Consider the following 72,089-nt stretch of genomic DNA (forward strand, 5'->3'; position numbering starts at 1 on the left):
TGAGAAGTTTGGAAACGATTGTTGTGAGGCTTGTTGAAAGGACGGTTGTATCTCATGGAAATGAGGGCAAACTCTTGTTGGAAACGTAGTTCGGAGTCTATTTCTTCAGGGTTAAGATCACCCATAGATTGATAGTTTGTGGGAGCAGGAACGGTTGGAGGTGAGGGTTGAACAGGAGGGATGTAAGGAACAACAATAGTGAGGGGGTCCAGAACAGTCAGGTTTGAGGTTTGTGGATCATAGGAACTGACTAGAGCTAGAGGACCTCCAGTGAGTTTGCCTAGAGTTTGTGCAACATTTGACTCATGACCTTGAAGCTCATCGAAAATTTGATAGAGCTTGAGCTTTTTTAGAGACCCATTGCTCTGAAGACATGATTTCACGATTCTCCATCCCTTTCCGAGGCTATTAATGAACTTGAGATTGTACTCAAGTGGGGTTCGGACTATCCCATGAGCTGTCATGTTGTTGACGACGATTCGGTATCTGTTTGAGGCTGAGGCAATAGATTCACCAGGTGTTGTAGTGAAAGTGTCGAACTCATTGACAACCGAGGTTAGACGCTTATCCTTCATGTTCTCTGACCCTTCGAACAAATCTTGAAGTGTGTCCCAAATCTCTTTTGCGGACTTGCACAGTTTGATGTGCTCAACGAGAGAAGGTGGAACACCAAACACCATTTCTGAAAAGGCAACTAGATCGGCAAGCAACTTTTCAAGATCATCAGCAGTGAGAGGTGCTTATCGTTGTCGATCCTGTCCCAAGAGAGTTGCATCAGCATCTCTAACAATGGTTCGAACTAGAACATAAGGACCTTCTTTAACGGATCAACAGATAGATTCACCTTTTTCTTTTCCAACAATCATGTTATATTTTTACCGGTAGAAGAAAAAAATCTTTTAACGGAACATGAGGACAACAATCATGTTAGATTTTAAAATATATATGGTAGAAGAAAAAAATTGAAAAATAAAGACTTGAAAAATGGTCTAACATAAAAAAATCTAGTATTTTTTTAAAGAAGTTTGTTTTGATATTATTGCGTTGGAACTAAGTTTGCTAGTGTTATGTGGGATAATTTGAAGAGAATTCTAAAATTTAGTTGAACCAATTTGTTATATTATATTTGTGGCTTCTCAGTTCTAGTGAAATCATGAGACAAAAACGTGAACTTGTGTAGTTTAAGGGACATAATATGTTTTGCATCGTGTACTGAAACGTATCCACGAAAATTTATGTAGTCATTGCACTTTAGATTAATACATTTAACCAATAAAGGTTGTGGTTAAGTTCCCTTTCTTAAGCATATATTTTTCTTTTAGTTTTTAGTTGAGTGAAAAAAGTGAGTTATAAAAAAAGTGAAAAAATTGTGAAAAAAAGAGAAAAAAAAGAAAAAAGTTGTTGTTGAGTGAATAAAAGCTTACAAAGTCTGAAGATCTTGAAGAAAGTGAAGAAATAACGCAAATTGCCAAAAGCCAAGGGCTTACTAGTCAATGTTGTAATTTTTCTTTCTAGGTTATTTTTTGTATGTATGCTTGGAAACTTAACAAATATACCTTGATGTTTAGAAATTTTTCTGAGGATGTATTCGGAAGGATGCATAAATGAATGTTTTTTTAAAATAAGTGGGGAACATTTATGAGGATTGTGAGTATTTTGGACTTGAGAAGTTGTTAGGATTTAGACACAAATATATGCATTGAGGTGAGACATAATTAGTGAATTCAAAATGGGTTATTTTGTGTGATTTTGGTGAAAAAGGTTTTGATGTATGGTATAGAATGAAATCATAATGAATCTAGTTTTGCTTGGGGACAAGCAAAAGAATAGTGTGGGGTAATTTGATATGACCATATTAATCTATGTAGTTTAGGCCATTATATTAATATATTTCATTAAAATGTTATATTTTAAGATATATAATACTTCATATGCTATGAAGTGTCAATTATAGATAAAATGGAAGCATGGAATGCAAAAGGAAGAGAATGGAGCTAAAAAGACACAAAAAGGATGTTGTTGGACAACTTGACCCCTCGTCAGTGTTTTGACCATATCTCATGACTCGTAACTTCGATTGAAGAGATTCAAAATTTAATGGAAACTAGAAAAATTTTCGAACAACTTTCGTGTTTTGAGAAAATTATGATTCACTGTTCCCACACCGTGTAAAAGTGTTTCCACATTGTAGCAAATCGGAAAATTTCGTGGACGTGAAGAAAACAACTCCCACGACGTGGCAACTATTTCCCCATGTCGTGGTGACGCTGAAACCCATAAATAGAGCCGAAAATTATCCCTAATGACATATATTGAACCCTAATTTGTTCCCTATAAAAATAAACCCCTAAACTGTGATTTTGAGAGTCTAGAAGGCGGCCAGAGGGCAATTAAGCTGATTTGGAGGGAAGATCTGAACGATTAGAGAGCCGATTCATGCCGGAAATCATTCGGTTTGTTGTTCCGACCACGATTATCATTCTATTATGACTTTTATATGTTTTACTTTCTGATTTAGGGCTTCAAAACGTTATTACTTTGTGTTAGACTTGATGAATTTTCGAGATTATGGGTTTATTTGCTTATTGGATTATTTATTCTTATTTATTTTATTATGATTGCTTGATAAAAGATCATTATGTGTTAAATTTTCGATCTTTTCTGTTTATTACTGAGTATTATTGATATTAGATGATCATTCTAACTTGATGTGCTTTAGTCATATGATTTTATGATCATATAGATTTGTATGACTAGGATTTTGACCATAAACGTAGGGTTAAAAAGAAAAGTTAGTAACTTTAATGTGTGGGCTTATATGTGATGACCATTCATGTATATAATTGGTATTATGGCCATTAATAGCCGTTTATAATTCAAGTCTTGCATAATTCAAACTTAAAACTAGTATGAATGTTTGTTTTTCCACTTGATCAATGAATGAATGAACTTGGTTTACTAAAGGATTAGTATTTTGATAATAAATTCTAATCATATTAAGAATCGGTGAATAATGTATAAATATCCATTGCACTTAGCAGTTAACTAGTATTTTGAGATGAAATCTAGTCTGAACTAAAGTAGCTGAAGTGATTTGTTTCCAATCAGTTTATCTAGTTCGTTAGTTATTAATTTTTTGGAATTTAATAATAAAACCCCCTCTTTGTATTTTTTTCATTTATTTAATATAACCTATAATAAAAAATTATAATGCACTACCGTTCCCCTTGAGTTCGACACCCTTTCCTATCAAAATTATACTATACTCGATCAGGTTCACTGCATGTAAGGTGCGGTATAGATGCGATAGACTAGGACTTATAAATAAAAAAAACTAGTGCATTAAAAAAACACATCAAAGTTTTTGGCGCTGTTGTCGGGGAATGTTTTTCAATTAATTTCGTTTATTTGATTATTTGGTATTTGTTTTTGCATTTTTTTAGTTTTATTTTTGTTTTCTTTGATAACATGTGACTTGTCGAGAAGGTTTTTGTTGTTTTGTGCATGAATTCGTGATCATACGTATTGCTTGGTTTTACTTTTTGCATGGGTTTCGAGATTGCAAGCTATTAGGGAATTCTACAACTTTGGGGATTTGTCCAACCTAATCTACGAGGCGTAGTATAGCAAGACGTATCGTGGTGGTTATGTGGAAGACCAAACTCTTGCTACTCTTGACTAGTTGGGTCAACTCTTGTTCTACTTATTAGTTACTGGTGCAAATAAAGCAAAGGAAATAGCTTAACCGATCCCGAAAGTTTTTGTTTTCACAAACCACTTCTTGCATGCTAGGGATTTAAACAGAAATTGTAACATGATTGCGACGAAGACGAGTGACCGTAATTTCCTTTTTAGTTACGAGCTAATAAATATTGATTATTTGTTTAAATTTTGTTTTCCATGTTGATTCTCTTGATGTTTTAGATCTATGCAAAATTAAATCGACCTGCAGATCCGTTCTGTAATTTAACGACTAGGATCAAGTGCGGTTTTATCGCGAGAGACATTTCATGAGAGACATTGCATCACATAAGTGTCGGGTTACTTATCCACACGAGAGAGGGATCGAGGCTTTTATTAAAGTCCACTACTAGAGAGAAGAGCATATATGAGAGACGAGACAATTGTTTGGCCGAAACAACTCGAGTTCATTTTTTTAGTCATGAAAAATTCACTGTTCAGCTTCCACGTCGTGGCATGTGCACACCCACGACGTGGAGACATCTTTTTACGCGATGAAAATTCCCGAGAAGCAAGTTTCCAAATTTTACACATTGATCTATTATACGATGTTTCAGCTGATCGTTCACACACCAAATCCCGACATGAGCAGAAAAGTAAAGCAGTTCAAGTTTTTAGTTTCCGGCAAAATTAGAAGCATCATCCTTCCGGCTGAAATTTCGAAGCAACCCACTACAGTCGATTTCATTCTCGAGACTACATACCCAAGGAGAGTTTTTTCTCCCTCTTTTATTTTAGATTCTTTAATTGTTATTATATATAATGAGGGCATTGTATAACTTAAGTGTAGGGTATGAGAATTGGAAAAACGACAACAAACATGCTAGATTCTAAAATATATATGCTAGAAAAAAAATTGAAAAATAAAGACTTGAAAAAATGGTCTAACAGAAAAATATATAGTAATTTAAAAAAAAACGTTTGTTTAGATCTTATTACGCTGGAACTAAGTTGCTAGTTTATGTAGGATAATTTGAAGAGAATTCTAAAATTTAGTTGAGCCAATTTGATATAATATATTTGTGGCTTCCCATTTCTAGTGAAATCATGAGACAAAAACGTGAACTTGTATAGTTTGAGGGACATAATATGTTTTGCATCATGTACTGAAATGTACCCAGGAAAATTTATGTAGTCATTGCACTTTAGACTAATACCTTTAACCGATAAATATTGAGGTTTCGTTCCCTGTGAGAACAAAGATCTGATTGCGTAGGGACAAGGCTTGAAAACCCAAACCTTGAGTTAATGCTTAAGATCAATGTCTGCTTCTAATTAATAGTTCCAGTCAAGTCTGACAAGACCAGACAAGACTGAATATAAGAATCAACAAAGTACTTCAAGTATTAAATATAAGACTATGAATATGATCAAGTAAAGACAATAAATGAACACAAGGAATGTTTGAAAGAATGATTTGAGAGAAAGGTGCAAGTGAAGTAAATGTGAAAATATCTATCTATAGTGGAACAACCCGTCATTTGGTTTTGTTATTGAATGCTCCTTAAATAGGAGATCAAGTTACATCGTACTAACCAAAAACATACATAGGACCGGATAATAGAGTTACTCCTGACACTCTGATTATCTAAGTTGACAAAAGAGATTAAGTCTTATGATATATTACATCACACTAAATGACAAAAGTAATTAATACAGACAGACAAACTGATTCGGACACATACAAACTGATTTGGACATACATCAACACTTGAACATAATCTTGATTCCTGACACCAATTTAAATACGGACCACAAGCTGACTCCGGACCATGAACTGACTTTGGAACAAGGCTGACTTCGGAACATACAAAAGATAGAGATTGCTAGAGGTTCACTTTCAGGTTCCAACATTCCCTGGCTTAAGCATATGTTTTTCTTTAGGTTTTAGTTGAGTGAAAAAAGTGAGTTATAAAAAAAAGTGAAAATGGTTGTGAAAAAAAAGAAAAAAAAAGAGAAAAAGTTGAAAAGAAAAAAAGTTGTTGTTGAGTGAATAAAAGCTTACAAAGTATGAAGATCTTGAAGAAAGTGAAGAAATATGGCAAATTGCCAAAAGCCAAGGGCTTAATAGTTAAAGTTGTAATTTTTATTTCTAGGTTATTTTATTGTATGTATGCTTGGGAACTTAACAAAAATACCTTGAGGTTAAGAAAATTTTCTGAGGATGTATTCGGAGGGATGCATAAATGAATGTTTTTGAAAATTAGTGGGGAACGTTTACGGGGATTGTGAGTATTTAGGACTTGGGAAGTTGTTAGGATTAAGACACAAATATATGCATTGAGGTGAAACATAATTGGTCAACTTAAATTAGGTTATTCTATATGATGTTGGTGATAAAAGTTTTGATGTATGGTATTAGAATGAAATCATAATGAATCTAGGTTTTGCGTGGGGACAAGCAAAAGAATAGTGTAGGGTAATTTGATATGACCTTATTTAACTATGTAGTTTAGGCCATTATCTTAATATATTTGATTAAAATGTTATATTTTAATATATATGATACTTAATACGCTTTGAAATGTTAAATTACAGATAAAATGGAAGCTGGAATGCAAAAGGAAGAGAAAGGAGCTAAAAAGACACAAAAAGGATGTTGCTGGACAGCTAGACCCATCGTCAGTGTTTTGACCATATCTCATGACCCGTAACTTCGATTGACAAGATTCAAAATGTTATGGAAACCAGACGAAATTTTGGGTAACTTACGTGTTTTGATAAAATTATGATTCACAGTTCCCACAGCGTGGAAAAGCGTTTTCACAGAATGGTAAATTGGAAATTTTCGTGGACGTGAAGAAAACAGCTCCCACGGCATCATAACTATTTATCCACGCCGTGGCTATGCTGAAACCCATAAATAGAGCCAAAATTTAGCCTTAATGACATATCTTGATCCCCAATTCGCTCCCTACAAAAATAATACCCTAAACTGCGATTTTGAGAGTCTAGAAGGCGGTCAGAGAGTCGTTAAATTGATTTGGATCTAAGATATGAAGGATTAGAGAGCCGATTCATGATGGAAATCATTCGGTTTGTTGTTCCGACCATGATTAGAATTCCATTATGATTTTCATATGTTTTACTTTTTGATTTAGGGTTTCAAAACCCTTTGCTTTGTGTTATACTTTTTGAATTTTCGAGATTATGGGTTTATTTGCTAATTGGATAATTTGTTCTTATTTATTTTATTATGATTGCTTGATAAAAGATCATCATGTGTTAAAGTTTTGATATTTTCTGTTTATTGTTGAGTATTATTTGGATTAGATGATCATTCTATCTTGATGTGCTTGAATCATATGAATTTGTGATCATTAGATTTGTATGACTAGGATTTTGACCAAAAACCTAGGGTTAAATCGAAAAGTTAGTAAGTTTAATGTGTGAGCTTATATGTGATGACCATTCATGTATAAAATTGGTATTATGATAATTAATATCAGTTTATAATTCAAGTCTTGCATAATTCGAACATAAAACTAGTATGCTTGGTTGTTTGTCCACTTGATCAATGAATGAATGAACTTGTTTTACTAAAGGATTAGTCTTTTGATCAAAAATTCTAATAATATTAGGAATCGGTGAATAATGAATAAATATCCATTACACTTAGTAGTTAACCAGTATATTGAGATGAAATCTAGTCTGAACCAAAGTACCTGAAGTGATTTGTTTCCAATTAGTTTATGTAGTTCGTTAGTTATTGATTGTTTGCAATTTAATAATAAAACCGCCCTTTTTATTGTTTTCATTTATTTAATATAACCTAAAATCAAAAATTCTAATATTAATTCACTACTGTTTCCATTGAGTTTGACACCCTTGCTTATCAAAACTATGCTATACTTGATCAGGTTCACTGCCTGTAAGGTGTGGTTTAGATGCGATAGACTAGGACTTATAAATAAAAAGACAGTGCATTAAAAAAACACATCAAGCACTATTCCATCCATCTCCGCTGGTCATAGCCTACCCCCACCTCCCATTGTCAACTCACAAAGAAGGAATGTTGAGATCCCTAGAAGGACCGTTCGAACATCCTCACGGTTCAATATTTAGGAAGTGTAGCCCAAGAAATATCAGTTATGATTTGAAACAATGAGATAATATCCATGCTGACCAGAATGGATCGACATATCACTAAGCAAAGTGAAACCAACAAGATGTTGTTTAAAAGAATGGAGAGGTTGAGTTCAGATTCGAAAAGGCCTATGGAAGCTATACTAAATCCATATTCAATCTTCCATCACAAAATCCTGAATTTCGAGACCGATGAACGCCAACCCGAAGATTTCATGTCAAGAGAGGCTCCTATCTTCACATATGGTGTATCTCCTAGTACAGGAAGCCCTGTCTCCCAATATATTTGAAGGATATTCAACATCCCTTCTAATATCCAAGATTCTGGGATAAGTCTGATCATGACGAAGGAACTCAAATAGTAAAGAGACATGAACTCGAGTGTATCGGGTGTCATTCATCCAATACCAGAGGTTTCACCTGCCAGCTATATGGTTTCAAGATTTTCACCCTCGATATGTAACATTGAAATTCCAAAGAGTTTTCCGATGCCAAACATGAAGATGTATGATGGGACCACTGATCCTGAGGAGCTTGTCGCCTAATATAGAGAAAGAATGGAGATAGTCCCAATACTGCCACATCTCAAGGAGGCTTGTCTATGAAAGGGTTTTGGTTCAACCCTTAGAAGACCTACACTAAAATCGCTCATAAATGTCCCTCCTTACTCTATTACTTCTTTTGCACATTTGGTTAACTTGTTTAATAATTAAATTTCTTGCAGTAGAGCTTTTGAGAAACTAACATGTAACCTCTACAACGTAACTCAAGGCAATGATGAGTCCTTAAGAGATTATGTTAGCAGATTTGGAAAAGAAGTTGTAAACATCCCACATCAAGATGTTACAACAACCGTGGATTCTTTCAAGATGGGACTAAATAAATATTGTCGATTCTACGAGGATCTTGTCATGACCATAACACCCTCAAATTCAGGCTAGACATTTTAAGAGTTATAAGTAATAAATATTACTGTTTTATCGAATAATTAAATCCTCAAACAGGATAGTCATAAATAAATAAGAATCCTTCATACATGATACGTGCTTATATAAAAGATATTTATATACTCCGTACATGTTTTATAGACAAATGGGCTTATAATATTTGTATAAAACCTTATTATAAATTTAACGAATTATATTAAATAAACATTTAAAAATAGTATTGATGGAAGTTGTAGTAGTCGTGATCATGAGCCCACATATATAAAGAATGCCTAAATCTATCGATAAAAAGTGAAATGGAGATTGGTTGCTTGTTAGCCAAAACAATCTAAACGTAAGTTGAAGTTCTCGTAAATACGAATCCGTCGATATAGAGAACATCGAGAATGAAGATCGTATGAAGGAGTTACGAATTTCTCAAGGTTTTTATAATGTAAATTTTATAAACTATAAAATAAAAATAAAATGCGAATTAGCCGATAGAGTCTAAATGAAATTTGTGTTCGATCCATATGCTTAAGAATTATTATTGAATAATGTTGCTAGTTGTAAGGTCAAGCCTTAGAATCTGATGATGTAAAACAATCATGCTGACTCAATTAGGGCCATCGTCTCTCAAGCGCCATCGTGAAGTTAAGTTTGTAAAGTCGTGTCAGCGTCATATGTAAATCTGATTTAATCTATTGTAATTAAAGAATATATGTAGTTAGTTAGCAGATCTGATACCTTAGTGATATCAGATATACTTTATTATTATTGTAGATTAGGTGATATCCTTGGTTTGTAGGGATTCACATCGTATGTTCTTTTCTATATATACTAGGGTCCACATCATTAGCTGATCATCGAATCCTAGAGCTTTGTGCTCATTCTCTTGGTGAGAACGTTTTCTTGGTGAAAACCATTGTGTTATTCTTCGGTGTTCTTTTTTTTATTCTTATTGTTAATTGATATCGATTAAGGAACCTACAACTGGTATCAGAGTAGGTTACTTATATCAATTAACTATGTCTTCCTCTTCTTCCTCAAATCTCACTTAAACCACTTCCGGTAACAAAATTCCACACTTGGATGAAAAGACCTTTACCATGTGGAAGTCAATGACAATGAAAAAATTACAACCATGGATTTGGCTTTTTTATTTGGTAATCTTTGTATTCATGAAGAAACCAAGATTTTAAGAAAGGAAATCATGCGGGACTCTCAAAAGATCAGATCTATGCAACTCTATTCGAATAAGTCTTTTCAAAATAATGATAATGACTTCTCTAATGAATCGGAAGGTGAAGCCTTGATTGTTAAGCGCTACATTAGCAGGAGTAATAAGAAACCATCTTGACCCAAAAGTTTTCAATCAAATCTTGATATATCAGCATCAAAGAGCTCTGACATTTGAAGAAACTCTATCAGTTAAAGGAAAGAGGGCCCTAAGTGCTTCAACTATGGAGGAGCTGACCATTTTTCCAGGGAATCTAAATCCAGGAAAGTTGACGCTAATGAATATTATGAAGTGAAATATAAGAAGTTGTTGGCATCATTAAAGAAAAAAAATATTGACTACAGAGGTGGAAATTCAGGAAGATGTTGAGGATTTATCTGATGAAAGTAAAGAAAAGGAAAGGTGTCTGATGGCATGCACTGATTCATTTTTCACAAATGAAAAAAAAGCAGCGGCTCAAGTACATTTCAAGCTGATCTAGCTAAAGCTGCCAAGGACTCTAAGTTACAGAACTGGGACTCTTCATACTTGTATCAGGTAAACAAGTTTATCACCTACTCTAATAACGAAAAGTGTATCATATTTAATTACTTGTGTCTTCATCTCTCCAAAGTTAACCAAGAAAACCATTCACTTAGGTTAGAGATTGACACACTGATAGAAAATTTGTCCAACATTGAAAATACTCTTGCTTTAAATAACACTAAAGTGTCCAAGTTATCTCTTACTAATTATGATCTTCATTCTAAGAAGGATAGAGTTGAAATGTGTGCTGACAAAATTTATGGTATCATGAATAATTGGGCTCACTCTCATCATAAGTTAAATAAAATAATATACGCCTAGATACTTGATCAGTGTGAGAAAATTCTTCGTGGAAATATTGATGATGTTTTAACATTTATAAATAAATTGAAACTAAACAAAACTTCTCTTCCTTTCATGATCTCAAGGAAGATTTTAAGTCTAGGTTTGTTAGTTACTCATTTATAAATCAATTTCTCATTGATAAACACTGCACGACCAATCCTAATGGTATCACTATTTGCACTACCCATCTAATTGCTTTAGATCCTACTATTAGAAACCCTGCAACTGGCATTCCTACCCCAAAACCACTGAAATGTATCTTAAGTTTCCCATTTCTAATGGCGAATTTTACACCATACATTAGATACTCAGTGAGTCCCCAAAATATACTCTTAACTGTCATGTCACTGATAATTCTCATTACTTTGAATTTGATGAATCTTTGTGTACATCAGCGTATCAGGCCCCCGCCACATCCTATCTCACAGACAATTCCTTCATTTCCAGGGCTTGCTAAAAAATTCACAAAATTCATGAAAAAGTCACAACACATTGGAAACCCAAGTTTTTGAAAAGTGTCAACAAAAAAAAACATGGGGGTAAGGATATGTTATCATTGTGGAGATCGTTCTTATAAAATCAATGAGTGCAATATTGGTGAAGACACTAAGAGATTTGGCAATCTTCGTTTAAGAAATAAGAAATGGACCAAAAAGGATAACTTACTAAACTGTCGTCCTACTGCTTGTTATGATGTTTTTTCTTTAGTGAAAAGACCCATTGAAAAATGGGTCAGTGTGTCCTAACTTATTTTTCTTAGTACTAAAGGGTCAGGAGCACATGTGGTAATTTGATAGTGGATGCTCCAGGCATATGAAAGGATTCAAGTCTATCCTGGATGATTTTGTTAGAAAAGATGGCCCTATAGTAACTTATAGAGATGATAACAAAGGAAAAACAAAGGATTTTGGAACGATTAAGTGCAAGTCTGTTGAATTCTAGATTGTTTCATATGTCAAAGGTCTCAAACATAAACTCATTTCAATTAGTCAGGTTTGTGATGTTGATTAAGAGGTTCATTTCAATAAGAAGGAAGGCAACATCATTGACTCAAAGAAATCAGTTGCTCTCACTGCTAACAGAAAAAATGATATCTATGTGTTGGATATGTTCTTTTCTGATTCAGCTCTCAAACACTGTATTTTTCTAGAGATCCCAAGCTCACTTAAACTGGTTGTGGCACAAAAAATTGTCTCATCTAAATTTTAAAACTCTTTCAAATTTTTGGAAATGAACTCATTAGATAAATGCCTAAGATCAAGTTTCACAAAGACAAGCTTTGTTCAGCAAGTGTCAAAGGAAAACAAAGCAAGTCTTCGTACCCCTTAACAAAATGGAGACGCAACGAAAAAAGGGATCACTAAAAAATTTTCATATGTCCGTACCCATTAACAAAATGGAGTTGCTGAAAGACGTAATAGGATACCGATTGAAGCTGGACGCACTATGGTAGTAGAAGCTGGTCTACTACATTCCTTTTGGGTTGAAGCCGTCAGCATTGCATGCTATACCCAAAATTGACCTATAATTGTAAATCGCCATGGGAATCCCTCCTATGAAATGCTGAAAGGAAGAAAGCTAGATATCTCCTACTTTCACGTTTTTGGGTGTGTATTTTTTTTATCTTAAATCAAAAGGATCATCGCACAAATTTTGAAGCTAAAGCTGATGAGGGTTTCTTTTTGGGATATTCAAATGATTCTAAAGCTTTTCGAGTATATATATATATATATATATATATATATATATATATATATATATATATATATATATATAACCCTTACAAGTTGAACGTTTTGGCCCAACACATCATGAGTTTGACATGTGGTTTGTATTTTTTTTATTGCATTGTGTATTTAATTTGTAGTGGAGGTGATGAAAACTGTTATGTGGAGGTGGCCTTGAGTTTGCATTGTCATCACCCTTTTTCACAGTTTCCTCACACGTGTTAATTCAAATTTCTTTTTTCTTTTTTCGTTTTGTATCTTATCGCTACATGTCCTTCTGCTGATTGCCACTTTTCTTTTTCACTTTTCTCCTTGCACAACCGCCACCTCCATAGATATCATACAACGAAAACAGTTTTCTTCGGCAAAACCTAAATGCTATCACTGGGAAACCACTTCACCGCTTAGTCTTCGACATCATCACCATCACCCTAATCGGGGTCAGAGCCTTCAAACGTGAAACCTAGGGCAAAGGTTGAGGATTCAAAAGGGGGTTTTAGCTCTACAACAAACAATTAAAGCATCGCCGAATCTAAACTCATTGGGTTGTCCGAAGCTCCTAATATTTCTTATATCGTTATCGGGTTGTTTGAAGCTCAAATCCCTCAATTTGTCGAAAATTTCTAGGGCTCACCGGTAGTTCGAAGCCTATTGGGCTTTCTCTGCAGGTTATTGATCTATTGTCCAACCAAATTTCTGGGTCGGAAGTTTTTCCGTAGACACTATCAGACGGATGTGGTGAGCTCCTAGAGTTTAATGTTTCCGGTAACAACATTTTCAGCACCATTCATGAGACCTTGAAATCACGTTCTTCTCTTCAATTGGTTGATATTTCCCAGAATAATTTCTTCGGTGTCTTACTTATGGATACCCTTTTGACTTTGAGCAGCCGGAAGACTTTGACGCTGTCGTTCAATAATTTCGTTGGTGAGTTGCCTGACTAACGACGTTGTTGGAGCTGACCAATCTCGACAAGTTTGATGTGAGTTCCAACAAGTTTTCCGGTGAAATCCCGTTGAGACTTTGTCAAAGTTAGCAAATGTTCTCTCCCCCCCTCTCTCTGTCTCTCTCTCTGTCTCTCTTTCTCTCTCTCCTCTCTCTCTGTCTCTCTTTCTCTCTCTCCTCTCTCTCTCTCTCTCATCGAGTTTTAGATACCGAAACGCCCACAAGTGGGGTCAATTTTAGGTATGATCTCCCTCCATCTCTCTCTCTCTCTCTCAAAGTCTATAGTTTTTGTTAATTTTTGATACCACCACTATCATTTTCCTATTCATAAATGTGAACGCCTACAATTTCCATATTTCTCGCTTTCTAATTTATTGGTGTGACATTTAGGGCTTACTGAAGTTGTGGTTTCTTATTCTGGAGGCGGTAGTGGTGTCGTTTGATGAAGAGGAACATTGCTTACAAATGTAGGATTAAGCTGAAGAAGCACCCGCAACCTTCGTCGGACACTTACAACCATATCCATGATCTTAATAGATTACGAATATCGCTGTAAATTTCTTTTCTTTCAAGTTTAGTTTCTATATAATCATGAGTTAAGAACAATTTTAGTTAAGCATCGTGTATAAGATTTATCATCATGAGAAAGAATAACTCAGGTAATTATAACATGTTAAGTCTTCTGTTTTTCAATTGGATTTTTGAGTAAGTATCATATGATATTGTTTTTTTTTCAGATACGTTGGTAGGTTTATTGTGAAGAGTTGTGGTAAACCGAGTGAAATAATATCAAAATTAAATGAGAGGGCTGGATGTGGTCCAAATAAAGAGATTGAACTATATGTGGTATGTTTACTTAATATCATATTGTAATTAAAGTTGTAGTTTACAATAATAGTTGTGAATTTATAGTCATGTGGTCTCTAGGAAATGAGATTTGAGCCATGTGTCATGTGTGAGCGTTTTCACAAAAGAACATCATGTAACATCGTCATTTGGAGTTGTAATTTGGTAGAGACACGTTCCATGAACTTTATAGTGTATGAATCACATTTGAGCAAGGTCTCTTTAATTTGGCACTTAGTGTTACTTCCCCTATATCTACTCCATGTACATTTTTTGATTCTCTTAAGAGAATTTGAAGGGTAATAATGTCATATGCAATATAACTTCAGGTTTCTGCTATTTCAAGCCTTGAAAAAAGGAAAAACAAAATTAAGTTTGTTAGATCTGTTGGTGAGGCTGTGGACGCCCATCTTCATTATTCAAGCAGGTAAATGATTATTTATCATTTTCCCTTTCAATCCGTTTTCTATATTTAACCACAGGACGAATGCCGAGGATGTACACTTCACATTTGTACCCGATGATGATACTTCTGAAAACGAATGTTGAGATCAGGTTGGTGACATAAATTTTTGTTTTTTTCCTCATTTCAAAGGTCAGATGTTGACTCTAAATGTGTTATTTTGTTCATTGCAATGTTGGAACATAATTTGTATTTCTACATTCTTTTAATTTCGGGGGAAGCTACTTTTAATCTATTATTGACTGGGAGATTAGAAGGAATTTATAGGTCTTTTTGTGGTCAATATTAAAAAGACAGTAAGATCTGGTTACTTCTTTGTTTCTATATCTGTATTTTTTTTTTCTTTCTAAGACTTTTTTAGATTTGGATTTGTCATGCTTTTTACTAATTTCAACTATTTTTATATAATGTAATTGAAGGAGCTCATACACTATAGCATCCTATAGCTTGGATTGATTTTGAAAAGGGGCTCATTGATGTGGTATCAGATTCACATTGATTTCAGTTGTATGTGGAGAGGAAATACATATGACTCCTAGGTACATCATATCTATCTGTTTGAATCAAAAGAGAATATGGTTCCATGTTAAACAATCACTAACCAGTTAGTTTTTTATATGCTTACAGTGACAGGCATTAATTCAAACATGGCTAGACTTATATGGGGATAATTCACCAGCACCTACTTTCTAAGGATCTACAAGATAGTTTGGAAAAAGATATCACTAATAGCATTGTAATTTTAGACATATTTAACACATATGGCTCTTGAAACACACATCCAAAATAAAGTGAAGGGAAAGTGCAATGCTTTATAATAGAAAAAAAAACTTTGAATGAAATAATACTTTTAATAACAATGAACTTAAGAATATTAAACAATTTTGTATCTTTTTCTTCCAGTAGTAAACAAATTTCATTTCGTTCAGATGAAGGTAGTTGATACACAAATGCAAAAGATTGGGTCAATGTGGAACACACGTTCTTAACAATGGCTGCTGTGATTAAGAAAAAGTAAGCCTACTAACTATGAGCAAGATTATTAGAGGGTATTTTAGTATTTTTAGTCGTAATCTGAGGTTTACTTTTATAATCTATTCGGTACAATTAAAATTTGTTCAATCTGGTGTTCTTGGGTGTATGTATGATTACTCCACAACATCCCGGAATCTCTAATTTATTCTTGATTTCTGATTGCCACAACCCTATCAGTCAGGTGAAGGAATTTGAATACAATACTTAGCCACCTATCACTAAGCTGATAACACCTATCAATGAGAAGCCAGACGGGTAAGAACTCCAAATCAATAGGACACTAGCTCATTTGTAAGTTCATTTATTTATGGTGGAAATCTATATGTTTCTTTATGCTAGAAAAGCAGAATCACCAAATGCTCGATCAAGACTAAATGTGAAAGAAAAGTTGGTACTCCAAATAAGCTAAAACAGTGTAATTGTAAGCACTCACGATGCTTGAAAATGTAAGTACCACCTAGGGATGAGCATTAGAACCGCAAGAACCAGAAGCGGACCGGTACCAAACCGGAACTGGACCGGGTTTAGTAATAAGGTTCGGTTACCAGTTCTCCACTTTTATAAAAATCGGTTCCATTTCTAACACTGTTTTCTAAAAAACTGAAACCGGACCAAAATTTGTCTCGCTTATTGAAATTCATATAACTCACTCATATGAAGTCAGAATTACTTGATTTTTTTTTCAATATGTAACTTGGTGTTTGTACTTCATTTTAGACTGTAGAAATACATATTTTGGTTAGAAATTGAATCAAATAGAGGCCCCAGAAGACGGCATATCAATGTTGTGGTTTTCTAGTTTCACCATTTTGGTTTTTTTGGAATCTGTCCGACTTTTCAAAATACGCATAACTCACTCATATGAAGTCGAAATTACTTGATTTTTTTCTAGCATGTAATTTGGTGGTTGTAATTATTTTTAGTCTGTAATATTTCATATTTTGGTTAAATATTGAATCAACTATAAGCCCCGGAAACAACATATCAATGTTGTGATTTTTCCGTTTCAGGAATTTGTTTTTTTTTTTTTTTTGGAATTTGTCCCGCTTTTTAAAATACGCATAACTCACTCATATAAAGTCGGAATTACTTGATTTTTTTCTAGCATGTAATTTGGTGTTTGTACTTCATTTTAGACTGTAAGAATACATATTTTGGTTAGATATTGGATCAACTATAGGCCCTAGAATACAACATAGCAATGTTGTGATTTTTCACTTCAGCATTTCGATTTTTTTAATACGTCCCGCTTTTTTAAAATACACACAACTCACTCATATGAAGTCGGAATCACTTGATTTTTCTCTAACATGTAATTTAGTGTTTGTACATCATTTTAGAGTGTACAAAGTCATATTTTCGTTAAATATTGGATCGTATACATGCCTCGGAAGACAACAATATCATCTACAACATATCAATCGGTTCTAGTTTGAAAAATTACCAAAAAACCGGGACCGGAACTGGAACCGGTTTAACATCCGGATTTCCAGGTATCATAATTGAGTTTTTAATTCTGAGTCAAGGAGATGGACTCGACGAGTTGATGTCTAGACTCGTCGAGTAGGATCGCGACTGCTGACTAGGATTAATGAACGGACTCGACGAGTCGGCGAGTGGACTCGACGAGTCTGCGCTGTGGACAGAAACCCTAAATCTTTGGGCCTGTGCCCAATTTAAGGGTCCTTATGGCCTTCATTGCGGCCACCCATACCCTTGAGAAACCCTAGTGAGCCTGAGAGCTTAGAAGGAGAGAGAAAGGGCTAATTTCACCACCATAGTGCATTCTTGCAAGGAAGGAAGGAAGATTCAAGCTAGGCTGCTTAGAGGGGGCCCAAAACTTCTTCTATTTCTTCAAGGGCTTCTGTTTGAGGTATGAATCCATGGCTATTTTCGTGTATTTAAGGGATTTATGGAATCTAAGGTTTCTTTACCCTTTCTTTTGTTGAAATATGGAGCTTGTGAAGTCCCTTTGAGGAATAGACTTTAGATCTGGACCTTGAGAGGTCCAGAGTGTCCCAACAATCAAGCTTTATGATGTTACATGAGGATGATGAGCTTAGGATTCCATTTTTAGAGCTATTTCTTCAAATAAAGCTATATGTGCGATGCATGGACGTAAAGTTCAGACCTTTACGTGACTTTTGGGTGTTAGAAGGTCAGATCTATAGGTTAGAGAAACAGATCTGACCTCAGAAGGTCGTTTGAGCATTCTCATGGAATAAACTCGCCGAGTCCATGAGAGGACTCGACGAGTCGGATCGTGTTGCACCACGGTTCGTGTTCAGTGGTAACCCGTTGAGAGAAGGGCTAACTCGATGAGTCGAGTGAGGCCTTAGGAGGATTCAAAGGACACGCATGGACTCGCCGAGTCACCCGAGTGCACTCGACGAGTCTGGTCAAAGTTGGACCGTTGACTAGAGTTGACTTTTAGGGTTTGGTCAACATTTGGACATTGGACCATTGGAGGGGTAAAATGATCTTTTCCCCTTCTGAGAGAATATAGGGAGGGACTAGTCTAGCCTTTGAGAGCCGTATTAATTAGAGATAATTACTTTGTGTGATTAGGCGGAGGCTAGATCAGCGATTCGAGTTCGGGACTTTCCGAGATTTACCCGAGGTGAGTATTCTCACTATACATTACCTAGAGTGGTATCTACGTGCAGACCGGAGGGTCTTATGTGTTATGTGTATGTTTGAGTTTATGTATATTGTGATATATGTATGCTATATGTTATATAGACCGGACCGGAGGGTCCAACGATTTAGACCGGACCGGAGGGTCCAACGAGCTAGACCGGACTGGAGGGTCCAACGAGCTACGGGACTGGAGGGTCCCGCTGAGACATATTGACCGGAGGGTCATACCGAGTTATAGCCTCGAGTGGCTTATGTGTTGTATGTGGTATTTTGGGGAAGTCACTAAGCGTTTATGCTTACCGTGTTATGTGATATGTGTTTCAGGTAACAGCGAGGATCGCGGGAAGTCGCCGGCATGATTTGTACACACTGGCAGATGATTATGTTTTGAGATCCTGGGATATGTTTTATTATGATGACATTTGACACATGAGATTTTGAGAATACTATATGAGTTTTATCATGTTTTAAAAATGAAAAATTGTTTTAAATTTTACGTTGTTACAAGTTGGTATCAGAGCCTTGGTTTGAGGGATTCGGATGCACCTTTGGGCGTATCTGAACTCAAACTGAGGATTTGAGAAATTTTGCATAAAAGAAACATTTTTTCTAAAAAGAGAAAAATATTTTTGAGAAACGCAGAACGGAGCAGTGTGTACAAGCAGCCAGCGCCCGAACGGTGATTTCCCAAAATACCCTTACATTATGTGTTATGAGATATTATGTGATATGTTATGCATGCTAGAGTAGGCTAGGTATTCATAGTTAGGACTAGAATGGGCCTGATTTGTGATGCCTTAGCCTAGGAGTCACTGCTGCTAGGAGATACTTCGAGAGTGAGTAGGTAGCAGCGAGGAGCTTATGAGTGGTCTACTGGAGGGTAGCCTGAGATATAGAGTACTTGTGATATGGGATCCTAGGAGGAGGACTTGGGGTGAATACCGATGCGTTGTGGAAGGTAGTATAGGGCCCGTACTACTGGAAACACCGGATCGGTGAGCAGTCCAAGTAGAAATCCGTAGGGTACTAAAGAACAAGTAGGGTTGAGTATCGAGTGCGAGTATACTCGAGCGAGTCTCTGACTTCTTTTGTGTTGTATTTCAGAGACATCATGGTTGGGACGCGCCACCACCCAAGAGGCAGTGGTACCAGTGGTACCAGTGATGAGGAGATCCGTAGGTTGATTCACGAGGAGGTGGCTGCAGCCATTCGAGCTGAGATTCCTAAGATGTTTGGGTCTATCAAGACTACCTTCATTGAGACGTTTGACGAGCGGTATGCTTCTCTTACCGAGGCTGTTGTTGCTGCAGCCACCGCAGCCGTCGCTGTAATGACCGTGTTTCTAGGCTAGGCATTAATATTGACGTGACAGTCTAGGTTAACATTTGTAACTCATTTAGAAGAAATGAAAAGGAATTGTGTGAATACTATGTGAAAATTATGTGTTTTATGCTTAATTATTAGGGTTTAATTAATAAGAATAAAAATGAGCGTCGAAAATAAATATTAGATAAAGACGATATTTATTAAGAAATTCGTAGTGGTCGTGACAAGGATTACGGATATATAAAGAATGTCGAAATCCGAGTTATAACGAAGAAGTTATGACCTGTCGAAGTTTCGCGACAAAACCGGCACGGTGCCGAATGTCGTAAAAAGTGAGTTTTTGATAAACTACTTTCTAGCCTTAGTGATCTAAACGAAAGTCGTATTATTCGTTAAACCGAGAGTATGTATAAAAAGAACGCCCAAATCTGACTTCGTATGAGGAAGTTATGATTTTTCGAAGTTTCAGCTTAGCAGTAGACAGCTAAAAACTCGAATTTTAGATTGAGTGATTTTTAGCCAACACGACCTAAACGAGAATCGAAAGTCTCGTCAATAGTAGTACAACGGTAAAAAGACAGACGAAAACGGACGTCGGATGAAGAAGTTATGAATTTTTAACGAATTTCCTGTCCCGGTCTGTTAAAAATAATAATATAAAAATTAAAATCAAAACTAGCCGACGAAGTCTAAACGAAAGTTGTAGAGCGTAATTTTTCCTACGTGTGCATATAAATAACGTAAAAAACAGAGCCCGTATGAGAAAGTAATGGATTTTACAAGATTGGGCACAATTTTCGAGAATTTTCGCATGAATAGTGACAGCCACGTCACCCTCGCTCTGAGCTGGCCACGTATCCGAAGCAGCTGCGTGGCGCGTCCGAGAAGCGACGCGTGTCGCACAGGTGTTCGAAATCGATGATGCGTCCGATGCGCTGGAATCTTGCATGCACGCCCCGTGTTGCTGTGACCCATCCGAGCTTCGCAGAGTGCCCCCAACCCCCCCCCCCCCCCCCCTTCCTCGGACCCAGACTTCGGTCCAATCAAGAGCCTCCAGCGAGACCCTCACATGCGCAACCCACGTGCTGCCTCCTCGCATCTGCTGCCGCGTGACTTCTTTCCAACCGTCCGATCAGGAGGCTCGCACCTATAAATAGGAGGGTGCGAGACCTCCCGGGTAATTTTGAGAAATTGGCATTTTTCACCCCTTTTTCAATATTTTTACTATCTCGACATCCCCCGAAGCCCCGATATCGATTATAGCACCCGAAACACGTCCCGAAGTGCCCGAAGACCCGGAAACTTTATCTTTTCGGTTTTGAAGCCCGACCCTCGCAGAGTCCGGTTTCTCAATAAAACTCCCGGTTTTATTAGAAACGATCGTTTTAGGAAACGAAGTGCTGCCCGATTATTATTAAATCAAGTGAGTGTGTAGTTACTTTCACCTTACACATAGATATGAAGTATTTTATACGTGATGTGTGAATATATATTGTTTGTTTATTTGAGATGGATGTTGAAGGAATGATTTATACAGGTTTTTAAATAATTTAAACTGTATATGTATTTTTATCTACAAAAATGTTGGGTAAAACATGGGTAGATGAAATAGTGAGTGTGTGATGAAAGGTGAGTTGGATAAATGAGATGATAAGTGATATAGATCATGAGTTAAGGGTGAGTGGTGAAATGAGATCATGAGTTGAGGGTGAGTGGTGAAATATGAGAAAAGCCCTTACCCAAACGTTGGCCCCTGTCATTCAGCAGAGTATGGATGACAACCATGGACTATTCTAGACGGTCTGTGGAACACTAGCAGGCTTGCAACCTGTAAGTGTGTGAACTATATGTTCATCAGTCGTACTCTAAAAACCATTGACATGTATGACAGGGAGATTACTGTCAATAATACTGTCGAATAAATAAGAGCTATGGACATAGCACATGTTGTATAAACCCTGGCAGTTATGGACTTAGTGCCTGTTGTAAAAAACCCTGGCAGCTATGAATTTAGTGCCTGTTGTATAAACCCTGGCAATGATGTGACCTTGTGCCTATTCCTTAGGATGAATCCTTAGGAGCGAGTGATAGTTGAATCTTAGGGTAAATCCTTAAGAAATAAATAAGATAATGGGGTTGGGGTAATTTGGTTGATTGATTGGTGTTTAAGTATAATAAATTTATTTATTGTGGGTTGAAAACCCTATATGCTCACCAGGCTTCCAAGCCTGACCCACTCAGGTTTTTATATTACAGGTAGTGGACCCCGAGCATAGTCGGATGATGATGATGAGTGATTTTTGGATTATAGGCAAGTAGTTGTAAATAACTGTTGTATGTCTTATAATGTCTTGTTTATGCTTTTGATCTGTATCGGAACATGACATCCTGAGGTTTTGATATGAAATAAAAATATATATTTCTTAAAGAAAGGTTTTGATAAATTTTTATCATGTTTGGTTTTGGGAACAAATTTCGCAACATCTTTAAAAAGGATTACTCTGATTTTATTTTAAAAAGCATAAAATAAATCGGTCTTTTCTGGACGAGAAATTAGGGGATGTCACAGTTGGTATCAGAGCATTAGTTTAAGCGAACTAAGAAATTGTAGGATTTCTAGATTTAAACTTAGAATGCTAAGTGATGATTGTGAGATGAGTGTCTACCATATTTTAGACACGAGCACTAGTTTATTTTAGGAAAGATGCCTAAAATGATTTATGTGCTAAATGTTATATGTTTGCCATATATGCCATTATTTGTTCGGATCTATGGTCTGTTGCCGACTGGATCTGGAAACCTTATGTGTGTAGGATTCTAAACGTATGACTACGATATTAGAACTAACATATAAACGTTTCGGAGTAATAACGCAGATTTAACGTCTATCGAAAATAAAGATCTAAAATCACCTACGATTGGTGTATAGATCGAAATGGCGAGTACTCAAAGTGGATTCGGAAACAATAATCCACAGCCTGAGCCAATCACGATGGCTGGGGTGCAGACAATGGTGCGTACGATATTGGATCAACAGATGGAAGAAACAAAACGTTTACTTCAACAAAGTAGGGATGAACTTACTGTGTCAGTACGTCAGGCATCTGTTCTTGAGGCAACTATCTGGGTTGCTAAGTCTATTGAAGAAATGATCAATGACAGGACCGCCAACAAGGTTGAAGTTGGCAAGAGGAGGAAATTTGAGGGGTCTTCAAGACCCTACAAGAGTAACATATTCTCAAAGTCTGGCAAAAGAGGAGGTAAAGGAAAATGGTGCGGGAAGTGCAAAAATAAATACTCTGGGAATTGTGTCAAGAAGGTGAATTGCTTTAGGTGTGGAGAAATTGGGCATTACGCCAATGAGTGTACGATTCCCAAGGGGGTGTGTTACGTATGTAAGGAAGAAGGCCATATTTCTAAGGACTGTCCGAAGAAAAACGAAGTAACAAGGTCAAGCGCACCGCCAACGCCAAGGGAATTTCAGAATATCCTTGACGAAGCAAATAACAACGCTAGGAATTAGAAGTAAAGACTTGATACCCGAAGATCAAGTTATGAAGTAGTAATGTGAATAGCAACAAGTGGTTTAGCCTATTAGAGGCATATTATAGGGTAAACTTGAACCTCTGTGTAATCGTTTCAAGGAAATAATATAAACCCTGGTTTTGTCATCTGATGAATTGAATGACTATGTGAAATTCTTGTATGGTGATTTGGAGAACTACGAGACAATACTTGGGATGCGTATGAGTAGGTGTGAATGGTAGTAGAGGCCTATACTACCGGAAGCACAGGACTCGTACTTGGATCAAGGAAAGTCACAAGGTTACCAAGGAACTAGTAATTGATTCTGTCTTATTCTAGTCTGTCGTTACCATCGTTTCGGTAATGACTAAGAAGATGATTGTTATTCCGACCCTAGTGGTCATATCAAATTGAGTCCGACTACGATGAGTTTGTTACATGGTTCAGAGAACCAAGTTCGATGTAGCAATTGACTTAAGCCGAATTGAAGATTGAAGTATGATCAAAGCGATCAATAGAAGTATCGCACTATTGTTAAAGAAGTTGGTAGTTAGAAATAATACATGTTGAACTGTGATTGTATCACATTAGAACATGAAGGAAGGTATAGTTTGTTCCGAAATTTGTCCCTAGGAGATCTGAGTCTAAGTAGTGCAGTATACAATGAGAGATCATTAGAACATGACCCATCGGTCTGTTACAATGAATGATGGAAAGTACTTATTCTAAGAAGAAGAAGGAGTCCTCAATAAGGATTTATTTTGTAACTTGAAGGTTACGATTGAAAGTCCTACGAAGATCTAAAGCTTTTTAGGATTAGCTGGATATTAACGAAGGTTTATCCAAGGCTTTTCTTCGATCGCGACTCCATTGACAGCTTTGACCCACAAAGGAGCTGTTCATACTTGGAATGAGAAGCATAAGGAAGTTTTTGAGAAATTAAAGAAGAAGTTGTGTGAAGCACCGATTCTTTCGTTACCTGAAGGAGTTGATGACTTCACAGTTTATAGTGATGCCTCTGGAGTTGGGTTGGGTTGTGTTCTGACCCAAAGGGATAATGTGATAACATATGCATCGAGGCAATTCAAGGAGCATGAAAAGAACTACCCCACTCATGGTCTGGAGTTGGCAGTGGTAGTATTCGCCTTAAAGATATGGATGCACTATCTTTATGGTACTAAATGCAAACTTTTCACTGATCATAAGAGTCTTTAATATCTCTTTAATCAGAAGGAATTGAACATGAGGCAACGGCGCTGGCTAGAGTTACTCAAGGACTACGATTGTGAGATACTTTACCACCCTGGTAAAGCAAATGTTGTTGCTGATGCTCTCAGTCGGAAGGTAAATCTTGAAAAGAAAAGGCCAAGAGCGTTGAGAATTGAAGTTGTCTCGACAGTTGTGGAAAGTATAAAGAAAGCTCATGAGGAAGCTTTAGAGAAAAATGACCGAAAGGAAGAACGTTTGGGCAAAACGTTGATGTTTGATTCAAACGGTCAAGGACTGAAGGTATTCAAAGATAGGATTTGGGTACCTAAGACGGGAGGAGTAAGAGATCTTCTGATGGAAGAAGCTCACAAGACCATGTACTTAATTCATCCCGGAAGTACAAAAATGTATAGGGATCTAAAACCCTATTACTGGTGGCCGACGATGAAGCTCGATGTTGCTAAGTATGTGGCCGAGTGTGTAACTTGTGCTAGGGTTAAGGCACAACATCAGAAACCGTATGGGAGTTTAGAACCTTTATATGTACCCATGGGTAAATGGGAAGACATTACCATGGATTTTGTGACTAAACTTCCCAGAATAAGGAACGGTCACGACATGATTTGGGTGGTCGTTGATCGCTTCACTAATAGTGCACATTTCATAGCAGCCAACAAGAAATGGTCTATGGATAAACTTGCGAATTCTTACGTGAAGGAAATTGTGAGGCTTCACGGTGTTCCATTAACGATTGTATCTGATCGTGATAGCCATTTTACCTCAAGGTTTTGGAGGAGTCTATAAGAAGAATTGGGTACCAAGTTGTGTTTGAATACAACATACCATCCGCAAACCGATGGTCAGAGCGAACGAACAATTCAAACATTGGAGGATATGCTGAGAGCATGTACCCTGGAATTTCAAGGTAACTGGGATGAACATTTACCTTTAGTAGAATTTTCCTATAATAATAGTTTCCACTCAAGCATTAAGATGACACCTTATCACGCTTTGTATGGGGAAAAGTGTCGAACGCCGTCATGTTGGCTGGAGCTGGGGAAAAGCAGTTTATGGGACTTGAAATAGTCCATCAGACTGCTGAAAAGTTGAAAGTGATTAGGGAAAGGAGGTTAGCTGCTCAAAAGAGCTATGCTAACAAGAAAAGACAACCGACATCATTCGAAGTTGGAGATTCGGTTTTACTTAAAGTCTCGCCGTGGAAGGGACTTATAAGGTTTGGTAGAAGGGGAAAGTTGAGTCCAAGGTTTATTGGACGATTTAAAGTTCTTCAGAGGATCGGGAATCAAGCTTACAAGCTAGAATTACCGGAAGAACTGGAGGGTATTCATAATACCTTTCATGTGTGTTAATTGAGAAAGTTCACGGGAGATGTGCCCGACATAATTCCCATTTTTGAATTAAGGTTGGATGAAAACAAGAGGTTAATTAAAGAACCTGAGGCAATCGTTGACCGTAAGACTAAGAAGTTGTAACGCAAGATGGTCAATTTAGTGCTTGTACGTTGGAAACATACGATTGGGCCAAATCTCACCTGGGAAACGGAGAGTGACATGATGAGTCGCTACCCGTAGTTGTTTGTCGATGTGTGATTCCGGGGACGGAATCATCCTAAGGGGGAGAGAATTGTAATGACCGTGTTTCTAGGCTAGGCATTAATATTGACGTGACAGTCTAGGTTAACCTTTGTAACTCATTTAGAAGAAATGAAAATGAATTGTGTGAATACTATGTGAAAATTATGTGTTTTATGCTTAATTATTAGGGTTTAATTAATTAAGAATAAAAATGAGCGTCGAAAATAAATATTAGATAAAGCCGATATTTATTAAGAAATTCGTAGTGGTCGTGACAAGGATTACAAATATATAAAGAATGCCGAAATCCGAGTTATAACGAAGAAGTTATGACCTGTCGAAGTTTCGCGACAAAACCAGCACGGTGCCGAATGTCGTAAAAAGTGAGTTTTTGATAAACTACTTTCTAGCCTTAGTGATCTAAACGAAAGTCGTATTATTCGTTAAACCGAGAGTATGTATAAAAAGAACGCCCAAATCTGACTTCGTATGAGGAAGTTATGATTTTTCGAAGTTTCAGCTTAGCAGTAGACAGCTAAAAACTCGAATTTTAGATTGAGTGATTTTTAGCCAACAAGACCTAAACGAGAATCGAAAGTCTCGTCAATAGTAGTACAACGGTAAAAAGACAGACGAAAACGGACGTCGGATGAAGAAGTTATGAATTTTTAACGGATTTCCAGGCCCGGTCTGTTAAAAATAATAATATAAAAATTAATGTCAAAATTAGCCCGCGAAGTCTAAACGAAAGTTGTAGAGCGTAATTTTACCTACGCATGCATATAAATAACGTAAAAAACAGAGCCCGTATGAGAAAGTAATGGATTTTACAAGATTGGGCACAATTTTCGCATGAATAGTGCCAGCCACGTCACCCTCGCTCTGAGCTGGCCGCGTATCCGAAGCAGCTGCGTGGCGCGTCCGAGAAGCAACGCGTGTCGCACAGGTGTCCGAAATCGATGATGCGTCCGATGCGGTGGAACCTTGCATGCGCGCCCCGTGTCGCTGGGACCCATCCGAGCTTCGCAGAGTGCCACGAACCCCCCCCCCCCTCCCCCCTTCCTCGGACCCAGACTTCGGTCCAATCAGGAGCCTCCAGCGAGACCCTCGCATGCGCAACCCACGTGCTGCCTCCTCGCATCTGCTGCCGCGTGGCTTCTTTCCAACCGTCCGATCAGGAGGCTCGCACCTATAAATAGGAGGGTGCGAGACCTCCCGGGTAATTTTGAGAAATTGGCATTTTTCACCCCTTTTTCAATATTTTAACTATCTCGACATCCCCCGAAGCCCCGATATCGATTATAGCACCCGAAACACGTCCCGAAGTGCCCGAAGACCCGGAAAATTTATATTTTCGGTTTTGAAGCCCGACCCTCGCAGAGCCCGGTTTCTCAATAAAACTCCCGGTTTTATTAGAAACGATCGTTTCAGGAAACGAAGTGCTGCCCGATTATTATTAAATCAAGTGAGTGTGTAGTTACTTTCACCTTACACATAAATATGAAGTATTTTATACGTGCTGTGTGAATATATATTGTTTGTTTATTTGAGATGGATGTTGAAGGAATGATTTATACAGGTTTTTAAATAATTTAAACTGTATATGTATTTTTATCTACAAAAATGTTGGGTAAAACATGGGTAGATGAATATAGTGGGTGTGTGATGAAAGGTGAGTTGGATAAATGAGATGATCAGTGATATAGATCATGAGTTAAGGGTGAGTGGTGAAATGAGATCATGAGTTGAGGGTGAGTGGTGACATATGAGAAAATCCCTTACCCAAACGTTGGCCCCCGTCATTCAGCAGAGTATGGATGACAACCATGGACTATTCTAGACGGTCTGTGGAACACTAGCAGGCTTGCAACCTGTAGGTGTGTGAACTATATGTTCATCAGTCGTACTCTAAAAACCCATTGACATGTATGACAGGGAGATTACTGTCAATAATACTGTCGATAAATAAGAGCTATGGACATAGCACATGTTGTATAAACCCTGGCAGCTATGGACTTAGTGCCTGTTGTAAAAAACCCTGACAGCTATGAATTGAGTGCCTGTTGTATAAACCCTGGCAATGATGTGACCTTGTGCCTATTCCTTAGGATGAATCCTTAGGAGTGAGTGATAGTTGAATCTTAGGGTAAATCCTTAAGAAATAAATAAGATAATGGTGTTGGGGTAATTTGGTTGATTGATTGGTGTTTAAGTATAATAAATTTATTTATTGTGGGTTGAAAACCCTATATGCTCACCAGGCTTCCAAGCCTGACCCACTCAGGTTTTTATATTACAGGTAGTGGACCCGGAGCATAGTCGGATGATGATGATGAGTGATTTTTGGATTATAGGCCAGTAGTTGTAAATAACTGTTGTAAGGCTTATAATGTCTTGTTTATGCTTTTGATCTGTATCGGAACATGACATCCCGAGGTTTTGATATGAAATAAAAATATATATTTCTTAAAGCCCGCTGATTCGAGATCTGGAGGTCTGAAGGGCCACACTTGCGGGAAGTGCGGCAAGAGCCATGATGGGGTGTGCAGAGCGAGTGTGTGCTACAAGTGTAGGAAAGAGGGGCATATCGCGAGGGATTGCCCCAAGGGATTTTCAGTTTGCTTTCATTGCAACCAGACAGTCCATCGGAAGCCCGAGTGCCCATAGCTACTTCAGGGATCAGCACCTGTTGCTAGAGCTACCGAGGTCCGGCCAGCGAAGGCTGAGGCACCGAAGGCTCGCGGGAGAGCCTTTCAGTTGACAGCGGAGGAGGTCCGCGCAACGCCCGATGTCGTGGCTGGTATGTATTCTTTCATTTATTTATGCTGAGTTGAGATATTATGCTTATATTATGATATGCGTAGGTATTTTTCTTGTGAGTTCTGTACCTGCTTTGGTATTATTTGACTCGGGTGCGAATCGATCATTTGTGTCGTTAGCGTTTAGTCAGCACATCAGTATTCGACGAGAGGCGTTGAGTCGACCACTACGAGTTTCCATAGCTGACGAGCGAGCGGTGTATGCTACTGACGTGATTCGAGGATGTGTACTCGAGATCTTCGGTGTTGAGTTCCCGATAGATCTGGTCCCGATTGCGATGGGGGACGTTTGCGTTATAGTAGGCATGGATTGGTTGAGCCGTTTTGGGGCGGTTATAGACTGCGAACGGAAGATGGTGACGATACGAGACCCTAGTGGGCGAGTGCTGACTGTATATGGCGAGGGTACCCTATGTGGGTCAGCATTTTGTTCGGCTGCCAGAGCGAGACAGAGTTTACAGCAGGACTGCAGCGGGTTTGTAGCTTATGTGATGGATACACAAGTGGCCGCAGAGAGGCCAAGTTCGGTTGATGATGTTCTGATAGTGCGTGAGTTCCCGGATGTTTTTCCCGAGGAGTTTACGGGTGTGCCTCCCGAGAGGCAGGTGGAGTTCCGCATCGATTTGGTTCGGGGGGCAGCGCCTATCGCCAAGGCGCCTTATCGCCTTGCGCCGCCAGAGATGCAGGAGTTATCCTCTCAGCTTCAGGAGCTGTTGGGGAAGGGTTTTATTCGACCGAGTAGCTCGCCGTGGGGAGAGCCTATCCTTTTTGTGAAGAAAAAGGATGGTTCACACCGGATGTGCATTGATTACCGGGAGTTGAACAAGTTGACAGTCAAGAACTGTTACCACTTACCAAGGATCGATGATCTGTTCGATCAGTTACAGGGAGCGTCTTGGTTCTCCAAGATAGATTTGAGGTCTGGATATCATCATATGAGAGTGCGGGATGAGGATATCCAGAAGACGGCGTTCAGGACCCGTTATGGACATTACGAGTTCGTGGTGATGCCTTTTGGGCTCACCAATGCACCGGCAGCGTTCAAGGATCTCATGAACAGGGTGTGCAGGCCGATGTTGGATCGATCGGTGATCGTGTTCATCGACGATATTCTGGTGTATTCGAGATCCCGAGAGCAGCATGAGGAGCATTTGAGGGACATCCTCGGGGTTTGGAGATCGGAGAGGCTTTACGCCAAATTCTCCAAGTGTGATTTCTGGTTACGAGAGGTCCAGTTCTTGGGGCATCTCGTTAGTCAAAATGGGATATTGGTTGATCCGGCCAAGATTGAGGCGGTGATGAGTTGCGAGGTGCCGAGATCCCCCACCGAGATCAGGAGTTTTCTGGGGTTGGCCGGCTACTATCGGAGATTTATCAAGGATTTCTCCAAGATTGACGTGCCACTCACCAGGTTGACCCGGAAGGGCGTTGCTTTTACGTGGGGTCGAGAGCAGCAGACCTCGTTTGAGACTCTTCGCCAGAGACTGTGCGAAGCCCCGGTGTTAGCCCTTCCAGAGGGAATGGAGGATTTCGCGGTGTATTGTGACGCATCGATATCGGGGTTGGGTGCGGTGCTTATGCAGAGAGGGCACGTGATAGCGTACGCATCGAGGCAGCTGAAGCCTCACGATGTGAGGTATCCCACCCACGATTTGGAGTTGGGGGCCGTGGTGTTCGCCCTACAAATATGGCGTCATTATTTGTACGGGGTTCGGTGTATCATATACACGGATCACAAGAGTTTGAAGTACTTGATGGATCAGCCCAACCTGAACATGCACCAGAGGAGATGGTTGGATGTGGTAAAGGATTATGACTGCGAGATCCTGTACCACCCGGGCAAGGCTAACATTGTAGCCAATGCCCTGAGCCGTAGGGCGGAGAGTGCCCCGATTCGAGACATATGTATAAGGATGACGGTGATGACTCCGATGTTGGATACTATTAGAGAGGCCCAAGCCGAGGCTGTAAGACCAGAGAACCGCAAAAGCGAGTGGGTGATTGGACAGGTGTCCGAGTTTGTGACGGATAGCCGGGGGCTCATGACCTTTCGTGGTCGGATTTGGGTGCCGTATACGGGCGGGGCACGTAGCACTCTGATGGAGAAGGCGCATAGATCGAGATTCTTGATCCATCCCGGGGCCACTAAGATGTATTTGGACCTGAAGACAGACTATTGGTGGCCCTGTATGAAGAGGGATGTTGCATGCGTAGTAGAGAGGCGATTGACCTGTCGCCGGGTTAAGGCCGAGCACCAGCGTCCACATGGCAAGTTGTAGCCATTAGAGGTTCCACAGTGGAAGTGGGAACAAATTTCTAAGGATTTTATCACCAAATTGTCGAGAACCGCGAAGGGTGTTGACGCAATTTGGGTGATTGTGGATCGGCTGACGAAGAGCGCTCATTTCCTTGCTATCAGTGAGAGCTCTTCCGCAGAGAGGCTGGCAGAGATGTATGTGAGAGAGGTAGTGTCGCGGCATGGAGTGCCGATCTCGATTGTGTCAGACCGAGATGTACGTTTCACTTCCAGGTTTTGGAAGAAGTTCCATGAGGAGTTGGGTACGAGATTGCACTTCAGTACTGCTTACCACCCACAGACGGACGGGCAGAGTGAGCGGACGATATAGACGCTCGAGGACATGCTTCGAGCATGTGTTATGCACTTCGTAGGAAGTTGGGATACATATCTACCCTTGGCTGAGTTTTCCTACAACAACAGCCACCATTCGAGTATTGGTATGCCTCCCTTCGAGCTTTTATACGGGAGGAGGTGTCAGACTCCCATCTGTTGGGGAGAGGTAGGGCAGCGAGTGATGGGTAGCACTGAGATAGTGCTTAAGACGACTGGGCCTATTTAGCAGGTCAGGCAGAGGTTACTGACAGCCCAGAGCCGTCAGAAGAGTTATGCGGATATGCGGCGATCCGAGCTCGAGTTCCAGGTTGGAGATTTCGTACTCCTGAAGGTATCTCCTTGGAAAGGAGTGATCCGGTTCAGGAAGAGGGGCAAGCTGGGGCCCCGGTACATTGGTCCATTCAGGGTGATCGCGAGGGTGGGTAAGGTAGCATACCGTCTGGAGCTACCCGAGGAGTTGAGTCAAATCCATGATACCTTCCATGTATCCCAATTGAGGAAGTGTATAGCCGATGAGACGACATTAGTGCCGTTAGAGGATATTCAGGTGGATGCGAGCCTGAATTATGTTGAGAGGCCGATTGCGATCTTGGATCGGAAGATCAAGGTTCTGAGGAACAAGGAAGTGCCCCTGGTTCAGGTCCAGTGGCAACACCGAAGGGGATCCGATTTGACTTGGGAGCCGGAGTCAGAGATGCGGGAGCAGCATCCAGAGTTATTTTCGGAGCGAGACTTCGAGGGCGAAGTCTGATTCTAGTGGGGGAGAATTGTAACATCCAGATTTCCAGGTATCATAATTGAGTTTTTATTTCTGAGTCAAGGAGATGGACTCGACGAGTTGATGCCTAGACTCGTCGAGTAGGATCGCGACTACTGACTAGGATTAATGAACGGACTCGACGAGTCGGCGAGTGGACTCGACGAGTCCGCGCTGTGGACAGAAACCCTAAATCTTTGGGCCTATGCCCTATTTAAGGGTCCTTATGGCCCTCATTGCGGCCACCCATACCCTTGAGAAACCCTAGTGAGCGTGAGAGCTTAGAAGGAGAGAGAAAGGGCTAATTTCACCACCATAGTGCATTCTTGCAAGGAAGGAAGGATGATTCAAGCTAGGCTGCTTAGAGGGGGCCCATAACTTCTTCTATTTCTTCAAGGGCTTCTGTTTGAGGTATGAATCCATGGCTATTTTCGTGTATTTAAGGGATTTATGGAATCTAGGGTTTCTTTACCCTTTCTTTTGTTGAAATATGGAGCTTGTGAAGTCCCTTTGAGGAATAGAATTTAGATCTGGACCTTGAGAGGTCCAGAGTGTCCCAACAATCAAGCTTTATGATGTTACATGTGGATGATGAGCTTATGATTCCATTTTTAGAGCTATTTCTTCAAATAAAGCTATATGTGCGATGCATGGACGTAAAGTTCAGACCTTTACGTGACTTGTGGGTGTTAAAAGGTCAGATCTATAGGTTAGAGAAACAGATCTGACCTCAGAAGGTCGTTTGAGCATTCTCATGGAATAAACTCGCCGAGTCCATGAGAGGACTCGACGAGTCGGATCGTGTTGCACCACGGTTCGTGTTCAGTGGTAACCCGTTGAGAGAAGGGCTAACTCGACGAGTCGAGTGAGGCCTTAGGAGGATTCAAAGGACACGCATGGACTCGCCGAGTCACCCGAGTGCACGCGACGAGTCTGGTCAAAGTTGGACCGTTGACTGGAGTTGACTTTTAGGGTTTGGTCAACATTTGGACATTGGACCATTGGAGGGGTAAAATGGACCATTTGGACTTTTATTGATATAGTTATATAAGTAGGATTGAAAGGACTTAGGACTGATAACTCACGTTAACCTCCTGTTCCTCGTTTCGTTGTGGACTTAGGGTATCGGTTATTTGTCCGAAGGTCGTTTGAATCCTAGTTATATATCATGTATATGTATATAGATATAAAAGTTCCTTCTTTCTATTCAATACCTTTGGGTAGCAAAGGTATACAGATATGTTCATACATACAAATCACATTACTAGTAAGCTACAATAAGCGTAGTTTAGGAAGTTACTAATACTATTACTAGAACAATGGAACATACAATGAGTCAGTTCATACATGAGTCTATACATTACAATACAACTAGTACATACTATACATTTTACAAGAAAACATACATGCTAGACAGAGAGAGAACATACAATACCATATAGAGAGAACATACATACATACTAGACAGAGAGAGAACACACAATACAGCTAGTACATTCAATACATATACAAGAATACTATTTCAGTTAAGTGAGCCACGTAACGGGGCATGGCACTACCTGTCATGACCGTTTTGTATCCATAATCTCCTTAAGTGGGGAGCGTATGAGTTTGTGTATAGATCTATACTGGATTGACTATCCTACACCTTGCTGCTCGCTACAGTGGGACTTGCAAGTCTACGGGTGCCAAACGTCATTTCTTCCGACATCTTACATTGTCGCGTTCTATAGTCGGTAGCAGGGTACATGCCGATCACATGGTACTTTAAATTACAATTGGTTTAAGGTAGTTAGTACAGCAGTAGTTACTTAATACAACACTACAGTACTATTTCATTTTCCCATTGCATTCACTTTGTGATTTTCACACAATATACAGTAATGTAAAAACTATATTTTTGGATAATAATAGTCAGATTTGGGAAAATACATACTCTTACAAGAGACACACACACGACCACTAGATGCCTTAGTAGAAGGCTACTTTTAGTAGGAAACATAGGGTTTTCTAGGAGAGTTCAAAACATCTTACAAAACATCTTACAAACACTTTCATACAAATACAGACACTAATATACTTATGATCTCACTAGCTTTAAAGCTGATACTCTCTTTCAAAATAACTTGTATCCTCAGGTCGCCAGTAGACAGGTACCGGAGCCAGGTTTTGAGAAGATGGAGCTCGTTCAAGACTCATCTTTTATTTTGATTCATATTTTTGGTGTCTATATAACTTGACATAACACACTTGTATGAAATTATATTATTAATGCAATGGATGATGTTGTTGCTTGTTTACTACTATGCATTGTTTTGATACTGTACATGACGTCCTCCACCCCCGAACGATTCCGCCGTTCCAGTTTTGGGGTGTGACAAAAGGTTACCTTGCGAATCCAGAATTCGCACTTGGAGAATTTCGCGTACAGTTTCTCCGTCCTTAAGGTTTCCAGCACCGATCTCAAGTGTTGTCGATGATCTTCCTCATTTCTGGAATAGATAAGTATATCGTCGATGAACACGATTACGAACTTGTCCAGAAAAGAACGGCACACCCGATTCATCAGATCCATGAATACCGCCGGTGCGTTGGTTAGACCAAAGGGCATTACTACGAATTCGTAGTGACCATACCGAGTCCGAAATGTTGTTTTAGGAAGATCACTCTCATGGACTCGCAGCTGATGGTACCCTGATCCTAGGTCTATTTTGGAAAAGTAACTGGCTTCTTGAAGTTGATCGAAGAGTTCGTCGATTCGAGGAAGAGGGTAACAGTTTTTGACAGTGAGTTTGTTCAGCTCTCGATAATCGATGCACATCCGAAAGGATCCATCTTTCTTTTTCACAAACAAAATCGGGGCTCCCCAGGCTGAGGAACTCGGTCTGATGAACCCTTTGCCGAGCAGCTCATTGAGCTGACTGAATAATTCCTGCATTTCTGCCGGTGCTAATCGGTATGGGGATTTAGCTACGGGGGTAGCTCCGGGGACTAAGTCGATGCGAAACTCGACTTGGCATTCGGGAGGGATTCCCGGGAGATCTTCAAGAAAAACATCGGAAAAGTTGCAGACTTCGGGGATGCTCTCGAGGTCTTTAAGTTCCTGCTTCTCGTTAATGACGTGGGCTAGGAATGCATAACACTCCTTCCGCAGGAGTTTCTGGGCTTTGATGCACGAAATGATGCGAAGGTTTGAACTGAGTTTATCGCTGTAGATTACAAGAGTTTCATCCGAGGAAAGATTGAGACGGATAGCTTTTTCGTAACAAAGAATATCAGCATGATTGGGGCTCAACCAATCCATGCCGATGATGAAATCAAAGCTTTTTATGGAAACTGGCATAAGGTCGATAGGAAAAGAATGATCGTTCAAGGTAAGGGTACAACCTACACATATATCATTAGTGCTCTCTTTCTCACCGTTAGCCATCTCGACGGTGAATGTTTCAGTTAGTGGTTGAGGTTTATGTTTGAGAAGATGTTTGAATGCATGACTAACAAAACTTCTCTCCGCACCCGAATCGAAAAGAATGCATGCATAAGAGTTGTCGAGGAGGAACGTACCCGAAACAATTGTGGGATCTGCAACGGCCTCTTTTTGACCCATCGTTAGCACTCTCCCCGTGCCACCTGCTGTTGTTGCCTTGGGGCAGTTTCTCTTATAGTGTCCGACTTCTCCACAACCATAACAGGCTTGACCGACGCCTGCTCCAGATGCCTGATTGGTTGGTTGGACTGGTGTCTTGCAAACTCGAGCTGTGTGCCCCTTTCTGCCACAACTGGTGCATGACATTTCTTGGCATGGGCCGGGATTATGATGATAGTTACACTTGTCACACCGAGGAAGGGTACCAGCATATTTACTGGTAGGTGCTTGAGTGGCAGGAGCAGCGACAGGAGTAGTAGCAGCGTGGACTGCTACTGTATGTTGTTTCTTTGAGGGCTCCTGTGAAGACTGGCCCTTCCGCTGCTACCAGAACTTTCTTTTCTCACCACTCCCTTTTGCTGGCTTAGGAGCGGTTGCCACTTTATCCAGATCAACTCCATGATCTATGAGAGTCTGCGCCAGACACTTAGCGCTGTCAAAGGTATTTGGCCTAGCAGCCAAGACATTTCCTTTGGTGGGTTGTGTCAGTCCCCAAATGTATCTCTCTATTTTCTTGCTTTCCGGGGTGACCATTCCCGGACAAAGAAGTGCTAGGTCTTCAAACCTATAAGTGTAGGCAGCAATGTCAGATTCCTTCATCCTTATGTTCCAGAGTTCATGCTCTAGTTTCTGCATCTCGCCCCGTGGACAGTACTCAGCTAGTATGAGTTCCTTTAAACTTTCCCAACCCATAGCATTTGCCACTGGTAGGGTTAGGGATTTGACCCGACCATTCCACCAGGTCAGTGCCCTGTTGGCGAAAGTGCAAGCGGCGAATTTTACTTTGTTGGCTTCAGAACAGGATCAGATTTCGAAAATGGACTCGATCTTTTCGAACCATTGAGTCAGGGCAATAACACCTCCTTTGCCGTTGAAAGATGTGAGTTTCGCGTTCATGAAGTCCTTGTAAGAGCAGTACTTCTGGTGTCCCTGACCACCCTCATGATTTTGGGGATGAATACCACCTCCCTGTCTACCAGATCCGCCAGGATTTATCTGTGACATCGCAGCAGCCACAGTAGCAGTAACAGCTGTCTGGAACATAACGGGATCGAACTGAGGGGGCGGTGGTGGTGGTGGAGTGTCGTCATTTCTTCTGATGGGTCTTTTTCGAGGAGGCATCTTGTTCTAAAAACAACCAGGAAGAAGAGGATGGTAAGTCCTCAAGATATATGAAACAAAATATATCTCGTCCTGATAATAAAGTGTTCTACCAAGCGATAAGCAAAGAAAGGTTACTAATGCAAGTAAATTATCGCTAAGAAACGAATAGGTAGCAACACTAGAAATGAATCTCTACAATGTATTCAGCTCTGGCTAAAATACTCCTACAGTATTTTAAGTTGCATGCTTTGTTCTATCGACGTCTTATTGTATGGATACTTGGCAAGTTTTAGGCCTGTTGCAACACCAAGTCACTCCCCAGCACACGTTGGTCATGTCTTGAATAAATATAGTTGATCAGGCTATATTGACCCTAGACATGATTACATAACTGCCCAGGTTTAACGGCAGCGTTCAACGTCCAAAATACTTTTGTTTTGCTCTACTCATGATATTGTTTCTGGTATGTAGGTATACTTGTATACTTTTTGTAAAAATACTTATATTTTTAAAAGTATACTTTTAGTTTAGAGCACTTCAGCCCCTTTGTGTTTATAGTTGTATACCATGTAAGGTTCGGTATACTTAGTTCACTATAAACAATAGCTCTGATACCAATCTGTCACACCCCGAAACCGATGACGGAAACGTTCCGGGACGGAGGACGTCATGTGTAGTATCACAACAGTTGTATCATAGTAAGCGAAGTAAACACAACCATTACATTATAATAAGAATATTTACATTGTTGAAAACATGGTTTATACATAACAGTATATAACAAAAGTAAAAGACGTGACTCCAAAATGTTCCATCTTCTCCAAAAGTTGGCAAGAGTACATGTCTATTGATGCCCTGAGAATACAAGCAGTTTTAAAATATCATCATAAAGCTGGTGAGTTCATAAGCGTTTAGTTCTGAAGAAAGAAATGTTTCTTTGATCCTTTGAAAAGTGTTTCCCAAGAAAATCCTATATTTTCTTATGAAAGATGTTTGATTATCCATTAGTTATATGTTAAACAGCCTGTTTATGAAAGGTTGAGTTATCCCAGGAAAATACTATATTTTCCTTAAAAGTTGATAGTTGGTTATCTGATCTGGAATGAGGTGTACAAGTATCTACCATACTTGTATCGTTAGATGTAGTTTCCTTGAAAAACCCTGTTTAATCTCTATGAGATGTATTAGCCTTATTACATAAATAAAACTAATAAAGAAGTAGTGAACTAGATCCTAAGAGCATTACTAATGCCCTTTAGTAATTAAATCGGTTATTACTTTGAGCTTAGTTCACTTGTTTCATTATTACAAAAGTAAATCTCTGTTATCTAGGTTGCGAGTTTTATAACCATACATTAAACTAGATATGGCACGTAACGGGGCCAGTATCCTTTTATGACTTTGTCACCCGTAGACCTGACGGTCCCACTGTAGCTCGCAGCGAGGTGCGGGGTAGTCAGTCCCGTATAGATCTATACACAATAGTCACGCTCTCCCTACAAGAGATTCTGGTTATAAGGGTTAGTCATACACTCACGAAATCCGATGGAGTGTTACCAAGGACGTGTCTCTAATCCTAAAATAACAAACTTACAAGTAATAGTACCGAAAATCCTGTTTATGTTTTGTTTAAATCCTTTATAAAATATCACATTTTATGATAAGATTTACAAGTTCCTTGCTTTAGTTTTGAAAACTGTTTCTACGAGTTGATTTCTTAATCGTTTGGTAAAACGGCTTTCTGTGTTAAAAGCATACTGGACATATAATTATTTTAAACAAAATAATATACTTGAGCACAAGTTTCCTTGTACTTTTTGCTTGTATTCCCCCCCCCCCTTGAAAACATGAAAAACTCGAAAAAAGTGTAGGGGTATGAACTCACCGTTTTGACGAGGGATTCGAGTGTAAATTGCTAGGAATTGCTGAGTGTCAAATAAAGCTTCGGACACAAACGGATCCTATTTAGCATGTAAAAGTACATATATACATTAGGTGAGGGCATAACATTATTTGTTATGGAAGGAAACCACCTTAGGGACTAGGAAACACTTAAAACTAAGTGTTTGAATTACATGTGTTTGAAGAGGGGAGTTTGCGGTCGTAATCAGGAGTTTACGGTCCATGGGTTTACGGTGCAGGTGTTTACGGTCCAGGTGTTTACGGTCCATGGGTTTACGGTCCATGGGTTTACGGTGCAGGTGTTTACGGCCGTAAACACTTTGGCGAAAATATGCGATTTTAGGTGTTTCAGGGTCCTTTCTAGCCTTCTGGAAGTGTTCTAAGCCTCGTTCCTAGGATTAGGAGGGTGTTGTGGCAATTTTTCACCCTATAAATAGAGTTTACGGTCAAGGGAGATTGCCTTGACCGTAAACACCCTTCTGGTCACGATTCCTAGATGTTTAACAAGTGATTCTTGTATCCAACAAGCTAGGGGTAGTGTACTTACGTAGTAGAAGCTTGAAATGAGGTTTTTAGCCACCATGAATTTGTGTGTGTTCTTGGTGAGAGAGAAAATCTAGAAAAAGATGAGATTTATGAGCTAGGAACATGGATTTGCCACTAGAAGTGAGATAGAAACACAATCAAGGTGAAGAATCACTTACATTCTTGAGGATCCTTGGGCAAATTCGAAGTTTGTAGAGAGAGAGAGAGTAGAGAGAGAAAGCTTCTGGAGTGTGAAAAGTGAGAAATGAAGGCCACTCATCCCTTATATAGGGGTGAGTTTACGGTCAAGGGGTGGAGTGGAGGGTTTACGGTCGTAAATAGGGTTTACGGTCGTAAACAGAGTTTACGGCCGTAAACTGAGTTTGCAGCCGTGAACTCCTCTCGAAGGGTAGTTTGGCCCGGATGCTATGCTTTGACTTAGAAAACCTCGTTTTTGAATACGAAACTCGATCGAACTGAGTTTAGAATATTCCGTTAGACCAAAAATAATACTAACGTGAACGGAAATAAATAAAAAACCAATTTTTATTAACGGAAACTGGGTAATGATAACGGGAAAAGTTTCGGGTTGTCACATCATCCCTCCGTTAGAGGGAATTTCGTCCCGAAATTTGAATCATAGAATACAAATCATGGATTAGTAAAGAGATGCGGATACTTCTGTTTCATTTGGTCTTCGCGCTCCCAAGTGAATTCAGGTCCCCGCTTGGCATTCCAGCGAACCTTCACTATTAGGATGCGACTTTGTTTCGTTCGTTTGATCTCTCTATCCATGATTTCGACTGGTTCTTCCACGAAGTTCAGGTTCTCATTGATTTCAATCTCGTCGAGAGGAATCGTAAGGGTTTCGCCAGATACGCATTTCTTAAGATTCGAAACGTGGAAGACAGGATGAATGTTGTTAAGTTCTTGCGGTAAACGAAGTTGGTAGGCTACGGGACCGATCCTAGCGAGGATCTCGAAGGGTGCTATGTATCTTGGATTTAGCTTTCCACGCTTTCCAAAGCGTATCATGCCTTTCCAGGGCGAGACCTTCAACAGAACACGATCTCCAACCTGGAACTCCAAGGGTTTTCGTCGTTTGTCGGCGTAGCTCTTTTGTCTATCTCGTGATGCCTTAAGTCGTTCCCGGATTTGTACGATCTTTTCTGTGGTTTCGCGAATGATTTCTAGACCAGTGAGAGTGCTGTCAGGGACTTGCCCCTTGACTAGCTGCGTGTCGCCCACCTCAGCCCGGCACAGAGGGGATCTGCACTTGCGGCCATAGAGAGCTTCGAAAGGCGCAAGCTTGATGCTCGTATGGTAGCTGTTGTTGTAAGAAAACTCAACCAAGGGCAAATGAGTGTCCCACGACTCACCGAAGTCTATGACACATGCTCTCAACATGTCTTCCAAGGTTTGGATGGTTCTCTCACTTTGCCCATCTGTCTGAGGATGGTAAGTTGTGCTCATATCCAGCTTAGTTCCAAGAGCCTTCTGTAGTGACTGCCAGAACCTCGAAGTGAACCTGCTATCTTGATCGGAGATAATGGATACAGGCACACCATGCAGTCGAACTATCTCTCGGATGTAGATTCTCGTGAGTCTCTCCATTTTGAAGCTCTCCTTGATCGGCAGGAAGTGGGCGGATTTAGTCAGTCGGTCGACAATTACCCAGATGGCGTCGTGCCCACTCGGAGACTTGGGTAATTTAGTAATAAAATCCATAGTAATTCTCTTCCACTTCTACTCAGGTATCTCCGGCTGGTGGAGTAGACCCGAGGGCTTCTGATATTCGACCTTCACCTTGGCGCAAGTCAGGCACTTGCCCACGAAGGTAGCGATCTCTGCTTTCATGTTCGGCCACCAATACAGTTTCTTGAGATCGAGATACATTTTGTCCAAGCCTGGATGAACGGAGTATCTAGTCTTGTGAGCTTCGTTCATTACAACTTCTCTGTACCCACCGAACTTTGGGGTCCAGATCCGGTCTATGAAATAATAGACTCCGTCTCCCTTGATCTCTAGGTTCTTTTCCATTCTTCTCAGGGTTTCTCTCGGCATGTTCTCTGGTTTCAAGGCTTCCAGCTGAGCCTCCTTGATTTGCGCGGATAAATGGGAATGGATAGTCATGGTCAGTGCCTTCACTCTACGATCTGAGTACTCCTTCCGGCTGAGGGCATCTGCCACCATATTGGCCTTGCCGGGATGGTAGCGGATTTCGCACTCGTAATCGCTGAGTAGCTCAACCCATCGTCGTTGTCTCATGTTCAGCTCCTTCTGGTCGAAGATATGCTGCAGACTTTTATGGTCAGTGAAGATAGTGCACTTGGTTTCGTAGAGATAATGTCTCCATATCTTCAATGCGAAGACCATTGCTCCCAATTCCAGGTCGTGCGTTGTGTAGTTGACTTCGTGTGCTTTCAACTGTCTTGAGGCATAAACAATGACTTTTCCCCGTTGCATGAGCACACAGCCTAGGCCCTGATTGGATGCATCACAGTAGACAACGAAGTCCTCCGTCCCTTCGGGCAGAGACAAGATAGGTGCGCTGCATAGGGCCCGCTTCAACGTTTGGAACGCAGTGTCTTGCTTTTCACTCCAACAAAAGGGTACGCCTTTCTGAGTCAGAGTGGTTAAGGGTTTGGCAACTCTGGAGAAATTTTGGATAAATCTGCGATAGTAGCCAGCGAGACCCAAGAATTGATGGATTTCTGTGGGCGTCTTTGGTGCTGACCAGTTCTCTATCTCTTTGATTTTGGAGGGGTCCACATGTATGCCTTCCTCGCTTACCACGTGACCTAGGAAGGTGTGACAACCCGAAATTTCTATTCTGCACAACCATTCACTTCAATAGAATTCAGAATTGTTTATGCTAACTTTCAAGCTTTTTGGAACCAGTTAGAGTGTTTTAAAGTTAGTACTTCAAGAGATAACAGGAAAGAGGATACCCTAGGGTTTATTGTGCAACAATAAAGTCCCAAAACTCCAAGAGTTTGGAGTTTACGGCCTAAACAAGGTTTTTACGGCCGTAAACCCTAAGAGGTATAAATATGACACTTAGTCATTTTTACCACTTTTTCACACTTTCAAGAACTAGAACTCAAATCCTCTCAAGTATCATCCGATTTTCCTTCTTGATCTTCAACTTGGTAAGTGTTTCTTACCCTAATAAGTTGATATCTTACTTAATCTAGTGATCTTACATGATTCCATCCGTGAAATCATTCCATATGTGTAGATCTTCAAGTTTCACCAAGAACACACACTAGTGTTCTTGGACTTTTAACACCCTTTCAAGCTTCTACATAGTAAGTACTCTTACCTTGGCTTGTTATAAGGCTTGTTACACTTCTAAAGCATCTAGGAAACACAAAGAAACACAAGATCAAAGGTGTTTACGGTCCAAGATGTTCTTGGACCGTAAACCCTAATGAAGGGGCCAAAGTGTGCCCTAGTCCCTTACCAAGCCTTGGATACTAGTCTAGATACCATCCTTGATGTGCTTAGGACTTAAAACATCAAAAAGACCATAAACCATTTGGGTTTACGGCGGTAAACCCAAGGAGAAATGGTCCAAGGACCGTAAACTCCACAAAGGGGTGAAATGGTGCCTAATCACTTCCTAAGGCTTAAACATGAAGTAGGAATGCTTCTTATGACCTTTAAAGCTTCAAAACACAAAATGGTAAAAGTACCATGAGTTTACGGCCGTAAACTCATGGGTTTACGACCGTAAACTCAATGAGAGTTGGTCCCAAAACCGTAAACTCCAAAAGAGTTTACCCTTGGACCCCAAACTCAATAGCCAAGTCCTACAACCCTTAGATGCAATCCTTAGTACTTATAACACTTGAATCAAGTGTTTTACATGTCCTAGGATGTCTTAACTTGGTTAATTAGTTGTTTAATGGGGGGGCGATACAAGTTGATCTTTTATAGTTATTATATCAATCACATGTGATTAATAACTACCAAACAAGTGGATTTCTTACTTTCAAACTGTGTTATCAAGCAAACTACTTTTCAAACTGTTTTGTCAAACTCTTTTACATGTCCAATACTCTTATCAAACTCTTTTACATGTCAAATACTTTTACTTAAACTCTTTTTAACTTATATTCTGTTAAATGTATATCTTTATAGATATAGTTATATAAGTAGGATTGAAAGGACTTAGGACTGATAACTCACCTTAACCGCCTGTTCCTCGTTTGGTTGTAGACTTACGGTATCGGTTATTTGTCCGAAGGTCGTTTGAATCCTAGTTATATATCATGTATATGTATATAGATATAAAAGTTCATTCTTTCTATTCAATACCTTTGGGTAGCAAAGGTATACAGATATGTTCATACATACAAATCACATTACTAGTAAGCTACAATAGGCGTAGTTTAGGAAGTTACTAATACTATTACTAGAACAATGGAACATACAATGAGTCAGTGCATACATGCGTCTATACATTACAATACAACTAGTACATACTATACATTTTACAAGAAAACATACATGCTAGACAGAGAGAGAACATACAATACCATACAAAGAGAACATACAATACCATACAGAGAGAACATACATACATACTAGACAGAGAGAGAACACACAATACAGCTAGTACATTCAATACATATATATGAATACTATTTCAGTTAAGTGAGCCACGTAACGGGGCATGGCACTACCTGTCGTGACCGTTTTGTATCCAGAATCTCCTTAAGTGGGGAGCGTATGAGTTTGTGTATAGATCTATACTGGATTGACTATCCTACACCTTGATGCTCGCTACAGTGGGACTTGCAAGTCTACGGGTGCCAAACGTCATTTCTTCCGACATCTTACATTGTCGCGTTCTATAGTCGGTAGCAGGGTACAGGCCGATCACATGGTACTTTAAATTACAATTGGTTTAAGGTAGTTAGTACAGCAGTAGTTACTTAATACAACACTACAATACTATTTCATTTTCCCATTGCATTCACTTTGTGATCTTCACACAATATACAGTAATGTAAAAACTATATTTTTGGATAATGATAGTCAGATTTGGGAAAATACATACTCTTACAAGAGACACACACACACGACCACTAGATGCCTTAGTAGAAGGCTACTTTTAGTAGGAAACATAGGGTTTTCTAGGAGAGTTCAAAACATCTTACAAAACATCTTACAAACACTTTCATACAAATACAGACACTAATATACTTATGATCTCACAAGCTTTAAAGCTGATACTCTCTTTCAATATAACTTGTATCCTCAGGTCGCCAGTAGACAGGTACCGGAGCCAGGTTTTGAGAAGATGGAGCTCGTTCAAGACTCATCTTTTATTTTGATTCATATTTTTGGTGTCTATATAACTTGACATAACACACTTGTATGAAATTATATTATTAATGCAATGGATGATGTTATTGCTTGTTTACTAATATGCATTGTTTTGATACTGTACATGACGTCCTCCACCCCCGAACGATTCTGCCGTTCCGGTTTTAGGGTGTGACAGATTGGTATCAGAGCACTGTTTATAGTGAATCGAGTGTATCAACCCATAAAAGATATACGAACTATAAACACAGCGGGATTAAAATACTCTGATAAAGAGTTTATACTTTTAAATAATAAAATATTTAACTAAGTATACATACCTGCATTCATACTAAAATCAGTGTCACTAGGACAGAACAAAAGTATTACGATTGTTGGGCAGCACAAGTAGACTTAGAGACATATGGTCAACCCTGGGAAGATATAGCCTGATCAACTATATTATCCGAGGAGTGATTAGCATGTGCCTAAGTGTGGTTGTGAGGTTGCAACAAGTCTAAAAACTTACCAACACTACTACAACGAGAACATTAGAACAGAACATAAACCTAAAATACTATAGAGGTATTTTGTATTACTATAAACTACTTATGTGCTAGATTCTTATATCCCTTTTCTCGCGTAGATATCATGGCTGGATTCCATCTTCCCGGAGACCCGTACTACCTCAACCACGGCAATGCTGGATGGCTTGAAGAAGAGCCAGAAGATGATCACCCAATCCCTTTGGATGATCACTATGTTGAGGGTTTTTCTGATGGTTCTGACTCAGAGCCGGAAGTCAACAACCTACCCCCAGCTGCTCAAGACCCAAACCCTCGTCCAACATTTCAAGGACCCATATCTCTGTGGGCCACAAACTTGAATAGATGGAGTCAGGAACAGGGTCAACCCATTCCCTACAATGGAGACAGAAGCTTCTACAACCTCACCGAGGGAGGTTCAGCTGACAGGGTCCTACCCATCATGGTTCGTAGGATGTCTCGGAACACGGAACAAGGTCGAGCGACTATCGACCGAGTCATAGAGATTGACGCCAACTCTGGCGTTAACACGGTCCGCATTCGCCAGCTAGAGTCTACTAATGAAAGGACTCAGGTCCGCAATGCAGTTCTGCAGAGGGAACTTGCTGAAACCCAAGCTAAAGTCAGGGAACTTCGAGCTCAACAAGTAAGATCTGAAAGGCGTATGAGGGACATAGAACGTCTTCTGTCAGATTCAAGAACTCACTCTAGTAGTTCTCGTCGCCGTTAGAGTGTCATCGACTACTCTTTTGGATATAACCTAGTTTGTGTAAAAACTCTAGTCTAATCTCCTATCTTTGTAAATCTTAGACCTGTTAGGTCTTGATTAGGTCGTAGTTCTGTCAAAATTTTCCCATCTTGGTTGATGTAATGCCTACTTCTAGGCCATTTTTCCCAAACTTATTACATCTGTAATACCAGTATTATTGACAGATATCTAATCTCACGGAAATTATTATCCAATTGCTAGCATCTGCTAGCACTAGATCATCCTTCAATCGTGCTATTCAATTGTGTTGTTGGGCTATGGAGAGTTAGTCCATGAGTCATTCTCATAATTTTTCCTATTAAATTATTATCAATGTCTTCATCTTTCTAAAACTTATAGTTAAAAGATGCCTCCACGTCGATCAACAAGACGCGATCCTCCGATAACTGCAACACCACCTGCTCCTCAAATCGATACAACATCATTAAATGCTGCTATAGCTGCGGCTGTGGCTACAGCTATGGCTCAATATCATTCATCTGGTTCCACTGGAGGAGGAACCCCTGTTCAATCTACTCTTGGTGAAGCCCCTGTGCGCTTGAGAGAGTGCTCCTATAAGGACTTCACTAACTGCAAGCCCAAGTCCTTTAAAGGGACTGGCGGAGTCATTGCCCTCTCGCAATGGTTCGAGAAGACCGAATCGGTTTTCGAAATCTGCTCCTGTCCGGAAGGGAGCAAGGTCAAGTTCGCTGCTTGCACCTTTGAAGACAAAGCCCTGACATGGTGGAATAGCCATGTCAAGTCACTATCTCTTGTGGTGGCTAATGTTATGGGCTGGGAAACTTTGAGAGACCTCATGATTGAGGAGTACTGCCCGAGGGGCGAAATCCAAAAACTGGAGGAGGAACTGTGGAGCCTAACCATGAAGGGCTTCGACATAGTTTCCTACACCGCCAGGTTCTGTGAACTGGTGGCCCTCTGTCCCAACATGGTTCATACAGAGGGGAAGAAGATAGAGAGATTCATATGGGGGCTGGTGCCTCCATTCCAGGGAAATGTTTTGGCTTCAAACCCCACTACATTCGACAGTGCCAAGCGATTGGCACAGCGGCTTATTGACCATGGGGTTCGTACCCCGGCCACAACAACAACCCTGGCCATCTCGGAACCTTCCAAAACCGCTGATTCCAAGCGGAAGCTCTGGGATGACAAGAAGAAGAAGAAGGCTGCCAAAAAGCAGCGGGTCGTGGCAGTTCATGTTGCGATAGCACCTGCCACTGCTGCTGCTCCGGTAAAGCAATACGCTGGAAGTTTGCCTAAGTGCAACCAGTGCAACTTCCACCACATTGGAGCCTGTCGTGAAATGCAGTGCTCTAACTGCAGCAGGAAGGGGCACACTGCCCGCTTCAGCAAGGCTCCAGCAAAACCAATCACCCAAGTCCCCGGCGCTGGTGTGGGCCAAGCTTGCTACGGTTGTGGTGAGGTGGGCCACTACAAGAGGAACTGCCCGAAGGCAGGGAATGCCGGTGGAGTGGGAAGGGTTCTGGCCGTAGGCCACGAGGAAGCGGTTGCCAACCCCACAGTGGTCACTGGTACGTTTCTCCTCGATAATTCTTATGCATGCATACTGTTTGATAGTGGAGCGGAGAGGAGCTTCGTGAACCAAAAATTTGCTCATTTACTTAAGCAAAAATCACGAACACTTAAAGAACCTTTCACTATAGAAATGGCTAATGGAAAGACAGAAAGCACTAGCAGTATATTCATAGGGTGTACCCTAACACTAGATAGCCATTCATTTTCAATCGACCTCATGCCGGTCTCAATTAAAAGTTTCGACGTCATTATCGGCATGGACTGGTTGAGTCTACATCGTGCCGACATCATGTGTTATGAAAAGGCTGTTCGCCTTAATCTACCGTCTGGTGAAACTCTAGTAGTTTACGGCGACAAACCCGACACGAACCTTCATATCATCTCGAGCATTCAAGCTCAGAAATTCTTGCGAAAGGAATGTCGTACATTCCTTGCTCATGTGGTCGATGTGAGCCAAGAAACGAAAGACATTCAGAACATTCTAGTAGTACGCGACTTTCCCGACATCTTTCCAGAAGAACTCCCAGGATTACCCCCACAACGTCAAGTCGAGTTCAGAATCGACTTAGTTCCAGGGGCTACCCACGTTGCCAAATCGCCCTATCGTCTAGCACCTGCAGAGATGCAAGAACTATCCTGTCAACTTAACGAACTGCTCAACAAGGGCTTTATAAGACCAAGCTTCTCACCCTGGGGAGCTCCAGTCTTGTTCGTCAAGAAGAAAGACGGATCGTTTCGTATGTGCATTGACTACAGGGAGCTCAACAAACTGACCGTCAAAAATCGTTACCCTTTGCCTCGTATTGACGATTTATTTGACCAACTTAAGGGGCGAACTTATTTTCGAAAATCGACTTAAGATCCAGATATCACCAACTACGAGTGCTAGGGGAGGATGTTCCGAAGACAGCCTTCCGAACTCGTTATGGGCACTACGAATTCGTAGTGATGCCGTTCGGATTAACAAACGCACCTGCAGTATTCATGGATTTAATGAATAGGGTGTGTCGTCCTTACTTGGATCAGTTCGTCATCGTCTTCATCGATGACATACTTATTTACTCTCGTAGTAAGGAAGAGCATAGTCAACATCTACAACAGGTCTTGGAAACACTGCGTTCGGAGAAGCTCTATGCGAAGTTCTCGAAATGTGAATTTTGGATCCGAAGAGTCGAATTCTTAGGGCACGTGGTTAGCGAAGAGGGAATACACGTGGACCCTTCCAAAATCAAAGCCATTGAGAGGTGGTCAGCACCGAAGACGCCTATAGAAATTCATCAATTTCTAGGCCTCGCTGGCTACTATCGCAGGTTCATTCAGAACTTCTCCCGCATCGCGAAACCTCTTACAACACTGACCCAGAAAGGCGTGGTCTTTGACTGGGAAGAGAAGCAGGAGAGAGCGTTCCAAACGCTCAAGCGAGCCTTGTGCACCGCGCCAATACTATCCCTCCCCGAAGGGATAGAAGACTTCGTTGTCTATTGCGATGCGTCAAATCAAGGGCTCGGCTGTGTTCTGATGCAACGAGGTAAGGTCATCGCCTATGCCTCGATACAACTAAAGACACACGAGGTCAACTAGACTACCCACGATCTTGAGCTAGGAGCAGTTGTGTTTGCTCTGAAGATCTGGAGACACTACTTGTACGGTACAAAAAGCACTATCTTTACAGACCACAAAAGCCTACAACATATATTCGACCAGAAGGAACTCAACATGAGACAACGACGGTGGGTCGAGCTACTCAGTGATTACGAATGTGAAATTCGCTATCATCCCGGCAAGGCCAATGTAGTAGCTGACGCCCTAAGTCGGAAAGAATACTCTGGTCGTAGAGTCAAATCATTGACTATGACTATCCATTCACACTTGTCCACACAAATTAAGGAGGCTCAGCTCGACGCTTTGAAACCTGAAAATGTGGCGGGTGAATCCCTGAGAGGGATGGATAAGAACTTGGAAGTCAAGGGTGGCAGAACTTATTATCTCATGGATCGGATCTGGACCCCGAAACACGGTGGTTTCAGAGACTTGGTCATGAACGAGGCGCACAACACTCGTTATTCTGTCCACCCAGGTTCAGATAAGATGTATCTGGATCTTAAAAAGCTATACTGGTGGCCTAACATGAAAGCAGAGATTGCTACCTTCGTGAGTAAATGCCTTACTTGCGCCAAGGTCAAGGTCGAATACCAGAAACCCTTCGGCTTACTACAACAGCCAGAGATACCGGAATGGAAGTGGGAGCGGATCACTATGGACTTCATAACCAAGTTACCTAAGACAACGGGTGGACTTGATACCATATGGGTCATCGTCGATAGATTGACCAAGTCCGCACACTTCCTGCCTATCAAAGAAACAGACAAGATGGAGAAGCTTACAAGAACCTACATTCGGGAGATTGTACGACTGCACAGTGTTCCCATATCCATTATCTCGGACAGAGATAGTAGGTTCAATTCGAGGTTCTGGCAGTCGCTACAAAGTTCCTTAGGAACTAGGCTGGACATGAGTACAACCTACCATACACAGAACGACGGACAAAGTGAGAGGACTATCCAAACCTTGGAAGATATTTTGCGAGCCTGTGTGATTGACTTTGGGAAAGCATGGGATACTCATTTACCCCTTGTCAAATTTTCCTACAACAACAGTTATCACACGAGCATAAAGGCTGCTCCATTCGAGGCCCTCTATGGCCAAAATTGCAGATCCCCTCTGTGCTGGGCTGAGGTGGGTGATACCCAGTTAGCTAAAGGACGAATTCCTGAAAGCACTCTCACGGGTCCGGAAATCATTCGAGAAACGACAGAGAAGATCGTTCATATTCGTGAACGATTGAAAGCCTCTAGAGACCGACAGAAAAGCTACGCAGATAAACGAAGGAAACCGTTGGAATTCCAGGTGGGCGACCGAGTTCTATTGAAGGTCTCACCCTGGAAGGGCTTAATACGCTTTGGAAAGCGTGGAAAGCTAAATCCAAGATACATAGGGCCTTTCGAGATTCTTGCCAGAATCGGCCCTGTAGCTTACAAACTTAACTTACCACGCGAACTCAGTAACGTACATTCTACTTTCCACGTCTCGAACTTGAAAAAGTGTCTGTCCGACGAGACTCTTGTAATCCCACTCGACGAGATCGAGATCAACGAGAGCCTCAACTTCGTGGAAGAACCAGTAGAGATCATGGACCGAGAGGTCTAGCAAACGAAACAAAGCCGTATCCCGATAGTGAAGGTTCGCTGGAACGCCAAGCGAGGACCGGAATTCACTTGGGAGCGAGAGGATCAGATGAAACTGAAATATCCTCGTCTTTTTACTTAGTTATTTGTAACTACTTATTTGCTTAAACTCTAATTTCGGGACGAAATTCCTTCTAACGGGGGGATGATGTGACAACCCGAAATTTCTATTCTGCACAACCATTCACTTCAATAGAAGTCAGAATTGTTTCTGCTAACTTTCAAGCTTTTTGGAACCAGTTAGAGTGTTTTAAAGTTAGTACTTCAAGAGATAACAGGAAAGAGGATACCCTAGGGTTTATTGTGCAACAATAAAGTCCCAAAACTCCAAGAGTTTGGAGTTTACGGCCTAAACAAGGTGTTTACGGCCGTAAACCCTAAGAGGTATAAATATGACACTTAGTCATTTTTACTACTTTTTCACACTTTCAAGAACTAGAAATCAAATCCTCTCAAGTATCATCCGATTTTCCTTCTTGATCTTCAACTTGGTAAGTGTGTCTTACCCTAATAAGTTGATATCTTACTTAATCTAGTGATCTTACATGATTCCATCCGTGAAATCATTCCATATGTGTAGATCTTCAAGTTTCACCAAGAACACCAAGAACACACACTAGTGTTCTTGGACTTTTAACACCCTTTCAAGCTTCTACATAGGAAGTACTGTTACCTTGGCTTGTTATAAGGCTTGTTACACTTCTAAAGCATCTAGGAAACACAAAGAAACACAAGATCAAAGGTGTTTACGGTCCAAGATGTTCTTGGACCGTAAACCCTAATGAAGGGGCCAAAGTGTGCCCTAGTCCCTTACCAAGCCTTGGATACTAGTCTAGATACCATCCTTGATGTGCTTAGGACTTAAAACATCAAAAAGACCATAAACCATTTGGGTTTACGGCCATAAACCCAAGGAGAAATGGTCCAAGGACCGTAAACTCCACAAAGGGGTGAAATGGTGCCCTAATCACTTCCTAAGGCTTAAACATGAAGTATGAATGCTTCTTATGACCTTTAAAGCTTCAAAACACAAAATGGTAAAAGTACCATGAGTTTACGGCCGTAAACTCATGGGTTTACGACCGTAAACTCAATGAGAGTTGGTCCCAAAACCGTAAACTCGAAAAGAGTTTACCCTTGGACCCCAAACTCAATAGCGAAGTCCTACAACCCTTAGATGCAATCCTTAGTACTTATAACACTTAAATTAAGTGTTTTACATGTCCTAGGATGTCTTAACTTGGTTAATTACTTGTTTAATGACTAATTGGATACATATATGTGTTATTATATGCTAACTAGGATCCTTGTGTATGTTCAAGTCTTCACTTGACACTTAGCATCCTATATTATCCGTTCATCCAAACCACTCACTACAGGTGAGTTCATACCCCTCAATCAATCTTTAAATGATTTTAAATGCTTTTATGGGGGGGGGGGAGGGTACAAGTTGATCTTTTATAGTTATTATATCAATCACATGTGATTAATAACTACCAAACAAGTGGATTTCTTACTTTCAAACTGTGTTATCAAGCAAACTACTTTTCAAACTGTTTTGTCAAACTCTTTTACATGTCCAATACTCTTATCAAACTCTTTTACATGTCAAATACTTTTACCTAAACTCTTTTTAACTTATATTCTGTTAAATGTATATCTTTATAGATATAGTTATATAAGTAGGATTGAAAGGACTTAGGACTGATAACTCACCTTAACCGCCTGTTCCTCGTTTGGTTGTAGACTTAGGGTATCGGTTATTTGTCCGAAGGTCGTTTGAATCCTAGTTATATATCATGTATATGTATATAGATATAAAAGTTCCTTCTTTCTATTCAATACCTTTGGGTAGCAAAGGTATACAGATATGTTCATACATACAAATCACATTACTAGTAAGCTACAATAGGTGTAGTTTAGGAAGTTACTAATACTATTACTAGAACAATGGAACATACAATGAGTCAGTTCATACATGCGTCTATACATTACAATACAGCTAGTACATACTATACATTTTACAAGAAAACATACATGCTAGACAGAGAGAGAACATACAATACCATACAGAGAGAACATACATACATACTAGAAAGAGAGAGAACACACAATACAGCTAGTACATTCAATACATATACAAGAATACTATTTCAGTTATGTGAGCCACGTAACGGGGCATGACACTACCTGCCATGACCGTTTTGTATCCAGAATCTCCTTAAGTGGGGAGTGTATGAGTTTGTGTATAGATCTATACTGGATTGACTATCCTACACCTTGCTGCTCGCTACAGTGGGACTTGCAAGTCTACGGGTGCCAAACGTCATTTCTTCCGACATCTTACATTGTCGCGTTCTATAGTCGGTAGCAGGGTACAGGCCGATCACATGGTACTTTAAATTACAATTGGTTTAAGGTAGTTAGGACATCAGTAGTTACTTGATACAACACTACAGTACTATTTCATTTTCCTATTGCATTCACTTTGTGATCTTCACACAATATACAGTAATGTAAAAACTATATTTTTGGATAATAATAGTCAGATTTGGGAAAATACATACTCTTACAAGAGACACACACACGACCACTAGATGCCTTGGTAGAAGGCTACTTTTAGTTGGAAACATAGGGTTTTCTAGGAGAGTTCAAAACATCTTACAAAACATCTTACAAACACTTTCATACAAATACAGACACTAATATACTTATGATCTCACCAGCTTTAAAGCTGATACTCTCTTTCAAAATAACTTGTATCCTCAGGTCGCCAGTAGACAGGTACCGGAGCCAGGTTTTGAGAAGATGGAGCTCGTTCAAGACTCATCTTTTATTTTGATTCATATTTTTGGTGTCTATATAACTTGACATAACACACTTGTATGAAATTATATTATTAATGCAATGGATGATGTTGTTGCTTGTTTACTACTATGTCCATGCCGGGTCGGGTCAAGTATATAGCAATTATAGTTATGGACTTAGACACTAATCCAACAGTCTCCCACTTGGATAAGTCTAATAACTATTATTGCAAGTATGACTCCAACCTGACCGGCAATCATAGCTCTTAAAAGCTGTTGTCGAACTCTGAACAAATCAATGACGCGTCCATTAGATAAGTGATCATATATTCCTCTATTCTAGATATCATATGGACTGAGACATGGATTATAATCATTCTCTCTGTCCATTTGTTGCTTCCCGATGTCTGATTTATGACGACCGACTAATTGAACAAATCAAATCAGTCCAGGCTTGGCCAAGCACTTAGGGTGTCATCACTATATCATCGAGGGGCCCACATATATCGCTTTTATCCCTTTAAGGGTAAAAGGAATGGATAAACTTTGACTAATATGCTTGTACTAACTACTTGTTGAATTATACACAAAGGCACGTTTTATAACATCGAGTTACCAATGCGTTTTCGTGCAATCAATGTATAACCAATTCATAGTCAACAACTCATATCTCTAGGTTTGAAGAATATAAGATATTATCGTCTCATGATTCACTCGTGATAAAATCCATGAAGTGAGTCAAATGAGCGTGGGTTTAATCCAATACTCAGAACTTATGAGCACTCATGAATGTTGCAGCAACTCTTGCTATGTCCACTACTTTGGACATCTACAAACCAGCTTCATGACAGTCTTGATTCATATCTACTTCCAACATATGACCGAATGTGGATGGTTTGAATAACTTAGTCATTCGGGAAGAATGACCTAGTTATTTTGTAAGTCAAAACATGCAAAGTGAAACACAAGAATAATACTAATCCTATATGGCCCCAACACTTTGAGTGTAAATAAAACACCTTTTATCTAAGCACCATATTGATTAAACATTATTCTTTGTATAATGTTTCGATTTACCAACTTGGTACTTGAATAAAACAATAGTCATGCCATGCTCCAAGCATGCACACTATGTTTGTCCAAACAATAGCTATGCCATATTCCAAGTATGCACACTATGTTTGTCTATGGTCCTTACTTTGTGAAACAGATCAATTGACAATATTTCAATGATGCTCATTTCACAATCCCAATCCTTATTGTAAATGTAAGAATACCAAACTCTTGCTATTTACTATAATCTATTAGATTCTAAACTTATATGCAATGATCCCCTTATAATGACTATGCCCAAGTCACAAAGACTTGGCAACAGACATTACAAAGTATTCCAATGGAGATCAATTCCATGGAAACGAAGTCTCACATTCAAAGTACATTCCTTTGAATATCCTTCTTGCATTAAGTTTTCTAATCTTACACAGATTTAAAGAATAACTTCCACCTATGGAAACATTTCCATATGCCCATTTTGACTATCACTTGTGAACAAGATTTACCTCTTTTCAGAGTATGTCAATATGGTCCTATCTCTATACTTTCAACTGTCCATGAGCAAACCTCATATTGTCCTCGACAATTGCTTAATCATTTTAGTCATATCCAATACTAGACCTTTTCTCCTCTTAATGCCCCCAGGCATTTGGAAAATTTAGAATGGATAAATATTATAGCTCATACAATCGATCCTATACCCGAATCATATGGGACACGATTCATGCTATAAAATTTTTATTTTCCATGTTCTCACAATTTGAAATATGAAGAGGGATGTCGTAATCATAATCGAATTTTGAGAATGCAACATATATAGAATCTCCTTATGTTGAACCATTCCAAGATAACATTCATATATATCCTTGACTAAAGTTGATTAAAATCATATATACAATCTCGTTATGTTGAACCATTCCAAGATAACATTCATATATATCCTTGACTAAAGTTGATTAAAATCTCAATCTAAGATTGTAGAATTAGAATGAAGTATAAAATCCTCTCCCTTAATTATAGCAAAACAACTTTTCGAAACGAATTGAAACTTTTGTTTTCTATAATTAACATTGCTAACTTGCAACACTTAACATAATAATCATACTCCCACTAACATGATAACTATAATCTAACTAGCATAACACTTTATGTTCCCACTAGCTTTGACATGTACCCAAAAATCAGCTGGATTTCTAGAAATCAATACTTTATTGACTTTCTTTCCAAAGTTCAGATTTCTGATACGAGATGTTTTGATAAGATTTTACCAAAATCATACACCTTTCCTTAGATAGTTCACATGTATGTCTAAACAATTATGAAGAGTGATGCCATAATCATAATGTTTAGACCTTTTGCCATTCTCACAAGTCCATGTTAGTGTGCCGGTTAGCCACACGTGCTCCACTAATGACTTTGAGAATGCAAATATCACAATTGCTATCTACTTAAAATCTACTTAGTGAAAACGTTTCCTTACCATCATTTTCATGAATCGGAGAGAAACCTTATGACACTTAGATTTTTATGGTGCATGTGTTCCTATCCATGTGAATTTGTCAAAACCATAATCACACGACAAGGTTAGTGGCAAATCCAAACTCATATCGACTGAACTTGTTTAATCTTAATTTCTTGCCACCCGGCAGCACAAGGGCCTACCATTACTTCCAGGTTGTTATTCAACCAATTGAGAACTCATAGAACTCATATGAAAAGTCAACTTTTAACTGGAATAGACACAGAAATAAGAATATGTCAACACAATAGGTTACAAACCTCAAGTCGTGGGCTAGTTATTAACAATACTCTTGATTAGTTCTTGAAACTATCTCAATATCTTTTAAGACTCCCACTGACCTCTGGACATATAAGATTCCCTTTGTCAAGAATCATTTCTTGACAAAACAAATATTTAAGAGTTAGTGCAGATTCTTATCAAGTTAAACACTTCATACAATTGGTCTTAGTTGGTTTTTGTTTTATCCAAAACATCACAACTTACCAATTTTAAATGTACAAGACTAAGAAACATGTTACATTACATTTGATAAGTGTTATAAACCTTCTAAAGATTATGTCACTCAAGTTACAATCTTAGAGTATGACTCTAAGACTTGATTTTTTTTGGAACGCAGTATGATTTATCTTTTGATTTAACCATTTCAACAATTCATGATTCCTCTCCTTAGCCAAACAAATGCACTAAGGTGTCTTTAGAGGATCAATTGTGATATGGTTTTATAATCACCAAGATAACCATAAACCAAGATACTTAAGCACTCTCCCACCTTTTCACATTGGAGAAACTTTTATCTTTCTGCCTAATCTGATTCTTCTTATCCGTCCTGCCATACATTGAAACTTTTCCAATGTTTCAGAATTACACTTAAACTTGTAAGTATAACCATATTTACTAAACTTTAGTAAATCATGACGAATAATCTTATCGACCTTTGTGGTGGGCCTGACCAGCGCACAACCTAGTGTACCCAATCCTTCATTCCTTCACTTGACTCACACATACATGTGAACAAGGAATTAGTCTTAATTTCCCAAAACTGAAAATTTCTCACTCATCATGCAATACAACTTGCATGATTCCAAGTTTCTATCCAACTGAAACTTGGGTGATGAGAATCTTTCCTTATTTGGTAAATTATGACACTACCACAAATGAAAGAATCAAATCCATTTTCCAATATTGCTTATCAATGGAAACATATACACAACAATTTTTCACAAATGCCATTGTAAGGATACTTAAAATAAATAAAATCAAAACCTTTTCTTTTATTTTAAAACTTGCGGAAAAATCTTATCCTTACAATGCAAATACATATGAAAAACATGTTGTTGTCTATTCCTAAGAAATATATCATAACTCTTAAGTAGCAGCTCAAAATTCTGATCACCGAACTTTGCGATCAAAATCCATCTTCGCGATCAGAATCAACATACTCTTTCTTTAGGTTTCTTTTGATTCTTCAAAACATCAAAATTTAATTACATTACATCATGTATTAAGAATCTCCAAAAGAGACTTCATAGAGTTATATAATGGATTTTACCTGAAGCAAAGTCAATGTTTTTGACTTTTACCATCCTTATGAACTTTCAGGTAAATTCGGCAGCTTCGCAACCAATGCCCCTTCTTTTGGCAAAAGAAACATATGGACTCTTTGGAAATGGTACACTTGATTTTCTCAGACTTAGCCTTTCTCTTTACCATCGGTCAAATGACTTGACCATGGTCAATCCCTTTCCATTGGGAAGAGAAAGCTTTTTCTGGACTTCCAATGTCATCATTGTCAATGTCCAAATAGGTTTGGGAAGTAGATCTTCCAATCTAATTTGCTTTACCAATGCTCCAAATCATTGCTGATTTAGCAGCATCAAGAAAATAGGTAAGATCACTAAGGGTCATGCCGTGATCTGTCATCAGGGAGTGACTGAAGAACCAAGTCAACAGCCAGCTACCTCGAGACTTCGACACCCGACTCTCCCGGCTTGCCAATATGTGACTTAACCTCCAAGATGTAAGCACATATAGTCTTTGCTTGCCAATAAGGATTGAGTGACTTAGAACTTTTCAAGTCTTGAAACTTGTGGGATAGGGAGAATGATTGGAGGAGGTGGAGGAAGTGAAGCATGATTTCCAATCCCATTAATGCACAACAAAGGGATTAATCTTTCATCTTGATTTCCATGTGGGATATCATCTTCATTAGGAAGGCTTGTTCCTAAAGATTTGGGAAGACCATAGTTATCTGAAATAGACATTTATGAGGGAGAAATTCAAGTTTAGTTGATTTAAGTCCTTAATATAACACCCAAAATGAAATATTAAGGCTAGGACCCAACAAACTATTTATAACTGGAAGAGGGATGCCGTAATCCAAGTTATAAAATATTTGAAGGTAGGTAAATGACGATTTACCAATTTCCTCCATGAAAACGAAATATAATTAAGTTTTAATTGGATTTGAAACTCCTAGATCTTTTGAGATACATTGAACTTTCAATGGCATGTTTGAATCTCGATTGTGCCCTCTCAAGTTTGTGACTGGGATGCCGAGGATCACAAACAAGGTGTGAATAACCATGCAAATTAACTTGGTACCCTTAACTTTATCACCTAATTGACGTGCCAGTTAACCACATGCGCTCCACCAATCTATGATAAACATTAAGTTACCCTTTGCCACACATTGTCAGTCCCATGTTAATGTGCCGGTTAACCACACACGCTCCACTAACGACTTAACAAGGGTGCAAAGTGTAATTTCATGGGTTAGCACCATTTCACATTTTCCTAAGTAACTAAGATTGGGAATTTATAAGTGTTTAGTTACTTAGTATTTATCATTATACTTTTAATGAAGGGAGAATTATAGTCCTCTCCTACCCGTTCGGCTAACGACCCTCCACCAGTCAAGGAAGCGGTGGGTGAGAGTGGACACCCATTAAACTGCCATTTTATAGGCAGTAACCTTATACCCCCCTTAGAGACTGGCTTCGTGAATGAGGCCTACTAACGGTAAGATTGACTTTATCTTATACATATCTATATAATTAAAATTATAATAATAGTATAAGGGTTGAATTTTAAACTTTTAAAATTCTAGGGTTTAATTTGGAATTTAAAACATTCATAAGCAAAACTTTACAGATTCCAAAACTTGAGGGCAAGTATTGAAACTTTTCAAAACTCTTGGATTTTCATAACTTATGAGTTTAATTATTGTTTTAAAGACTTTAATGAAGAGACTTTTGAACATCCATAACTTGAGGACAAGTTATGAAGTCCATAAAACTATTTATGAGAAAAAGACTCTTCATTTTGTAACCTGTGACACTTTTATGAGTTTTAAGATTCATAAATGTGACTTTTCATATAACATGAGGACAAGTTACAAAAACACATTTTATGAACTACTTTTAGATCAATTTGGATTGAAACCAACTAACACATAATTTTCCCATTAATCTAAATTAACTCATAAAACAAGGTAACACAAAAAAAACTTTTTGTAATCCATAACTTGAGGAAAAGTTATGGAGTCCATACAATGTCATTAAGATCAAGAATTACACTAACAAACAATTTGCACATAATTCCTATGATCTACCAAAACTCATCAGCATGAACAATCCATATCAACAATTTTCAAGAATCATATAAACATATATAAAACTTGAAACTTTGATAATAACTTTGAAATTGGTTTACCATAATCATTACCACATTTAAACAGGTTTTATAAGTCCAAAACAGTTTAAGTTAATGATTCTAGACCAATTCCAGCCTTAAAGTCGAAAATATGATGTTAGGGGATTCTACTCGTCGAGTGTATGAACCTACTCGACGAGTAGGATGAATTTCTTCATGGACTCGGCGAGTCCAGTGCCCAGGAAGCCAGAATTTTCGATTTTTAAGATATTTCAGCATGTATAACTTGAAAACAAGCCTAGGCTCTGATACCAATGTTGGGTTTTGAGCATTCTAACACTCCTATGGTGTACATGCAACCCTAAATACCTTGGATCTATGTTTTCTCTAGTACATATGCAAATATCAATTTTCCAAGTTATTGTACTAACTAGCATAATATAAAGAACATGTAATATAAAATCTAGTAGAATTACATACCTCTTTGTTGTAGCTTGATTCCATGGAGCTCAAGAGCCTAGTGCCCCAAGTGTGACACCTCAAATGGTTCACACAACATCACCAACATTTGGAATAACCATGAGAAGAGATACATGGACTCTAGAAATCGTCTTGCCCTCTTGTGTATGCACTAGTGCCAATTTCACCAACCAATGGGGTCTTTATATAGTGTGGCTATTAGGGTTACACCATGTAACTCATGACTTTACCCATTCCTTATGCTCCATCGGTTTTAACCTCCATGGAGTATCCATGGGTCACCACATGGGTTAAACCCAACATAAGGAATCATGGATCATAAGCCCACATATATAAGAATGAATGATTTACACAATCAATCCCCATATATTTAATTAGTCTCTTTTGATCACTAAATTAATTCCAAATTAATTCTTGATCAATACTAATTAAATAATATGATTTCATATTAATATATTAGAACTTATAATATATTAATATGTCACAAATATCCTCTTCTCACAAAAGGTCTATCCAAATGTCCTGATGCCATGCAACCCAAATGGACTATGCCGGGTCGGGTCAAGTATATATCAATTATAGTTATGGACTTAGACACTAATCCAACAAATGGGGCATGCTTTCCATGTCCTAAGGTTTTTCAACTTATTTAGTGTCATGTATAGTGTTTTTAATATTTTGGTTGTTTTATTGTATTTCTAGTACTCATTGCTTTGTTTTCAGAGAAATTACAAAACTACAAAAACATATTTTGATTATATACTTTCAGAAAATTGCAAAATATTTGCTCTTTATCAAAGGAGTATACAATGTATGTCTAGTTTATACTTATGATTGATTCGTCTTGTCTCTTTCCTCTTAAGCATAAGTCTTAGGGTGAATCATCTTCTCATTCAAATTCGCCTTCTCCAACATTTTAATCGCAAAGCTTATCATTTAGCATGGTTATATGACGAGTATCAATTTGCGTCCTTTCTATAGTGGACGCAGTTTTCAATTCGAATGAGATGATTAACGAGTCGGGAACAACACTTTTATTATTTACACAAGATGAGGAGGTTATATGTTTGGAAAAAATGATATCATTGCTCTTGTTGCCACTTCATGACCCTTCATCTGATGTAACATAGTAATGTAAAGGTAAATAGTTTACCATGTCTTATTCCTTTTGACAATGCTTTCTTTGGAATCACCCTCTAATCATGGACGAAAACAATCATTGATAATACAATTATTCTGGTTTACCATCTCTTGGCTTCAAAGCTCTTGACTCTTTGAGTAACTTCAGTTGATTTTGATATCTCGAAGACTTCAAGATTAAAGCAATTTGTCTCGTTAGTTACAAAGACTATGATTCTTAAGACCTCTCCTCACGGAAGTGAATAAAGAGCTTGGAATCCATCAGAATGATTTCATCTTCGCGTAATAAGAACTTCTTTCTCTCAATGTTTTTGTGCGTAATCTCTATATTTTGTTATGTTTGGAAGTGTAATATGTTTGCTAATTTGTCTCTTTTTATAGACATAAGTTGGTGTAGAAGGATTCTTGAAAAAAGGAAGTACTTTATGAACATTCAATTAAATAGATACACCATATCGACTCTTTGTGAATTGATGGTGAATCATTGATTATAAACTGTTTACTTTTGTCTTTATTTATTTTGTTAATTCTATTATGTACCATATGAAACGATGTGATGGTTAATCATTGATTACAGACTGAAATTGTAAACATAACTTTATGATGCTAGGAGTTGAACCACTATTAGTTGATGAGTTAGAAACTATCTATGATTCACACTGATTATACCTCAGTGTAGACTGTACATCCTTTTATCTCACAAAAAGTCTTCTATCATAAAAGTGTATGATTCATTGTACGATACCATACACTAATAGAAGTTTGAAATTTTGTGCCGATGGTTAAGCTATGTACTGTAGTTTATCGCACGCACCAACCCTTTCTTACTGTTTTTTTGTCTTTAAAGTTTTATGATTCAGCATAAGATGGCAGACGGTGACGAGAATTTGAAAAATTTGTACTGATGGATATATCATGTACCGTGGTATATTACACACACATACCTATTCTTGCTCTTTAAAGCTTCTAACAAAGAATTTTATTATTCATTGAATTAGCCATTCACTGATAAAAATTCGACACTCTATGTCGATGGGTATATTTAATGCCAAATTGTATTACACGCATCATACAATTCTTTCTCATATTTTCTTCTAATAAAAGAAGTTAATTATTCAATGTATAAGACTATACATTTTGTAAATGATCATATATTGCAACAAACTCCTTCCCACTATTCCGCTGCACCTATGATTATTTATTCTCACTCAACACAGGTGGAGTGCCCAATCTACTAAATCCATAATTTTTATTATATCAAGCTAATACCTAGGGAGAGATTTTGTTGTACTTCACAAATGATGCAAAAAAAAAGGGGGAGAAAAGAAAGAAGATAAAGAAGATATTGATGACTATAAAGAAGATAAAGAAGAAATTGATGACTTTACTTTTAAGGGGGAGAATTGAAAGATAAAGAAGATGTTGATGACTATACGTCTAAGGGGGAGAAACAAAAGATAAAGAAGATGTCAATGACTATACCTCTAAGGGGGAGAAATGAAAGAAGATTTTAGGTTTTGACATCATCTAATTGGGGGAGATTCTAAGGTCAATCCTTAGAATCTGATGATGTAAAACAGTCACACTGACTTAATCAGTGCCAACGTCTATCAAGCGCCAACATGAAGTTAAGTTTGTAAATTAATCCGTGTTTGCATGATATGTATATCTTATGTAATCACTTGTAATTGTAGAATATAGATAGTTAGTTAGCAGATTCGGTATCTTAGTGATATCAGATATACTTTATTATTATCGTAGATTAGGTGATATACTTGGTTTATAAGGATTCACATCATATTTTCTTTTCTATATATAATAGGTTCCAAATCATCGGTTGATCATCGAACCCTAGAGCTTTATGCTCGTTCTCTTGGTGAGAATGTTTTCTTAATGAAAAGCTTTGTGTTATTCTTCTGTGTTTTTTTTGTTTATTCCTATTGTTAATTGATATCGATCAAGGAACCGAAACTAATAGCATATGATCCTATAGGGTCACACCTTAATCAAGTTGTTACTTCTTGAATATTTATTAAGTATTTGATTATTAATACATAAATTCAACTCTTGTATTTAATTCGAAAATAATTATTATTTTATGGAAATATTAATAATATAAAGAACAAAATAGTTATTATATCATATATTATGATTAGTAAGTGATGTACAAATGTTTTGGACACATTGGTTAACTTTGGTCTAACTGCTTAGTTGACTTTATTTAGTTAAAACAACTAGCTAAAGAAGTAGTTTTTCGTTTCCCTCATGATGTCGAAACTTATAAGAGACATGGGAGGTTGCTTGTCAACCTCCCTTCCTTGTCCCCCACGCTCACTTACTAGTGTATTACTTTAAAATATAATAAGGCATGTCCTTTACTTGCATGAGGATATATAAGAAAGTCTTGTGCATGGAAAACTCATCTATTTTGCCTTGTGATGAACAAAAGTCATATCCCTCTCTCTATCTCATGCTTGTTCTCTTTTCAAGTTAGTTATTTGTATTTTTGGCACTACTTTGTGTTTCTCCTTTAGTGCTTATTTATGTTACGCACTTAAAGGCGTAAGAAATTCAATATGCAAGAAGGGAACTAGCATTCCAAAGTAACTTACTCTTGGTAGTGGATTACTTGTAGAGAAGTTCAAGCTCTTTGTTCTTGCCATCAACTTCAACACCCTAATTCCAAGTAGGTTCAAAGGCTCCAAAGTTTGTCATTCTAAAACCTCTAATGATTGTTTTAATATCATTCTAACCTATGTAAAACGATCCTTGATGGTTTTGTAGTGTAAATTTGTTTTTGTTTATATAACCATTTTTCCATTCATTTTGGTTACATAAAGGTTGACTTAGAAAATATAAAGTTTTTTTATTTAATATGTTGATGATGTGTATAAACAAGTCATTAGGACATATGTGGTTGTTATTTATTTATTCATATGAAGATGTAATAGATAAATATGTTTTAGTTCATTTATTCATTTTTATATGTAATAGATTAGTTTAGACCAATTTCTTTAATTTTACACAAATGTAACAAGATGGAGGAATGAAGACCTTTTAAAGACCCTTGAAGTGTCCTAGTAATTCTTTTAGGAAATGACTTAATAATTGTTGTGATGTCTCACAATAATTATTAATAGAAATAGATTTGTTTATTAATATAATGCATACTTGTGATGTTTATATTTTTGCTAATATGAAATATTTTATGTATAATGTGTTTACCATGCTAAAAAACATTTTGACAAAAATAACATGAAGTTGTAGTTTGAAATTTTAAATAAAATGTTTCAACATAAGATGTTCAACATGAGTTTTTTTCTTTTTTTCTTTTTTATTTTTTTCTTTTTTTTGTTAAAAATACTTTTATTTTAAAGAGTAAATTACTCGAATAGTCTTTATTATTTGAAGTAAAATACATGTTTGGTCCCTAACTTTTTTTTTCTAACTCGGACAGTCCTCAAAGTTTGTTTTTATAGCGTCGTTGGTCCCAAGATGACTTAAAAAGTCTATTCTGTCCTTACTGATTTTTTTTTCAATTAAGTTTTTAATTGTTCATCATTTATATTATTAAAATATATTATAGCCCCCACACTATTTCTTATCATTGAACATGATCTCGTTTTCCCTATTTCTTCTCTAAACAAAATGAACCCAAAACCAATCTCCACAACCACCTTTCTTCCTTCCACCATCGTCGTCGGTTGTTTATTTCCGATCAACCGCCACCGCCTTGTATGTTTCTGATCAAAAGTCGCCGACCTTGTCTGTTTCCTTTCAACCACCGCCTAGTATGTTTCCTTTCCCCTCTCTCTTCTCTCAACGATGTGATGTTTCCGATATGAAACTCAATGACCCACCTCCATGGTTTTTTTGGCCTGAAACTCAACGAACGATGTCATGGTGTTTACGATCTGAACCCGACGAACAATTCCTTCACCTTTTGAGGCATTGTTCCACCGTCTCTTTTTCCAATAAACATAAACCATTTCTGTTTATATAATCTAGTGTTGCTCCACACACTCGACAAAGATCGCACGTCTCATCCATATCAAAAAACCCACTCACAGATCTGATCTTGAAGTCTTTAGATTCCTAGTATAAAAATAAGTTAATAGATGTCTTCTCTAATTACCTCCTCCTCCAGTCCGGCCAAGGCAATATGTGTCATTAACATTTTCAATCTGGGTTCCAAAAGTCACCGACGTTCCGTCCATTTGCGATTTGGGTTTTCCAGAAGTTGCCGATAATTTTCCAAAAGCGACCGAGGTTCATTCATTTCCAAACTTACAAACCTATCGAGCATTCCCTTTCTCTTTAATCGAGATGTTGATGAAAGAGACGGTGAAGAGAGGATGAATGGATTTTTCGGTTTCAGTTGGGTTTCTCGAATGAGGAAGAGAGAAGAGAGGATGAGAATGAAGGAAGCTCACTTGGTCACCGGTAGGGTGGGTCTCTCGTTGGAAAAGTTGTCGTTGTCATCAGAAGATTGAATCCCTACGAAGGCACGCAAAGGAAAGCATTGGTGGGGTAAAAAGGAGGGGATGGATTTTTTCTTTTAATACTATTTCAATATTATTAATAAAAATTATAAATAATAAATAAATAAATAATTAGTTAAAAAAAAGTATTAAGGGAAAAATAGTCTTTTCCAGTCTTTTAGGGACCAAGGATGCAACAAAGACATACAATAGGGAATGTCCGAGTTAAAAAAATAAGTTAGGGACCAAACGTGAAAATTAAACCAAACCATAGGGACCATTCAAGTAATTTACTCTATTTTAAAACTCTTAAATATCCAAAATTTTAAATATTTAAAAAGGTTTAAAATATTTTTAAAACTTAATCTAAACTCCATAACTCTATTGTAAAAGGAAGTTCTATTAAAAAATTAAAAATTGGTTCCTATCATTATAACATTGCATTAAAATTGAGTATTAATTTTAACCAATAAAATTTAATATAAGATCTAAATTCAAATTTATATTTTTTGAACCTTATATAATGTACCATGAAATATTCATGATATAAAATGTTTTAAAATTCTATAATAATAAAACATTTATAAAATCCCTTAGTCCAAAACTTCAAATCTATGCAATCCACTTAAAAATCACTTGTGCATCATTTGTACAATCCTTGTGGATTTTGGCTCACCTTATCTATTTGGATTGTCAAATGTTAGCCAAGGTGCTTCATATTTACTTATGGAATAAAGGTCACCTAAGCATTTTTAAAATATAATTGACAAGTTTTTTAAATGGATGATTTGATCAAGAATCTTATGTGATAAAGGTCACCTAAGAAATACATAAGAGTTGTAATTGGTTAGCACAACCTACCAATAAACAAAATCACTTATGTTGTGGGTCACCACCTCAAGTTATTATGTGTGATGTGGATCTTAGATTTTCAATCTTAATTTAATGGGTAATTAATTTTAAAAGGAATTATATCAAAGATATTAAAATGAATCTTATTAATTTGTAGACGACTACCCCAACTATAACTACCTCATCACTCACCATTCGATCCATCCTCAAAAAGGAAAAACTAAGCGAACCCAACTTTCTTGATTGGTTTAGACAAAATCGAATTGTCCTCAAACTTGAGAAAAAGGACTATGTCCTTGATGAACCTATGCCAGATGAACTCCCAGCCAATGTTGCCAAGGCATTGAAAGATGCTCGGGCAAAACAAGTTAATGATTTGACCGAGGTGGCTTGCATCATGATTTCCACAATTTCTGTTGAGCTTCAGAATACTTTTGAGTTCCATGAAGCATTTCACATGATTAAACAGCTGAGAATCATGTTTCCAGTTCAGACTAAACAAGAAAGGTTTGAGACCATGAATACTTTCAATGGTTGGGCGTTCCTCTATGAGTGCACATGTACTCAAAATGAAAGCTTAAACTGAGCAACTTTCTCGCCTCAGATTCCCATTTAGGGATGAGCTAGCAAGATATGTGATCCTAGCCACATTTATAAAGTCATTCAATCAATTTGTGTTGAATTATAAATTGAATAACTAGGAAATAAGCATTAATGAGTTTCATTTAACACTCAAAAATGTCGAGGCAAACATCAAGACATCTAGGAATCAGATTATGATGATCCGCGAGGGTCAAAAGGATGGAATCTTAGAATCAACAGGCTTAGAATCTTTTTATGTATTAGAATCATGTCTAGGTGGCAAGATGACCAAAGCTAATTTTACCTGAGTCGGTGAAAGGGTTTGAGATCTATTAGGAATCATACATACAGATGTATGTGGACCTTTTAGGGAAATGATCAGAAGCTGTATAGATACTTCATTACATTTACTGATCACTTCATGTAACAACCGTTACCAGCATTGATCAGGTGAGGGCTTGGTGGGATCAGACATCTGATTATTTTTGAGAAAAATAGGCGCCATGAAGTGGTGATTGGAGCACCACGACATGTCATATCTTATGCATGATCATGTGTTTTGTTGGTCGCCACGACATGGCAAGGAAGGCCACGGCATGGCAGCTGTGGCAGCCTAAGCCCATGATTTTTAAGGTTTTCTCCATATTTAAGAACCTAATCTCGAGGATTAGGGCATCCTTTTCAGCCTCTAACCCTTTCAACGAAACCCTAGCCTCCTTGGAGTGAATCTTGTTGTATTAGTGGTGATTCTTGAAGTTTGAAGATTTAGCTTGCATTTTTGGAAGATGGAATGGTGTACTTGCTAGTTAGAAGAGTGCATCAGTTCAGATCTTGCACCTCATGCATCTTGTGGAGCTTTGGAATTTATAAAGCTTCCACCTTTTTAGTTCTCTCTTCATAGATCTAAAATTTATTGCATTTATTGGTTCAAATTCAAGTTTGGGTTGGTTTGAAGAGATAAAGTTTTCACTTCACTAAAAATGGATGTGATTTTATTTTATTGCCATGCCGTGGCAACATGGCAGATTTATGATTTCAACTAAAGTTTGCAACTAAATTTTGGAGCTCTTGAGGTTGAAGGCAGGACTGTACAAGCACATCAACAAATTTATGATTTTAGATTCCACATTATCTTCTTATTAACTCTAATTTTGGAATAATGGTTTATGAACAAATGGTTTTAACTTCACTAAAAATGGATTTAATATTATTTTAAAAGTGAAAAATTTAGCCCTAGTGTTTTGGATGTTACAAGTTGGTATCAGAGCCCTGGTTTGAGGTATTTAGATGAACACTAGTGGGATTCCAAACTCAAAGTATGGAGCTGAGACTTTTACTAAACCTTTTTGGAGGATATTCATGTTAAGAAAATAAAGGAGGAGATGTGATGTGTACAGTCAGTTGAAGCTTGAAAATTGAATTCCAAAAAAATCCATACGTACTTTTTATCTTGTAATTGACTTGCTATTGTATGTGTTATAGTATGATGTGTATGATATAAGTTAGGCTAAGGATCTCCTCAGGATTGCATGCTAGATTGCCTCCTTAGAAGATATGCCTTTTATGTGTGATGAATGAGCTGTTAGAGATGCAGGATAGTGTGTAGGCTAAGGATCCTCAGGAATTGCGTGTTAGAATTTCCTGATCCTTATGATGCCTTTTTGTCGGTTGTTTTTCTGCTCGAATGTTGCTTGCTTTGTGGTATGTGAAACCTATATTGATGTTAGTTAGCTATTGAATGAGTACAGTAAGTTGCATGACACAAGGATTAAATAGTTTTAGTATGTCTGATTTGGCCTATTGCGCAACTCTTGTTTGAGTCCAACCGTTGTAGCATAATATCATTCAGTCGAAGAACTGTTTAACCCTTGCTGCATGTAATTGTATTTGTAAGATAATTTGTTAACGTTGGTGGAAGTTTCTGTCACAGCTGATAGCAGGGTGGGAGTGATTATTCCAAGTGATCTTACAGGAGTGCTAGAGTGTGCTGGTGTGAGCACTTGCGTATGAGGAAGTCCAAGTTGGGAATCCAGGCAGTTTGTGGAGGCTTTTTTGAAACATATGGGTGTACTGATACACCTGGTAGTGGTGGAGTTCCTAGAAAAGCATTTTGATGTGTGTTCGTATGTGAGAAGAATCCTAGAGTGCGAGAGTCTAGGATGGGCGGTAGTGTGTGTCTGTAGTAGCACATGTATCTGAGATTGACAGTCGTCTGGTATAGTGACTTAGAGACTTTGAGGCAATTCTCGGGACACGTATGGATAGGTGTGGAAGGAAGTAAGGGTCCATACTACTGAAATAATATGATTTGTACATGATCTGAAGGGTCGAAAAGGTTTCTAAGGAGCTAGGTAAGGGTAGATAGTGTGGTTTAGCACTAGCGCAACTGCATTCATTCCCGTCTTTGTCGGCCTATGGCTATGATTGTTTACAATGAGATTGTTAATCATTTTGGCCTTAGTGTTCGTGGCAGCTTGGGGTGTGGTAGGTGCAGACCTGTGTGAGTTAGTTGATTCAAAGGCCTCGTTGGCCTTGCATGAAGTAGTGTTAGACTGAGTCGCAGGACTCAAGGAGGAAGTCGCTATGATGATCGACTCAATGATTGCAGCCTGAGGTTGAGCGGTCAGCTGATGGAAAGGGATGTTACTTTCTATATTGGGGTTGTGTTTTCCTGCCTCCTAGGCTCAAGGAGAGACCAAATGTGGGTTAGTCAATGTTTAAGATAGGAGATGGTGATCTCCTCATCGGTTCTGCTGAAGTAAGGTGAATTTTGGTTCGCAGTAAATCGTTTCTATCTCACATCGAAAGGATATTTGAGACTAGATGGTTCTGGTGGTTTGATGACCAAGGTGAAGGATATGTCACAGGTGGAATATGTATCACACATTCTAGAATGTCAGGTTTTTCCGTGGGGGATGGGGGAGGGGCATCGTGTGGTTCCTGTTTTAGGACACGAGAGAGTTATGTAGTTATGTTTTGAGCATCTGTACCGGGATTCTTGGAGTCTCAACAGGAGGATGAAGTTGTGAGCAACTTTCCCAGTGTAAGGTTTCTGGTGCGTAAATTCAGTTTGGAAGGTGCTTAGCCTACCCAATGGAGTTCTGATCGTTATCACTATGCTTAATTGGCGATGAGGATAGAAAGGTATCCAAAGTCTCCATCTGAGATTCATAGTTTTGTTGTTCGAAGGATCATTTCGTGTTGTTTATGAATTTTGAGATTCAAGTCAAGTATGATCGCAATTAAGCCGGTCTGAGGTTTTTATGTTGCAGATGTCAGTCGATGATGGCCCAAACCCTAAGTGGGGGAGAACGGGGTATTCTGCTTGGAGGATCATTGGTCGATTCAATTTCATGGTTTCATCACGAGGGGCATGAGGAATATGCAATTCATGTGAGCAAGATTTTGGTTCGAGTTTATGGATGCATAGGGGTAAGAAAGTGGGTTACCATCGAAGTGATCGTGATTAAGAAGTTTCTCGTTGCAAATATTTATCGGTGTGAAAGCAAGAAACGATTTGTACGGGCAAGGTTTGAGAACTTAAGCCTTAAATTAACTTCATATCAATGTCTGCAACTAATAGAGATCCAGTCAAGTATGGTAAACCAATCTTGTCTCGGAATTGAGATATTAAACAATGTTTTCAATATATAAATGGATATTATGTATGAACAAAGTAAAGCAAATAAAGAACAATAAAAATGTATAGAGAGTGATTTGACTAAATGATTCTTGGTATTGATATGATAGATAATGTTTCACTCTTACGTTCATAAGTAAACAATCAACCTTACATCTCCTTAAATAGGCAAGATGTCAGACAGAAGACAAATCCCATAAAGTGCATGGACTAGAAGACAACAGAAGATCAACAGACTGTCAAAGCCGCATCTGTTGATCTTGTCCCATGTACTATACTATAAAACAACTACTAAAAGGTAAAGTTGTACTAGGAACAATTAATGCACTATACAGACTCAGAGATAAAATAACAAAAGGAAGTGTCTCAGACAGATCTTCAGTTCGGAATCACCATCATCTCGGAATCCTTCTATCTTGGAATACGCTTCACTTCGGATTGCTAAGGAGTCACTTTTCATGTATCAACAATCACCCCCTAAGTGATCTTAGCAATCTTTTGACTTCTCACTTCGATTCATAAAATACAAACAGATAAGAAATTTGAATCCATCTTCATACCTTGATGTACCATGTGAGATGCTTAATAAATTTCTTTTTCACATGTTCTGAAGAATCACTCTTGTCCGCGTTGGAGATGAACTTTTGGAGAATCTTGGTAGGAACAAGATGTTTATCTAGCACTCATAAACTTTTGATTGGTCCTCTTCTTTAGGTTGATGTAACAAAGTTATGGTTCTTCAATTGGTCCTTCAACTAAAACCTGAGCTTCAAGAAGTTCGGTACTGATTTTGGTCAAGAATTTTTCGGTTCCAAAAAGATGAGCAAGCTCTACTTATGATCGAAAAAATTCAGCAATGTAGTCCTTCAGGAAACAGATAAATGAGTAGTAGGCTCCGATGCTTGAGTCAT

The 72,089-nt window shown here is 38.7% G+C and overlaps 1 protein-coding gene across 9 annotated transcripts; it reads left to right on the forward strand.

The window, feature by feature from the left end:
• Window positions 1-12,851: 12,851 nt before the first annotated feature.
• On the forward strand, window positions 12,852-34,682 carry LOC145134627 (uncharacterized). Of its 9 annotated transcripts, XM_079069469.1 has the most exons (12): window positions 12,852-13,775; window positions 13,926-14,087; window positions 14,273-14,381; window positions 14,711-14,936; window positions 15,264-15,383; window positions 15,472-15,858; window positions 16,057-16,134; window positions 16,219-16,414; window positions 17,220-17,372; window positions 17,679-17,752; window positions 18,448-18,499; window positions 18,844-19,010. In XM_079069469.1, the coding sequence occupies exons 2-4, from the start codon at window positions 13,978-13,980 to the stop codon at window positions 14,810-14,812; spliced, it is 321 nt and encodes a 106-aa protein (XP_078925595.1). In that variant the 5' UTR covers window positions 12,852-13,775; window positions 13,926-13,977; the 3' UTR covers window positions 14,813-14,936; window positions 15,264-15,383; window positions 15,472-15,858; window positions 16,057-16,134; window positions 16,219-16,414; window positions 17,220-17,372; window positions 17,679-17,752; window positions 18,448-18,499; window positions 18,844-19,010. The 9 variants fall into 9 exon arrangements, 8 of the variants coding, with proteins under 8 accessions (XP_078925595.1, XP_078925594.1, XP_078925597.1 ...); XM_079069468.1 differs by having other exon boundaries at window positions 17,220-17,752; XM_079069471.1 differs by lacking the exons at window positions 17,220-17,372; window positions 17,679-17,752; window positions 18,448-18,499; window positions 18,844-19,010 and adding an exon at window positions 34,521-34,682.
• Window positions 34,683-72,089: the final 37,407 nt, after the last annotated feature.

Source organism: Lactuca virosa, chromosome 8, assembly GCF_052849685.1.
Source record: "Lactuca virosa cultivar CGN04683 chromosome 8, Lactuca_virosa_CGN04683_v6, whole genome shotgun sequence".
NCBI lineage: Eukaryota > Viridiplantae > Streptophyta > Magnoliopsida > Asterales > Asteraceae > Lactuca > Lactuca virosa.

Coding starts and splice junctions, on each gene's coding strand:
- LOC145134627 (XM_079069471.1), top strand. CDS start 13,978: ATGAAGAGGAACATTGCTTACAAATGTAGGATTAAGCTGAAGAAGCAC. Junction 14,088..14,272: donor AATAGATTACGAATATCGCT/GTAAATTTCTTT, acceptor TTTTTTTTTCAG/ATACGTTGGTAGGTTTATTG. Junction 14,382..14,710: donor AAGAGATTGAACTATATGTG/GTATGTTTACTT, acceptor ATATAACTTCAG/GTTTCTGCTATTTCAAGCCT.